We start from the raw sequence: 67,351 nt of genomic DNA on the forward strand, positions 1-67,351 counted from the left end.
AACATATTTATTTGCCTATGAATAATGTTCTTCTACATCTCTCGCAAAGGAAACTATAATGGACATGCATTAAATAATTCGTGCCAAAGTCGAATAAGGTCTATCCCTTTGCAGTCAAAAAAAATAACTGCATCTTATATATATATATACGCAGAAAAGAATCTGATATATTTTTTTGGTTTTAAATTTCGTTCTTATAAATTTATGCTTGTATACTTCACCGATATCCACCAATCAATTACGAATAAATAAAATAATTGCGAGTTTGTCACCACCTATCACCCATTATACATATGTAGAAATTAACAATGGATATGAACGTATCATCCCTAAGCGGAATGTTCGTATAATTCTAAAAAATGACACAACTACAAGAAAGCTTTCGAACTTGCACATATATGCACATATATGGATATTGTCTTTAACAAAATTTTACGTGCTATGTTTAGGAAGTGTCATGTCTCAAACAACATCAACAACATTTTCATAGCATAATAGTTTGTCCGATTGTTCGATTTGTTTGCGAGTTGCATTCGTTATGACCAGAATAGCTTCTTCTTCTTCTTCTTCTTCCTCTTTTTAAAAATGAAGAAAAATTTCAAATTCCAAGGGTTGTTTAAAGATGGTTTTTGTGTGATACCCGTGTTAGTATGTCGCGGTGGTTAGCTAATTTTAAATGATGCTGAACGCAATAGACGTCGTAATGGGTTACTTGCAACAGGAAAGATCAAGATAGTATCCAAAAGTATCATCAATAATCGCAAGATAATCGCTACAAGGGACAAGTGTTTATTACTTTACTGAAAAATCTGAACTTGATGAAGCTTTCTCCGCAAGGCTTATTACGTGCATCTACTGAAAAACACACGCATTGCGACATAAGTCGATGGGTAGCTGCATTAACAAAATTGCTTGAATTCAAGTTTGAACTGTTTTTTCACCCAACCAATTATCCAGATTTGGACCTCAAAGAATGGTTCAGGGGATAAGATTTTCATCAAACGATGAATATGTCATTGCGGAAATCGAAATTACTCTTGGGAATTGCGAGAATTTGTTATAAAAAATGTGTATATATATTCAAATCTTTTTTTACACGCTTTTTAGATAACGCGGTTCACCAATAAGATCAAATGCACTTTTTTACACGAGTCCCAAAAAAGTTTTATTTTAATTCATCATTTTTGAATCAAACGCGACAATTGTAACATAGACACACTTAATATATCTGCTGATAATCGCATTTTTGATCCAGCCAGTAATGAACGTGCACTACTTTCATCAAGGAAGGCAAAATAATTGCGAAATTGATTTTCATTTCTAATTTCAAAATTTTACTTCTTTTTTTTTTTTTTGTAATAAAATGATTTTTTTCTTTTGTTTGTTTGTTGTGTTTTAAATATGTAATATGGAGTACAGTATAATCTTTTTTGCACGAAAATATTTAGAGTTTTTTCTGATTACACGATTTTGTAGAGTTGTGGAGGAACATGCTCTCATAACTTACCATGTGTCGCGTGTATTTTTTTCAACGATTTTTTTTGCACGGCTTTCTAAGCAATGTATCCTTACTTAGTTCCGAAAATTATTGATATATATATTGTATCCCTTTATATCGAATTTTAGGCCTAATGCGTTTCAAAATTGCTTATATCACTTCATTATTCAAGCGAAAATGCTTCCGAAATGCTTTTTAGTAATATAAAAATCACATTAGTGCAAGTAACGAAATTGAACTCATCCACCACACTTAAGCTTAAAAAAGAAAATCAGAACCATGCAATACGTGGGAATATTTTCATCATTTTATCTTTTGCAGTTTATGAGGAATCAGTAAAAACCGTGCAATTTTGCATTGAAGCTGGGCTAAATGGATCGAAGGACAGATTTGTTTTGCAAAGGGAATAAAAAGTTAATGTTTTTGCTCATTACTCCTAAACTACAGCAGATATATGTATAAAAATTGGAGCGTATATTCTTTGGGCGATGTTGCAATCTCTGCATAAAATATGGTAAAAATTGACCATCCCTCCTCAATACCCCTTTCTCAATACCTAAGCAATAGTATTGTATATAAAAATTTAACTCTTTTTTTCAATACCGATATAATGCACAGAAGCAAGCTTCGAAAAACCCCACAAAATACAATAAATGTTTGGTCATGTCCGTGTGTCCGTCTGCTCACTCGTATAGTATCCGTAAAAAGACATTCTCCCGTTCGCCTAAGAACTTGTGTAAGAATTTAAAAATCACTCAAACCTAGTCAAAGGACACGTCTACAACGCACATGTGCTTACGCCGTGACATCATGAATAACGTTATCGTACGTAGATTGCTTGATGTGAATCTAACTAAGAAAAAACGAAGAAAGCAATATTCATAGAGTGACGCGATATAGATGGATATTCTGCCCTGCTTTACACAGACGTTTATAAATTGCTGGCTATTTTGATCCATTTTTTCGCTTTACTAAAAATTTACACAAAAATTCGAAAATAAAAATTTTTACCGTTGTATATGTTGAGGTTTACGAGTAATAAATGAAAATCTTATCGTTTTTGGTGTCCTCACCGCACTTTGCACTGCAGGCATGTCTCTTGACTAATGTAAACCATTTTTAATACCATCCCATATGAAAGCACAGTTATTACAATCGGGCAAAGCCGATCTTAAATACTCTACACACACACACAATGCAATACAATAAAAGGTTTATCTTCTTTCCACCTAAGGACCTACTTTTCATGAAAATCATCATGGGTGAGAGAAGGCTCAAATATATAAGCCATGTAAGTCAAGTATCTTATCAGAAATTATTTTTTATCTATTTCTGCACAAATTAGAACCCATTTTTCATACGATCTCTTATATAAAGTGGTGATGGACGAACTACACCTATTTACTACAGTTAATTTTTTGTGTCAAATTGTTACTGTAGACCGATTTTCATCACGAACAAATTCTACAAATTCTACCTTAACGCCCTATATGGGAGTGCATGGTTTATAAGAACTCTTACTTGTACTGGGGTCCAAAAGTATTTTGCATTTTGAGCACTGCTCTTATGGACCACGAAATGTCGAAAATGAAACTTCTCCTCTTCTTCTGGGCGTTGCAAACGTTTTAACAAAATAAGCATAGATATGATTTTTAGTTTGTGTTATTACATTTCAGATTCCGGCAGATTAAATGGGAATACAATCTGAAATGCGTAGAATATATGATGTATAACAATCCAAAATGAATTGCTCCCATTATCTTTCAGTGAAACATAGTAGTAGATAGTGAGGCAACTGACTATTCGTAATTCCATCTCAAAGCATTATAATATAATTTAATAAATCCAAGAAAAGGGCAGTTGTTTTAGGTGAAAGCAAATTAATGAAATCAACTATATATATACATATGTATATATATATGTATATATATATATATATTATTACCTTGAAACTAAATCTGTAAGGTTATCAATAAATTACGCGTATTAATATTTTCTTTTAAAAGCGAGTAATAGAGACAGAAACGAATAGATAGATAGAGAGAGATATTCATGTGATTTTAACACAAACATACATAATTTAAATGATCTATGTATAGATTTTTATATACAAGGCACATATAATAATTACAAAAAAAAGTGTTCAAACAAACATACATAAGCATGCTATTTCTTCATTTTGTTTTTGTTTTTGTTTTTTTTTTTTTTTTTTTTTTTTTTGAAAAAAAAAAAAAAATTTTTGTTAATAAAATTTGAAAAAAAAAAAAAAAAATTTTTATATATAAGCAAATATTTGCTTTTATGTCATTTTTCATTGTTTATATTTGTTTGTGTGTATATATATATATATATATATATTATATTAAACATGTTAAATGTGTATTTTCATTGCATACGCGTATGCACACACAAAGTTATGCATGCATAAGCCACGAAAAACAGGTGGTTAGGAAACCAAAAAATTAAAAACTATAGATAAGAAACTTTTCAATTTTTCAAGTGTTTGCCGAATGTTTTTATACACAGCATTTTAAAGGCAAACAAGAAAAAAAAAGATGTGTAGACAACGATTAAGAGAGTAAATGAAAATCAACAAGTTGAAAAGAATAAGTTGTTCGCATGTTAGAGATTAGACTTTAGATGTATGTACTGAAGTCAACAGTACACAGGCGTGCAGCCACGCAGCCACACAGCCACGCAGCCACACATATACAATTGCAATTAAATGAAGTTTAGAAAAATTTGCCAGAGCTAATCACTTTTCGGATTCATAATTAACTTGTTGCTCTAATAAGCAAAACAAGCGGCTTGTCTTGCGCTACAATCGGCCCAAATCAAAAACTCTTTATTCCACAGCCAATTTCCAATATGATTGCAATTTCGTCTATATCGTATCATATCAAAAACACACATGCATTCTACAAAATTATGAATATCTCGCTCGATTCAATCATATTCAGTCGCACTTTTTGTGCTCGATTCTTACAATAGATCAACGAAATTTTTCTCACACGCTTTTATTGACGTCTCTACACGGATTAGATCTGCAAAATGGATAATTTTTTTTTTTTTTTTTTTTTTTTTTTTTTTTTTTTTTTGCCATAAAAAGACGTAGGTTTCTAATTGAAAATTGTCATATTTCTTGCTGATTCATCAACTTCACAGCGTAGGGCTACGTATGGAATACTACATAGGGTAAATGAACTCCAAGACGTCGCTAGCAGACTGTTAAACGATTTTATTACAAAAATTCATATCTGCTTGACATTATTAGCCCGAATCGATTTAAAGGCAACTCTTCGCGACTACGCTGCACAACGTCTCTCGATGTATGCAATTCTTGATCAAGGTATGACATGGATATCCTTGAACTTTGTGTTGTAAGTATATTAAAAGATCACTTCAATCGATCTAGTCTTGTTAAATTTTTCCACAGTTGGCAACACTTTACTTCACAATTGATACAAAACTCAAACCTTACTGTATTTTGGGACACTCAAGTACAAGTATAATGTATCCGCCTTTCTTCAGCAATGCGCATAACGCAAGTTGTATCGCAATATACAAGATAAGTTTGCGCAACGACGTACCAACGAATTAACTTAATATCGAAAGAGAATTGCAAAAAGTCCATTCACATACAGGCATTTTTTTCCCGCCTGCCTTCATATGCCACTAGGATCTTATAACTTATCATATATATAGTGTAAAGGGCCTCGATAAAAGACAACGCTTACTTAACTAAGAGCCAATTGCAATTCAATCCTAAATTAGCGTTTCTGATAGGGAGCAAGGCAAAATGGCTTACCATTAAATGCCCTATTCGCCTTACGCCCATTTAACGACCTTTCAAGTAAGGCTTTGTACGCCAAGTGGTTTGAAAAAGCGATGCGATCTGAACCATTTCAAAAAGCGTTAGTCCTCGGGCCAAATAATATACGCAAAATTGCGACTTGTAAGTAGAACGCAAGAATACAAGACGGACAGACGACCAGACAATAAAATGATTTTAAATCGATTGGCATAGTATGAATTGAACCCCTCACCTCAACCGCTTTTGCGCATATATATGGGCGCAAACTTAATAAGTGAGGTAGGGTATAAAAAAGAGAAAAAAAGGTCACGATTCAGGTCAGGTAAATTAAAAGCTCAGTCTCAACGACTGATAGATGATCAAACAAATAGTTATATGGTAAATAATTACATTTTTAAAGCTATCTCTAATTTTTCACGTGCTTCAGGAGATGATAATATAATCTGATCGCTAATCTGCATGTATTCTCAATTAGCTTATTATATAGTGAGAATTCCATTTAGGCAACAAAGCAAACCCTTCAAGGGACGCAACAATGTCAATAATAAATTTTACATCTTAAATGTCTCAATAGAATAATGCCATGGAATTGATAGTTAATTTAAAAAGTAGTTGCGGTAAATCTACTTTTTACTTATTACATATACATATTTATTTTCGTATCAGATAGGCGGCCAGATTCATTACGATTACGCAAGCAATAGAAAGCTTACGTTTACGGAATAAATTATTTTTGCTGCGCTTTACATTTTGTACATATTGTATATGTTTAGTGAAAAATGCTTTTTTCTGTACTTTCCAAGTGCATTCGCTCATTTTGAAAAGCATTCATAATGCAAGCAAGTCAAATGATAGGTATCAAAGGATTCGGTCTAAGCCGTGCATGATTTCCTTGCTGCTGAATAACAAAAAAAAAAATCAAAACTGACCTATCCACCAGAATAAATATATATTTTATTGAAATAATTTCTCATTAATATGATTATTAAAAGAAGAATAAATAACGGCAAAGCTTTTTATATACATAAATGTGTATATGAATGAGGAAAACAACTAAAAAACAATAAAAAAATTATATTTCATTCTCATTTCAAAACTGATCTCATATAATATCCAACATCCCATTGTTACGTCCACTATATATAGATCGAAATATACGAAATTAATTATACCGCCGCCAGTCACGCTCTGAAATGCTTAACAAAGATATTCCTCATAAAAGAAATGTTAAATGATAATCGCGTTTTCAGTGTTCCCAGCGGGAAAGAATTGCGCGGATCGTTGCATTTATCTCATTCATGTTTCACTGCTTTCTCTCTCATCAATAGAGGAAGAGAGTATAGTTAATTATCGATTAATTAATTTTGAACGGTGGATTTTAAAACTTAGCTCTAATACGAACCGACACACCATACGCCCCACGCGCACACACAATCAGATATATAAAATTTCCCAATTGCGGTTCCTTGAGTTTTAACACTTTATCCCTTATTCTCGAATGAATACGATATCGTACATATTGACGAAAGGAAAGGAAAGCTTCATTTTCGTATCGAGAAAATTCGAAAGAATAAAACCGTGTGATTCCTAACTTGCGTATACACTTTTAAACAGAGGCGGGCAACTCTTCTCATCAACGTGCCAAAATTTCAATTTTCATATTACGGCGGGGCTCGGAACAGATTGAATGGATTAGCAAATTGTTAAGTCAAGTTCTTCAAAAACTAATATACTTTCGTTACAGACCAAGCAGGCGGCTTCTTCTTCAATATTTGTAAACAAATATTTCAAGGCCCAATTATCATTACATCAGTTTTTCTTCTTTTTAAATGGCTCATTTTATAGTCAATAAACAAAAAAAAAAAAAAAAAAAAAGAACGCATAAATACATTTGAAATTTTCATGGCTGAGATGCTTTGAAAAGCAGAGTAAATGGTAAACGGGCCAACGATTGCCCACGCCTGCTTTCGGATAAGGGGGGCAATATTCGTTCATCCGACTGTAGCAAAAAGTCCTCAAAGGAGATCGCAAAGCATAGAAAAATTGAAAGCCGAGCCCCATTAATGATTATTGGCGGCAGATCAAGTTCTCAAATCATCGCGTTCCGCTTGCAAGCTCATTCATAATAGCTAAAGAATGAAATAAAAAATTAAAAATGTATTTTATAATAAGAATTCTTATCAATGCATTTTGAAGATGTCCCATGTCTAGGCTTTACACCACAATGTAGATTATACTCTATTAAATCGCTAACTGCCCACTTTTGTTGGATTGTAAATATAGCGAGTGATAAAACTGAGCAAAAATCATGTCGTTCCGTGTCATGCGATCTGTAAACATTACCAGCGCTAAGCTGAAATGTCCTTTCAAATAAAATGCATTTAAAACCCATTTTGAATAGAACGAATAGAGCTTCTTAAAATTCATTAATTCATTTACGATACGTATGTATTCATATAAAGTAAAACGATGACATACCAGATGAAAGAATATTCGATTGATTGCACATTTCAAAAAAAAAAAGAAAAAAAAAAAGTTTGTCTCAATACAAGCATTAGAGTTGATTTCGTTCGAACAAATAAATGAATTCAAGCTTAGTAATCAAATATATTAACGGCAACTATAATCAGATGTTACCAAAAATTTCTCTAACAAATTGATTTTATCATATTTCCAAAGCTTCTTAAATGATTCTCTATTTAGCATTTATCTATGACCTGTGGTGAATAAAAAGCCCGATTCTTTCAACAAACCGAATAAAATTTTGTAAAACATAACTTGTGCATGTACGTTTGTGCAGAAGGGGTTTAGATATTCATATAATCAAAACAAATGCAAAGAATTACAACAAAAAGCAAAGGAAACACATACCAACTAACAATCATTATATTAACCCAAATACCCTCTTGTTTACATTCTTTTCATTCTCATGTACATATATATATATATATGTATATATAAATATATTTATATTTATAATTATATATATTCGTGAGTAGAGCGTCTACAAACTAGTAAATAAAAGAGTTGGTGATAATAGCAAAATAAAAAGAAAATAATTTGAAAAAAGAGGAGTAAAAATAATGTAAATCCAACAAAAAAAAAAAAAAAAAAAAAACTAAAAAGAAGAAAAGACCTTACCCAAGAGAGTTTAACTGAGAGTTAAAGAGAATCGCACTGTATTTCACCACACATAAGTACACAAACCCCATCAATAATTTAATATGTCACGATGCGAGAGAATCAATAATAACAATGGTGAGTAATATTGTAGATCTCTACGTATGCGTTTACATGCATGTACATGGCTGTTTAGTTTAGTATGCGAAATTGTTGTTACCTCTACATGCTCATTCAAAATAAACCGGCTTTAAATACACCTCAACATGGATAATTTACGGTATTTGCCTTGTGAATCTCTTAACGAGTGGAACTAGAAAAATTTTTAATAAAACGAACAATTTCACAGTGAGTTTATAGTAAAACACGTAAAAAAGCAAAGAAAAAAAAAAAAAAGAAAAACTTAAAAATATTTAAACAAGTAACTAAGCATAACATATTGCCATCCAGCGGCCAGAGTGTATTTAGAGACGGGAAATAAATTTGCAAATTTTAAATTAGAGAAGTAAACGAAGAAGAAGTAAAAAGCATAGAAAATTCAATACAATGAAAAGCGTGTTACACGCAAATTTTAAATTAAAAATAAAATAAAGAAAATTCACATAAAGACAATAGAAAGATTAAAATAAATAAAATAGTGAAAGCAAATATTTCTTCTTTTTTTGTTTTGTTTTTTTTTTTTTTTTGAGAAAATTTTGTAATAAAAACTGAAAAAATGACTTACTTGCAAGATAATATAATTTGAATACATTCCAATTGTTTGATCAAATTCCGAGCCAAGCGTAAGTAAATCCACGCATATACATCTTCAATTTGATCGAATACTGCGTGAGCAAAGGAAGAAAAAAAAAAAGTATAAGGAATAGAAAACTTTCTGCAGCGAAACTATTGGGCAATTTTTGGTAAAAACGGCTCTCACGACTAATATGAATCGTTCTCAGACTTTTGTAAACTCTTTGAAATGGTGGCCTACACAGAGTCACAACAATAACCAAAGCAATACGAATGGTAGCGCAAGCGCTGGCGATGGCGGTGGCGGTGGTGGCGGTGGTGGTGGTGGGGGACACGGTTTTAAAGGTTTTATAACTTTTCATAAAACGCAAACAACATTCGGTAGTTCGGTGGCTGTGCAAAAATTACGAGAATCCAAATGGTTTAAACGCGATGAACAGCGCATTTTTTGTGCTGTGGTTGAGTGCGGCTTTATTGTTGAAGTGCGCAATATTGCTGCCATTGCCAAAAGATTAGCTCAACAACAGCAGCGAAGACAACGTCTTCAAAGCTTAACTAATAAAAGATATCATCAACAGAAAAATAATAGTTGCAGTAGCAACAGCTCAAGCAGCAACTGTGGAGAAGACGAACCAGATAATTTCTTAAAAGACGGAGCACATTTACTTGTCGATAACAATAGCGATCTAGATGATGAGGATGAATTGGAGTCACAAAATGAGAATGAAACACCAATTACATCATGGTTTGGTATCGTCCTTTGCAAAACTGCCAAAGGTAAGCAAATCAACGAAAGTATGCAAAAGTAAATACGCCTTAGAACAAACCCCACGATATATGGTGAATAATAGTAACGAAAATAGTAAGGAATTAACGTATGCGTTCGAGTCTCTAAAGCCTTAATACTTCCAAGATTATTTAATATAATAACTCGAGAAGCTTTCTGCTATCTGGTGGATTTTAAGACTCATATTTTCAACACCTTATTCCAGTGTCTCTCTTCAGTAGAAACATACTCGTATTTATGTTCAATCTTTAAAGTTTCGCCAGGAACGTATGTCTGAACTTCTTCGTCTTTCTGTTTCAATTTTTATAACCTTAAGGCAACCGTCAAAATGGGAACAAATAAAAACATCTAAATTGATTCAGTACCTCTCTGCTGATAAAGAAAATATGATCGAGTTTATGTTACCCGTTTCTAAACAATTCAAACAAAATGACGAAAATGACGCTTTCCTGTTGCAAGCCATTTGAAGTTTTATACGTTCGAATTTTGTTTCATTATGAAAATAAGAAAGAAAATAGGATCTTAATTAGCTCTACTAGAAGATATTAAAAGCGGCAATAATCGATCAGTAAGCCTTGCAGATAGATTAGTTCTAAGTATTCCTTTTTAAATGCTTTTGCTAAGTTTACAAAAGTTCATTCATTTCAAATGGATGCATTAATTAAGACCAGATAGATATTTATAGCTACTATTTATAAAGTATATATATATAGTATAATTTCCCCACTTATTCTTGGCGCAATTTCGTAGATCAAGTTTGAAAATAAAGGTAAAGTCCAACTAACAGATAAGAAAGAAAAGACTAGACAAATATAAAGAAGAAAATTTGAAATTTTCAAGTAAGACTCAGAATGCGAAGACTAATAGCAAACATTTACTTGCAATTCGTCACAAAGTTTATTTATGCAATATAAAAATGAATTGCAACAACCCTACCTATTGACTAATCTACTAAAACGCTTTAAACGTGCTTAATGTTAGTTATGGTTTAAGATATTTAATCTTTGTGACGATAAAAATTTCTACCGTCGTTTCGCATTCACTCAATTCATTGTAACAGCCAATAATTATCAATATTAAACGAATATCCTTTCTATTATTAGACGTAAAAGTTTGAGGAGTATAGGATAACCAAAAATCCCCTTTAAAGGAATGTATTATATTGTATTGTCCTCTTGTTCAAAATTTGTAATAAAATTTACTATTATTTGCAGACCTTTATAAAATGTACATATGTAAGTAACATACATGCATAGAAAAAGCAATCTTTAACATATTCATTCGTCACAGGGACAGAAGCGTATGTTAAATTCATTTATATTCTCTTACATTGCATATAATTTAATACCTAATTATTATCTCAAGTACGTGCATAAACTTGCAATTTTGAAAGAAAAAAATAAAAAATTTAAGAATTAATGCGCGTAAATATGTAAATACGAGATGTGAGCAATTATAAAAATTTCGAACATATTAAATAGGAATTGTTATAGAATTTTTTTACACACTGCACCTTACTTACTAAGTTAAGAGTTTCACATAAGTAAAATAAAATGCGCACGTTCAGCAAGTTGCATTGTGAGTGAGTGGTAAGTTAAATGTATACGTAAAAGAGAGTATAGTCAGTCAAGTCACCGTTATCGTATTATTTACCATTGAGTAACGATACAATATTTTCATTAATATTGTCGGTGTATGACAATACTCTTTTTCTTTTTTTTTTTCTTTACACTAAATCTAACGAAAAGGTACTTTTTCTCTTCATAAATTTGATCTTATATTAACTAAAATGTTAGACATTTTTAAATTTGTTTTTTTTAATTCGCATGATCCCGGGACGAGGAGGAATTTTCTTTTTAGTCGGTTTGCTTCATAATATGAAACACAATAATGTGCGTAATAAAATTGACACATAAATTGTCAATTTATTAGATTAGATAGCTGCGCATTTATATGACGATGTATGTAGTCATGCATATAAGATATTATAAATTTCATCACCTGTTGTAAGTAAAGTATTGGCGACACCCTTCAAAGTACTTTGATGTACGTATTAAATATGAATATAAAACTTTTTATGGGAACATATATATATATATATATATACATATTAATCGCAGTTGCAAATAACTAGTTTAAAACCACGATGGTTACAATATTATTAAGTGTTAAGATTATTAAGTAAAATCAATAGAAAATGTGAGATAAGGTATACACTTGCAACGAAATTACTATATAAATGCTATGCATTAATATCTCAATCATCGATATATATATACAAAAAAAGTTTACCACTTTCTACTTTAAACATCTGAAGATTTGGCGTTATTCCGAATACTTTATTCGATGCATATGCATTTCCAATATTTTGGAAGTATACAAATGACAAAATGCGCACGTTTATGAAAACTATTTATTACCGCATTCTAAGGATCTCAGGATCAGAGGTTTAAATAGAACAGTTTAAACAATTGTTGTCTTGAAAATTTTAAAAGTAATTTTTAAATTAGATAGGATTGCAATGTATACACAATTGGCAATAATATGCATTCAAGGGTTAAATTTCGACAACTTAAAATGCACACATATATAGTATTAAATTTCTAAATGCGCCATATTTTTTGGCCTAAATAATATTAAATGATTTGTACTAATTATGGGTTTCGATCATAAATGAGTGGATGAACGAACAATCGATAATACGTATCAGCAAACACTATAGTTTAGTTTGATATTACGGTAAAAAAAAGTATTAAAAAACATAAAACGAGTTAATATAATGATAGGAACTAAAAATGCAAGACGTATTAATACAATAATAACGACTAAATCATTTTCAACAATGAAAAATTGAATTGTAATTTTAAGCATTTGGTTGTGAAAACACAAAAAAATAAATAGAAAATGTTCCGAGAATATACAAAATTTCTTAGACCTAATTTCAGTATGGAATGGCAATGTTTCCTATTAGTACGGTTTCAATTGTTTTTGTAACGAACTCAATACTGCCGAACACGCTTATCAAACGTACGCATATTTTTCCTAACGCGTAAAACACAAAGGGTTTGTTGTCCAACAGTTTATATTTGTGTTTTCTAAACTTCCAACAAGGATACCTGAATTTGAATTAAACAACTTCTGATTTTCATTAAATTACCACAGTTCTAACTTCCAGTTGACGATCAAAGCTAGAAACTATGTACTTTATGAAAGATTATTGAGTAATAAGAGTGATTAATCTAAGTCTTTCTTAAATATTGTCACATTTTAAAGGAAACACCTCGACTTGTGTCTTTTTTCAAGTTTGTCGTCTTTAACAGAAATTAGCATAAATTTATTTTTCTAAATAAAACAAAAATATTTTCAAGAGCGTACAATACGATAATAATTTTATATGATAGCAGTGCAAATTGTTTTAATGTTTACATTGCATCAGCTGTTCGTTTTTTACATATAAAGAAATACAACCCTGATCGAATTGAAGTGAACGATTTTACGAAAAACTTAAATACATATCAATGCATGACTTTTCATTGGAATTTTCATTCAAATTACGTCATTTATGTTTAAGGGGTTAAATTCCATCTAAAAAACCTAAATATGTTTACAATTGAAATATTAAAAAAAGGAAAGAAAATTATATTCAACAGCACGTTATGTGCTGTGTATTGTTAATTATGATCATCGTGGCCACTTCTACGCTAATTTCTTCGGGTTGTGTCGAAAAGAAAAGGTGTAGACTTTTATTTACTACCCATTATAATCGGCTATTTTGTATTAATTGCAGAACCCTTTTGTGAACGCTACATGACAACCTTTTTGCACTTAACTGAAGGTATATAAGCTAAGTGTGAGCTTTTTAACGGATTTTTATTATATACTTAGGTACAGTTATGTATTATGCCTTCCCTAATGCGCATGTCTAACTGTTACAAACGAGCGCAAGCGTCTGCTAAACCCCCCTTATTACAACAGGAAAAACAAAGTAAAAAGAAATTTGTATTCACTTTGTAATGAATCTTGAATATCGGTCTTGAACGAATTATTTTAATCTTCAAGTTTTAAATTTCTAAATATATTCCCAAAAATAAATAAAACGAACGACAATATTTCAAAGCTTATGCAAAATTATACACAACTCTCGGTGTACTTAATAATTTAAGCATAATAAAAAAAGGACCTCAAATTAAAATTAAACCAAGAAGGAAAGAAGGCGTATAAATGAGAAACCCGTACGTTAGCTGATTCCCTGCATGCATAGATATAAAAATATGTAATCGTTTGATCTTTAAAGCTAAGGTCAAGGCGTATTCGGTACATGTTTGCGGTATAATCGCACATGGCATTCGCATCGTATGAACCAACTCATAGGAAACGGAAAACTATTAAATTTGATAATCTTGAAACATCCGGTAATAACATACAGTAACTGTCATTAAAGTATGAAATTGCCATACATAACATCGAAGTTTTAAAAATGATTAATAAATCAATGATATCGCTCGGAGATAAGGTTATAAGTTAACGTGTTACGTTTCATTTTCTTAAAAGAATATATGACTGTTGAAATCAAATAATGAGGAAGTTTTAGTACTTCATTATCTTGCTCTGAGTTTATTGCAGTTCACGTATAAGAAAGTTTTTTTTTTTTTATATAGAAATTGCTATCATTTTATGAAATATAAGTGATAGACTTGAAATCATGCTTTTACAAAATAACACTTTTCGATGGCATTGACTTCTTAATGATTTGTATTAATGCTGATGTTTAATGGTCTGCTGAATGAAATATAGACAATTTTTTATGCTCATTAAACACAATGACATTCAATATTTTTGAAGTTCAATGTTGTACATACACACGAATACGAGTGAATGTATGTAATATGGTAAAAAAAAAAAAAAAATAATTAAAATTTATATTAATTGCCATCATAAATTTACAAACAAGCGCGTAGGTAAAACGATGCTTATACGTTATTTGGAGCAATTATCATCTTTCATATTTATAGATTAAACTGATTCGATAGGACTATCAAGATTAATATTGAACATCATATTATATTGTGTTATATGAAAAGAAAATTCTTTATTTTTTAATTTTTATAAGTAAATTGAACTTGTTTTTCTCGCCTTGATACGATATGCATTTATTTCACTTTCAAAATATAGCGATTTCATTATAACATATGCTATTAATTATTAATTGCAGATAATAAACCAAAACCGGAAACAATTGAAGTATTTTCTGTGAAAATTCGAGAAAACGGTACTTTTAGAATGCTGAAAATGTCGTTGGATGACATCTGGAATAATGGCTGGGAATTGCGTATAAATAATTTTGCTGATAAAGAGAAACCGCCACACAATGAAAAAGATATAAGAAATCAGGTACGTACGAGTTCCAAAGCAAAAGAAAACTACAATCGCCTTAGAGTAGTAATTCTTCAATATCCATTGTATTACTGTGAAAAATATGATAGCAATATAACTGGACATGTCCACGGACGCATTAGAAGCTTCACTGTTAAATAAAACATTTAAGGTCTGCCAACTTTATGTAGACTAGCAGCTCTTTGCGGTCATTGTAATATTACAGCAAAGGAACAATTGTATGTTGCGTGAATAAGATAGAAATTTAGAAAGCAAGAAAAATTTTGATTGACGAGGGTATTAAAAACATCCTGAATTCATCTGTTATGACCCATTATCTAATTGTATTCATATTGTAAGATCACACAGACTGAAGAACTCAAATCAAGCAATCATTCCACAACAAATAATCTTAGTATATGCTTTCTGGGGGAAATAGCAAAAAGTGACTATTATTATTACAAGTTCGTTTTCGAAGAAGCTGTCCATTTCTGATTATATGAGTCTCCTCATAAGCGAAATGACGCATTTGATTAGACCAGAAACAATAAAAACACTTACATACAATGCAATTGTGTCTACAAGTAGTAACAACTTAGAATGGCGAGTTCGATCGTGTTTCCTTATTTTGGATAAGCTAGTCGTACTTGTCCATGACAATCTCGCTACGACATGCCGTCGACGAATAAAAAGGAAGAATTAGGTGCATTGAAAATAATAACGCGATATGCGAAATAGCTTGGAGCGAAAAGAAATTATTGAAAACAAAGTAGAGGCGAGGAACAGTTTTACTGAAATACATATAGTTATGAGTTAGTTTTATTTACGAATCAGTTCCTTAACCATCCTCGCAACTGATTGCAAATCCTAATCAATGCTAAACTTGTCAAAAAAGGCTGTAATAATTTTCTCATCATTTTTCAAATAAATTGAAAAATCTCACTTTTTGGCGGTAGTTTTTAGAAAAAAAAAAAAAAAAAAAAAAAAGGAAAAAAACATTTTGAAAATTTATATAAATTTATCTTTTGCTTTCTAGATATCTTTTGCACGTAAAGCTAAGCACAGTTTATGGAATAATAATAAACATTTCGTTTATTGGTGTCGTTATGGTAGTCGCCAACAAGATGTTAGAAAACGTCAGGTAAACAGGTGGAGAACTTTAAACATATATTCTCCTTTTTTGAACTATTAATTATTATAAGAAATTCTTGCAGATGTCGGAGTGTGTTAAGTGGGGCAGTGTTGGTATGAATGCCGGTATTATTTTGCTAATGAACAAGCAAAAATCCTATTCCACTTCCAAGTAATTGTAATCTATTTGTGTGCTTTAACACAAATGACTTTCTATACATATATATATAAAATAATTTAAAAAAATTAAAATCGTATTAAATATATATAGCTTTTCTCTTTTCACTTTTTTTTTTTTTTAACATAAAGTCCACCTCAAGATAAGATAATATTTCTACGTAACTCTGCATATTGATTGTTATGCAAAATGTATAAAGTTTAGTTAATCAAATCAATTAGAAAAATATTGAATAAAATTCTAATCAAAAATTGAAAAAAATGCAATTAATTTGCTTAAAATTGAAGAAAAAATATCATCCGAAAGCATATTGAAGAAATTGTTAAATTAATGTGAACGAGACTTGCGCTTTTATGTACACATTTAACTTTGGTTTACGTCAGATAGAAGACTTATTTATTTCATAAACTTTTTTAATTAACTCAAGCTTTTCATTTCACAAAAAATATTTTCGTTTTATATTTAAAGTGAAGATGCTAATTAACTAAACACACACAGGAATATCTTTAGTTTATAAATGTGATTATTATAGAGATTTAAGTTTTTAGTTATGTAAAATTCTCTAATTACCTACAAAGATATATTTGTAAATTAGGTTAGTGTTTAGAATATATATTGCGCGTTTTTTTTTTTTTTTTTTTTTTTTTTTTCTTTTTTCTTTTTATACATTTTTAATTCAATAAATAATTGTTTGGCTTAGTCCAAAATCTATATTTTGCTTTGTCTTAATTATTGCTTTTCGAGATTTGCGCTATAGAGCTACTAAGAGGATATAATCGATAATAAACATGAAACTTACCTCACGCAGCAAACCAAACAAAACATCTGTAGACAAAGAACGTTCGTGAGCTTCATCCATGATAATAGCCGAATAGCCGTCTAAATCGGGATCACGTAGGCTTTCTCGCAATAAAATGCCATCAGTCATATACTTTATGACTGTCTTCTCTGATGTACAATCCTCAAAACGTATGGCATAACCAACTTCCTCACCCAATCTTGTACCCATTTCATCAGACACCCGTTTTGCTACTGACATAGCTGCAACGCGTCTTGGTTGCGTACAACCTATCATTCCGAAATTACTGTACTTATCCTCGTGTAAATACTGGGTAAGTTGCGTGGTCTTACCGCTACCGGTCTCACCCACAATAATAATAACTGAATTCTCCCGTATAATATTGAGCAATTCTTGGCGGGCGGCAAATACCGGCAAATAACGTCTCTGTTCGGCAATAGATTTCTTACGCGAAAATTCACTTTTTCCTACGCTCGAATCTTGATTGCGCATATGGTCAGCAAATTTCTGATCACGTCGATAATCGGTCGTATCTGTCTCTTTATCAAATTTCGAATCCTCTTCATCTGCTTTCTTTTCAATTCCCATTATGTTCCCTAATTTAGTGCCACTTAGTTCCCAATGTTTCTTTTGTGCTTTACGGCGCTCCTTTTGTTCACGATAGACACGCACCAATGGACTACCTTTGCGTGCAATTAAAGCCATATCTGAAGTTTTATCCTTAACCGGTATCACGGGCTCCGGCTGTTTTGTAAAGACAATGCGTCCATCTAAAAATGGTGGTATAATATGATGCACCAGTAAATGGACACGTTCTAAGGCTTCTTCATCAAAATCGTCGTTGACATTGATTGACATGACCACGCCAGATGTAAGCATACGATTTCGTTCCCAAAGTTCATTATCTTTGTTATTTTGACGCTGCTGAGCACTAATTCGCTTCGTACGCTTTTGTTCCAGCAGTTCTTCACGTTTTCTAAAGTATTCGGCATTAGCTCCTGAAAACGGATTATTTTCATCATCGTAACCTTCGTCAATATTATACCATTCCCGATCGAGTCTACGTTGTTCTTCCTCCCATAACCCACGGTCCTCTTCGCTTTCGCCCCAAGGCTGCCGTTGGCTACGGCCCGTTGCTGGTGTAGCTCCAGAGCGCTTTCGATCATTGGCCCAAGCGTTATATTTATGAGCTGGTGTGGGTCGAGGTGTGTCGTCTTCATGATAACGTTCCCGTCTCGACCGACTATGACTAGAGGTGTCTGAACCGACGCCGCTACTGCTTGCGCCGCTGCGAACCGACCAATCACCTTTTTCTGAATTTGAAAACGTTTTCGGTGTGGGAAAATCCCAAGACGAATTTCTTATAGGCCTCTCACCAGACTCATCATCATCCCAAGCGCTCCCTGCTACAGATATTAACGCCGGAGTGCGTGGCTCGTCTTTAAATCGAGGTGTTCGAAAAATCGATGTCGAACTTCTATCACGGTCGCTGTAGTCTTTGCGATCTTTACGATTGCGATCACGATCACTATTCGAATTCGATTTACTACGCTCGCGATCCCGACGCCGCTCACGTTCACGACGGCGTTCGCGATCTTTCTCTTTACCACGATCTTTATCGCGATGACGCGTGAATGAACTCGATGGTTTGCTACGTTCACGATCTCTATCAAGATTTTTAGCATAATCTTTTGTCGAGTAGTGTACACCCTTGCTACGATCCCGTTTTAAATGTTCCCTCAGCCTTTCTCTCGCTTTCTCAGAAACACCACCTGTATGCGAAGGTGTTTCATCTTTATGAATTCGTAACTGACGGCTAATTTTTTGAAAACTCTGTGTATCTGGCTTTTTAAAAGCGAACTCACTCGCTCTCGCTGTTGTTAAAGCATTATCCTTTGCGACGTTATCACCGTCAATACCTTCATCACCTTCACCGGCTTTAAAAGAAATTAAACGTTGACTGTCTTCACGTTCTTTGCGTTTTTGGGCTGCCAACTTATCTAAACCCAATATTGAGGGTTTCGGTATTTTAAATTTATTATTATCGTCCGAACTGCTTGTTTTCTTTAAAATCAAGCCACCATGCATTTCTTTACCAATTGTACCTTCTAAAAGATGTATACTCGTATCTTCACTATCACCCATTTTAAGTTTTTATGTGCATTAATTTTTGGCGTAAATATTCAGAAAATTATCATCATTTTTAATGCGTAAACACTATTCTATTAATATTTTATTTTATTAAGATTTGCAACAATATCACCGCCAAAAACCTGAACGATTAATCAGCTGATTTTAATCTACTATGTTGCCGCATTCTTTCTAACAGAGTCGTTAAAAACGTAAAAGCGTATCGCAATGCAGTGCAAACAGTAATAAACGTGATATTTTAAAGCTTCAGTGCAAATTGGCTTAAGTGTAATGTGCGTGTCGGTATTTAATCTTATACAAGGTTTTTTTGTTTTTACCGCTTGAGTTTTTATCGTGATTAGGGAAATCAGATAACTTATCATCATTATTAAGATACTTATCATATGTTGGCTTTAATTGTCGTTACAAAAAGAAGAGGCAGGAATTGTTCTCCACTGGATAAGCAATCAGTTGTAAAATTGAACGCAATGTAACTCAGAAACTTTTGACAATCGTTAACGTAGCAGAAGTACCAACGTTACATTAACAGCAGTTCGGCTTTTTTTTATTCTTGTTGTTTGAATGGGAATAAATTGTGGGTTCACGTTTAGAATGAAAAAATTTATTTGCTATCAGAGAACCCAATTCCAAAAATTAAATAAAAAGTGATTGAATTGTGAGATTTGTGATATTGTGCAAAGCAAGAGAAAATTTTGAAAATTTGTAGGAAAGAGCAAACTTTCCTAATAATTTTATATTGTAGGTACATATGCACTTGATTTTCTTTTAATACGAAATTCAATTTAACTGTGTTGAATTGGTTTTTTTTGATATTTCTATCAATTTTTCGATTTTCATTCCTTAGAAATATGCATTGTAACTTCACGTTGTTTTCATATGCACGCAAATCAGTTGGATTATGTCGATTGTATTGCGTATATGAGTGGGATTCCCCGAATTATGCCTAGGGTAGAAATTTTATCCATTTTTTATGCAATTTAGTTTGGTCTTTCAAACTATAAGTTATCTTTAATAACATATTCAATGACTTAACATGTGTAACCATGAAATAAATTCTTAGGTAAATTCTAGTAAGAATTTTTGAATAGAAAGAAAAGGATTAAAAAAGCATGTACACAGCTAGCAAAGAAGCACACCCACAACAAGAATAAATCGAGATTGCCATTGTAAATATGCATTAGCTTGGCAATCGACAACATTAACAGCACATTTAATTTTCGAAATAAAAAAATGAGAATTTAAGAATGCAACTTAGTTTAAGTATTAAGCAAAGTTGTTTTAGTAGACTTTAAAGAATCCGATATTTAGAACAAGTGATGGGCATCGTTTAGATTCTTGCAAACAAGTTTGAGCGGGCTAAGCAGCTGATAATTGTGTTTACATTGACTAAGCTTGACAAAGACAGATTGCCTAGAGAAACGGTTAGGGCCATTAAAGCTTATGTCACCAAGTAATGCGGGGGAGTCAATAGTACCATTTATTACTTTGATTAAGAAGCAAAAACCTAAAATAAATCCACGTTTTTCAAGTGTTGGTAAGGGTAACAGAAGCAAACTATTTTCATAGGGGAGAAGAGAGGCAATCGAGTCCCAACCAAAATTCCTTAGGGAAAACAGCAAGACTTGCCTTTAAACAGATTCAATTGAATCTACATAGCATCTATAGGAAGGAGAGCACATAACAGAGGCATACTCGAATATTGGTCTAACCAAGCACATGTACAGCCTTGTAGGGATCATCAAGCTCTTTGGACCACCTCTTTATAATCCACGTACATATACACATGTATTTGAATATGATACAAAATTATGCAAGCAAACGGGAAGAGCAATTAATTGCGTAGAACACGTTTGACCTTATTTTAGAGGACTTTGGATGCTGTATCTCAAAAGGCGTTTGTAGAAAAGTGTATAGTGGAGGTAAGTTGGGGGATTTATTGAGGTCAAAGTATTTACTTTTTATGTTACATTTGATCTAATCTTTCGGCAGTCAATGAGATACTAACACCTGTAGCTGTAGCTCTATAAGTGGACGTAGGTTCATCCTGGCCACAGTAACTTTTTAAATCCATATTTCAAAAGCAAACAGTTGTAATCAGATATAATATTTAACGTATATCATTTATTTAACAGTCACTGAAAACTTTTCAAGTTTTTGCTCTCAAACATTTTTATAGATATGATAATATCATAATCAAAATAGTTGGATAATTACCAAATTTGAACTAACAAGTCATTTATTTTTTTAATTTAAAAATTTTTGCCCTCTTCTTCTTTAATAATTCAATTTTACATTTTGGCACTACAAATATTATATTTTATATATGATTATCATAAGGGATTATCATGATGGTTAGTACAATTCGTCGTCGCTTGTTTGAGTGCAGAGCACTTGTTCATGCCACCAATCATGAACTTCGTAAACAGCGTTCGCCTGATTATTGAAAGGCAACAATTTACTTCCAGGTATTATATGAGGCATCAGTCCGGAAGGACTGCCCAAATTTGTCATGTGACCATCGAAATGATTATTTCCCATTACCGGATAATGAAATTGACCGATTTCACTATTGAATTGCATAAAGAAACTATTCTTATTTGCGTCTAAACGCTTAAGTGATGGCCCATTCGATGATGCCACCGTTGGCAACGTAGTAGCAGTGATCGAATTTTTCTTTTTTTGTTGGCTACTAATATGCAATCGTTCTTTATCGGTTAGCGTTGAACGTTGAGGATCGGATGTGGTGGGTGCCAAATATTTTCGTCCTGTCGTGCTACCCGTTGAATCGGACCGATTTAAAGCGTAACTGCGCTTCGCAGCTGTTAAGGCAGCCGGAGCCGCTGGACGTTGAGGTACTACTGTAGGCGCCGTAGTTATATCGGTTGTACTAATCAGCACGGCCATTGTAGCACTTAAACTACCATCTTTCTCTTCATTCTCCGTCGAACTGAAAGTTGGTGAAAAGGCATCACTTGTGGGCGGACAAGTAGTGGGAACGCTACCACTTATAGTAGCTATTGCTGACTTATCGCTGGGCACTGTTGGTGTTTTATCTTCTTGAGCGCGTAAAAGTGGTTCATTTGTCGCCCGCAATCCGGCGATTAACGAATTTTGCTGCTTCTAATATAGAAAATTTAAGTAAATAATAAATTATTTCGATAATGGTATAAATTAAAAATATGCTTACATAGGCATTTTGAGCTCGGATTTTTTTTAGGCAACCTTCCAACCAGTTACGTATAGTCATTTTGGCCACTTCTTCTTCGACCAGATACTCAAACTCTTCGCGCGCCAACAACTCTTCCAATTGTAGAGCTTTACGTATATCCACCGAACGATAAGAAAGCATACTATGGCGCAAAAAGCAAAAAAAAAAAAACGTATTTATTATAATTACAATAATAAGAAACATGAAACATATGTTAATATGTACTTGATCACATCGTGAAATGTAACATCTTCACCGTTATGCAATTTATCCAATTCGTAGCACATATATTTGAAAAGCAAGCGATCTTTTTGCGGATCGCATTCTAAGCGACCTTTCAATAGACGTAGGATAAATTTTACTCTCCTAACTGGTATGACACCGCGCTGATGTATATCCACAATATTCCAGGTGTTTTGAAAATTACGTATATCCGCATAAGAAAGCAAGGCGTCCTCCTCATTCGAGTAAAATAGGGAAAAGTTCTCCATGATAATGGCTTTGAAGAGATAAACGCATATTGAAATGTTTATGAATTTCATGTTGTTCACAATAATGCTATACTAACCGACTAACAAATTCAATACAATATACGTGATAATGACATAAAATGTACAAAAGTAGATTAGACTCGCAGTAAAGTTTCCTGAAATATGATTTTGAAAAAGAATGAGATTTTCTAGTGCAGATATGACGAAACAGGCCGTACCACAATCCGTTTCCCAGTAATTGTTGCCGGGTGTGCAATAGGGCGGTTGGACCATACAATCGTGCATTATTTTATTCCAATCTTCACCGGTAACGATGCGAAATAACATGGCTACACCCGTAACCGGGGAACCAAAGTTGGCACGGCGACCAATACCTTCACCGTACTTGACAGTACCGAAAAGAATGGTGCCGGCCAACGCATAAAAGAATACCAACAAAAACATACCAAAGATAATGAAAAACGATTTGCACACTGATACACCTACGGTCAGCATTAGCATTTTCAATGTAGTATGTTTTCCAGTAATGGTGAAGAAGCGCAATATTACCACCATGAAGCCAAAAAAATACGACAAATCGTTCTGACGAAGGTAAAATTAATCATAATAAGGATTTTGTTCTTATTATTTACCCAAAACATTTATGCAAAACAGAGAAAGAAAGAAAGAATGAAAGAAAGAAAACTCACGCGTAATATAGTTTGCAAGAAAATCCACACTACACCTGAGACAGTGACCAATAAATCATAACGATTTCGACGGGATTGCCAATAGCCGCGTGGTGTAAAGGCAATGATCTTCATGACCACTTCCACGACAAACACAAACGTTAACGTTACACTTAGCAATACACAAATCTCAGTGTAGCTTTCACCCTTAATCCACTAAAATTTTTTAAAATTATTGTTTATTAATGAAACAGCGCGTGTTTCGAGTGTGTTTTGAAAAATTTACCGTTATTGATAATAATGAACTGTTTATTAAAACGATGGCAGCTATGAAACGTTTAAAATAGATATGCTGTGTAACGTCATAGGCGAAAGCGCGTACTTTCCGGCCATCTGGCCTTGGCGGCAAATGCAAAGGTTGAGCAATTTTCAATCGTTTCTTAAGGTCACACCAACGTCTCTGATCTACGGTTAGTAAAGCGGTCCCTTTGTTTTCTGAATAATTGGCAATAACGACACCGACAAACAATGTTAAACCGATCATGCAACCCAAAAATATATAGATGTGTATATAAATTGCATGAATCTGTGGACGACATTATCTTTGAAAACTCCGGTCAAAAAAATATATGAAAATCAATGCTTACTGGTCCGACAGCTTTTATTAAAACATCGCGTACATCTAGCCACCCTTTGAAGGACAATACCTCGAATAACGTAAGCATAGCATCACCGATATTATCGAAGTTAAAACGTCGTGGATTAGCCCATACTCGAGGCACTAACATAGCTGGATATGATTCATCAGCGCCCGGAGTTAATTTCATTTTGGTAACAAATACTCGACGCATAAATACACCTACGCAGTCGTCTCGTTTTACTATAGTTGGGTCATTACAGCGAGCCAATCGCCCACCGTATAACTGTACACCATAACTAGCAAATATAAACATTAGCAATATAAGCAGAGTGGATACAAGGAGTATCTCTTTAAAACCTCGACATAGCTCATAGACCACTTTACGCATATGCGGCACCAAAGTAAAAATCCTTAATGGTCGTATGCAACGCAAAACCATTAACAATTGAGCTCCCGAATTTGTAGGTATCTGCTTAGGCATCCAGCAAAGAAACGAAGTGGATACAAGATATATGAATATATCCAAAACAGCGGCCACATCTTTTACATAAGCTTTTGGAGTGAAAAACAGGCCATCAGCTAAAATTTTCAAAGCCAGCTCCAAGCTCATAAATATTACAAAAGCGTATTCGGCTATCTGCAAAGTGGGATGATCCATAACACGATCGTTGGGCGTTTCAAACATCATAGATATACAAGACAAGGTTGTCACAAAAATCATAACCCAATCGAGATATGTAACTAAACCTAGAAAATTACTGCAAAAAAAATATGGACAAATTTCATCCACTTTTATATTGAAGAAAACCTTACTGCAATACTTACTGCAAACTCTTGTACTGAACTTTTCTTTCTTTGCCCGTTAAAGGATCCTTAAGGCGAGCATCATAACGGCCATGAACAATTTTTTGACATATTTTGCGAAAACGGCTCTCCCTAGGTACCAAAAATAAGGGCGTATCGAAGAAAGGATGATTTTCTCTCAAATCCTCCTCCCTTTGATTACGTCTCATTTCCGCTTGCTGACGCTTCGCCTGCAATAGTTTAATGTCTAAATCATGAGGTCTAGCACGGCCTGAATTCGCTCGTGGCGCAGAAGCTATATCACCATTTTCCATTATCGTCTCATATGTTTGCTTAATTTTAATTGAACCTGAACGCACGCTACGTCGTATCGAACGTGAACCGAATCTAGTACAAAATGAATTGGGTGGAAGTGAAAAAAATTTAATTTTATTATAAATTAAAAAAAAAAAAAAAAACCGGAAATTTATTTACTTCTTTTGATCAACACGCCACGGCTTAGAATGCGTAATAGTGCCTTGAGATTTAAGACCTTGTTTTGCACCTACCACCGGCAACATGGCTGAATCGCCTAGCATTAAACGTTGATTGTTCGAGTCACTACCGACGAAAATGTTATCAGAGAACTTAAATATTATTCCAAGTACTGTTGATTACGAGACCTTACTTGATTATATGCGTTATGGCCAATTTTCTAAGTCTGCTCCCCGCTGATCTCACTTTAGCGGTTTTATTCATAATTCTTACGGGCTTTTGTTTACGGAAAACTTCATTAGATTCCCAACATTCTGACATCGGTCGCTTGCAGCTTTCCATTGAGGGATCATCGATTTCCAATTCCATAACAAATTGTTTCATAAATGATTCACGCACCTTGGGCAATGTAAAATCGTTGGGAATACGATGAAGAATTGTCATTTGCGGTGATTGAGGAAACTTTTCAAATATGCGTAACCGAAATGGTAAAGTTTCTTTAATTTCGGCGCTTTGCTCACGAAACTTTAGCTGTTTCAGCTTTTTTATATCCTCATCCAATTCCAAGTTATCCAAAATAACTGCCACAAATAAACTTAGAACAATGAGAGTGACAAACAAATGATAAAGTATGAAATATATGGCGACTAGGGGTGTTAGCGTTTTACTGGTACGTATCATAGTCTCATCCATAACCTCAACCCAGGCTTCTTGTGTAAGAATTTGAAACATGGACATGAACGCTTCCGGAAAGGATTCGAATTTTGTAAAGTCACATAGAAAACAAAAAAGTTGCATTGAAATACTAGAACTTATAATTAATAAGCAAACAGTAAAAGTAATCAGAGACCCCAACTTTTTGCCAGGGCCAAAGATTTTATAAACAAAACCTTCTAGCATAGGTGAGGCTTTAATTAAACGCACTACACGTAAAACCTAAAAATGAAAAAGAACGTATCAATCAATCAATATCCAGTACTTCGGGAATGTATCGTAACGTGCCTGAAAGTAGGTAAAACCGGATAAATAAAAGCTCGGAACTATATGTATAGTCGTGCCCACAGCTAAAAGCAACTCAAATTTATGTATCGAATGTTTATAGTAGCCGCGCCAACCCAAGCAATACATTTTGAATATAGTCTCCAAATCCAGAAGGAAAGTGAACACAGCCTCAATGTAATAATACTTTTCATAGAAAACATGCCGTGGTCTACCATCGTGCTTAAATGTCATGGTCGCCGTTACAATACCATTAGCAAGTATTGTGGTCATAACCAACATTCGAAAGTACGGTGAACGCAGGATGGCGTGGCAAGTTTCCGGTGCCAAGCCGCCATGTTTACTATCGTCGATGGTAACGAGACGCCAGCCCTGATCATTGCCGCTTAGAATTTGTGAAGCAGCCGTTTTCTGTATGTGCCCACGAGCACCCCACATTTGCTGAAATTGTACCCGGATTTCATTAAACGTTTCCGTAATAACAGCAATGAAAACATTTTTCACCAACCAAGCTAAAAAGAATATCATAGTACTTCAAGGGAGCGCAAAAGAAAAATTAAGTTACCATAAAATAATTAATCCGCATAAATGAGACGTATCAAGCACTCACCTAAAGTAAAATGCCGCTCGCCAAGCTGGCAGAGAGTCTATTGCTCGATACATTATAAATACCCAGCCTTCTTGTGAAGCAGCCTGATAAACGGTAAATATACTCGTGGCTATATCCTCAAAACCATTGAAACCGATCACATAGCTTGTCAAAAAGTCCAACTTTATGCATTTCATACCCGGCGAACATTGATAACCCGAATCCGGATCCATTGAACAAAACGTATCCGGTATGGCCAATGAATTTATAGTTAGTATCCTTTAAGGTAATACAATAAAAGACATAAATAATCGTAACAACGATCAACGCGAACAATGTAATTAAATGCCTACGGTCTGCCATATTCATCGTTATCGCTATTATTCATGACGCAATGATTCTTCAATTCTCCAAAAAATTGCACGCCCATTAGACCATAAAGGGACATAAAAAATAAGAAGAATAGTGTCACATTGTAGATCTGTTGACTCGAGCGTCTATAAGATGTAGAAAAAAAAATTTTCTGTAAAAATTGGGAAAATTTTTCCCATCACATTTGCGGCAAAGGAACTAACTTACTTGAATATTTGATTGATCCGGCTTTTAGGCATAGAGAATTTCAGGAAAACCCTAAGAAATCGTATCATTATTAAAGGTCGAGGGGCTCGCATTATCGATTGCGGAGAAAATCTGTAAATATTTTGCATTAAATATTATTTACCTTAACCTTAAAATTATTCCTTTCTCTCGTCACTCACTTTGGCACAATCTCGAGTATTTCAAGTATTTGTAAAATAATTGATATCCACAGAAAGAATACCATGGAAAAATCAAATTGACACCAATGATCCTTTAAATATGGCGCATCACCCTAATAGTTTTAATAAAAAACAAAAAAAATTATTTAAACACTAAAAACACTACATAATTACGTGAGTTACAAGTGAACCCCATTTATAGTTATAATGCGGTATGAAAATTGTTAAATATTTTAATCAATAATGAACACATAAAGCATATTATGTTTAATTATATAAGAGGATAGTTATGAAACTTTATTGCTATTAGGATAAAAATAGAAAGCGGGCGATACTTACCCTCAATACCCCACGTATATGCATTTTTGCTACCATTTCAGCGGTGAATAGTAGTGTCACTGCAATATCCGATATGAATGTAATATATTGTAGGGGTGGATGTCGCTCGAAAGTTTTCGGCGTATTTAATGAGACTGAGGCCAAAGCTACCAATGCGCACAGACGCATTAGTCGCCTTACCCACAGCTTATTCACCCATTCAATATCTGCACTTTCGTTAAGCGACTCTTCTGGTCCGTAGTCGGCCAAATATGGTTCACCGCCTTTAAGACTTTGCTTGCGACCTAGCATTTTATTACCAATGCCCGTTGCAAGACCAAGCCCGGTAATAGCAGCACTACTAGGTCCCATAGTGCTGCTAATACCGCCACAAATACCCACACCAACACCGCTTAAACCTCCGGTGCCACCTGATAAAGCACCACTTAACTGCATTGGATTTAGATTGGCACCGTTATTATGGCCACCGAGGCCGGTAATACCGCTACTGCCGGCGCCGCTGCCCGCCACACCTATTCCAGTTACTGGATTCGGAGGATTATTGTGAGCATTATAATTGCTGCTGATTGCTACTGTGGCTGAAGTGCCTAACATTGGTCCCATATTATTTGAAACACGTTGACCACCACTGCTTCCGCTACCGCTGCCGCTTCCAGAATTTAAAACAGTTGGGCTATTAATATTACTAACACCATCGGCTCCATAACCAGTAGAAGCACCGTTATGTGTTAAAGTGCACAGCTGACCCTTAGGACTATCGATCCGACTAAAAATGAAATGTTGTGCTTGTACCGACTGATGCTGTTGACTACGGAAATGTTGGTACAAAAAATGACTACTCGCACTGTGACTTATGCCAGGACTTATGGAACTATGACTACCGCTACTACTAATAGGAGCTAAATTTGTGGCCGAAAGTGTTTTACTACGGGCTGCTCCTAAGCGACGTGTTCGCAATTGTTCACTCATTCAAATGGATCAAGTCATAATAGTTGTTGCATAAAATATTTTAAATGTACCAATAATAATTATCTGCAAAGTACAAATAAAGTTACTTTAGAAACTTCATAAATAAATAAAAAAAATTCCTCTGTTCTTGAATTAAGCATATTCCCAAAATTGAAATGATGGTCTCGTGGGGAGCTTTGTAATATACACTATTGGCTTAAACATTATATTTGACTCAAAGTTAAGGCAAAGATCAATCTACTCAATGTAATCGTATGTCGTATTGTATACCGTATATCGCATATCCCGTAAAGGGATAATCTTCGCAAAGATTTCCAAAACCACGCACATAAAGACCGCATTAATATACTCCAACTAATTTTTACATGATTCTTGAATATGTTTAATTAAAATTTGATGTTCCAACTTAAAGCTGTTAACTTAAGGAAATCATTTTTTATGGCCGAGAAAAAAAACCAAAATTAGTAACTTTTTTTGACTTTTCATAAAATTTATTCCGTAACTAGGAGGCTTCTTAATATATGCCATGATTTATTAAAATTTTTCCTCTGTCTGAGAAAATTTTAAAGAAACAATGTGCATTTTCTGATATAAACAAAATTAAATAAGTTTAAAACTATTGTGAACTAACTAAAAATTATTTGCATGGATTATTAAGATTAAAGCGTTCCCAACATGGATTTGCGGCCAGGCCAAGCTTCTTTAGCGTATTTCTTTTTCTGAGGTTCGTCGTTTGTTCCTGTATGCATTGAGCCGTCATACCGTACGTTTGCCGAAGCTAATTTCCGAGTTAAGGCTGGTGTATTTATGGGCGACACAAAAGATGCCTCAACAGGCGTCACATCAGGTGCTGGATTCGGTAATAATAAACCTAATATCGAGCCTAATGCCAGTGGGCTTGCCAAAGTAAAGTCATTGCCTACGTGCTGTATATGACCGTCATGGGTAGCAGCTGGTAGTCCTTGGTACAAAGACGGTGAAGCAGAAGTGGTACTAGTGGAAGAAATCGAGTTTTGTAAATTTTTTATATGGTCCTGCATGGAGGTTAGTGCGATATGTTGCGTAGGCGTGGTTAAACGCATTTGCAAGCCTTCATAACGTGCGCGCTTAATAGGAATTACTGTTGTCTGTACAAGATTACGAAAACGCCCGACGTTTGGATCTATATCTTCGGGATTAATAATGATTTCCTCATCATTAAAAATAACACAAAGACGTTTACGTGATTTAGTCTTTCTTATATTATCGTCAGTTATGCCTAGCATAGAGATTCTTCGATTGTGTGCCGTATTATATTCCGTTAAATTATCCAATTCTGTTTGACTCTCTGGGAAACCTAAGAATGATTTACACTCAACTCTCCTCTAATACAATTATGGACTTTCTACGGAAACCGTTGAAATTTTGAAAATAATTGAACTTAGGAAATGCGGCGTTATATAGAATTGTTTGCTCTCATTCACGGAAATTCCCGAACAACGAGAATTAGAAGTAATCCAGAAATGATAACAATAACAATTTAACACATCGAATAAGTCCACTCATCGATACATTTCACAAGCAAAAACGCTATACAGAAGATCTGTCACCATTGATGTTAGCCCGCATTGAAATCATATTACAGGAATACTACGTTATCGAAGCCTTAAGTGAACTTGTTTCATGAAATCGTTTCGATGAAATTCAAAAGAAAAAATTAGTTGAAAAGATTAGTTGCGCTCCGCTCATCGTTATAAATATTCGACAAATCCAATCTATATCTTCTAATGAATATAACAGTATCAATATTTCTAAAATGTATTTATACCCACAAGTTGTCCATGTATATTAAGAGTATGTTTGAATGTTGCACTACCCGGTCTAAAAATCAACAAGTAATAAAATTGTTATTTGATATTTTCAAAATCAAGGCTACGCTCGTTTAGCATATACCATGTAACAGCTTGATGTTTACATTTAAGTGACTAAATAATTGATTGATATCTGAACAGCTGACTTTATACGACAATGAGTTTTTTGTTTTCTCTCACAAACACTAGTACAACCGTTAAAGATTAAGGGATATAACAGTTATATAATTATAACTGTGACACTGAATACATACCCATTTCTTTTTTTTTTTTTTTATTGGTTGAAGGAAGCAGAAAACATAAAAATGATTAATAATAAATTATACGAATAGAGTGTGTGTTACAAATAAAGGATAAAGAAACAGATAGGTGATTTACTCTTAACTTGATTTCTATTATAAATTTGCGTTTTTTTTTTTTTTTTTATTAATATGTTACATATTTTTAGGAGCTTAAGAAGACTTTAAAAAGGAATTTTTGTAATCGTCACGCTTTTCTTTTTAGCGAAGTTTCGTTTTATATGTAACTATGAACTTTAAAGTTTAAACTATTTTATGCATTTGCTCTTTAACTAATGTTTTCTTCCTTTTTTTTTTTTTTTTGTTTTTATTATTGTTATTAATTTATTTGTTGAAATATACGAAACTGCAAAAAATGTTTAATAGAAACGAGGGAGAATGAAATAATGATTACTGTTATTTAAAGTGTTGCATTTTAACGCATACGCAAAGGAGAATTCTTTAATGTCTGATAAGACATTAGTAGACTGTGTCATGTAAACAGAGAAAAGGATACATTTACCTTAGACGGAATGTTTTGATATTTCGTCACTTGCTCGATATATTCAGCAAGAAAGTAAATTCGATTTGTTAAACAATAAGTGGCTTGCAACCCATGAAATGTTCGGATTGCTAATTTAGTAAAACCTAGGGCTTGTGAAATAGCATTGAATATAACATGAAAATAATGTATAATTTTTAATTCTTATTACAAAAACGAGTGAATAACTGCTCTAGGCGAAGTGACGTAAAGTATTTACTGATCCGTCTTGCCCGATTATAATGTTCTCACTTCTTCCCATTCTTTTTAATTACGAGATCAAAACTTTATTTATTTTAACAAGCTGATGAAAGATACTGAATGATCCTATTTAAGCTAAATATAATTTCCCTTTTGATTCTTTTCAATAAAAATGTATTTTATTATAGAGATAAAAATGAAACTACTGCACGTTGTTGCCAACTTTAATTTTTAAAAATAACAGAATTCTCCAGAAAAAGAAATTATATTCGTTGCAAAAGAGACATTTCATATTCATCACTGAGTTGTTGTGAACATAGGGGGTAGTTGTTTCAAAACCACATACGTTATATAATAAAGAAATTCTGATTATCTAAAAAATTATTTATCCCTAACAATTTATCTTTTGAGGCAATCCAATAATAAATAATTTTTGATCTTTCCGAAAAGCAACTAGAAGGCTCAACAACCAGATTTCCGGGATAACATCTGCACTTAAGGGACCAAAGCATTTAACTGACCAACTTAATAACATCTAACCGTCTGTTATTAAGTTTGTTTACCATTCTATACATTTGTCAGCATTTAAAGTGTCAAATAATTGCAACTTCTGTTGCAATTGCTCTGTACCTTCTTTAATCTTAGAAAAAACATGCTTGAACCGTCTCAACCTTTATTGTATTAAGGTAATCGGAAATTCATTTCGTTTTTCCCCAACAATGGATTTAATTGCATTTTTTCACAGCCCAGTTCACATTTCAAGCACCCCGTCTTCACCTATTTCATATCTGATATCGCAATCTTTATATAGGTAAAATTTTCCTTGATTCTACCAAACACCGAAAGCATCGTTATTCAGTATTTATCTTACGCTAAACGATTCAGTTCGTAGAATGCAATGGGTAATTTCAATAAAAACTCATATTTCTTTGTTAATAGTGCAGTCCGTAACAGACTTGCACGCTTGTTATTATTAAGTAATGATGAATAGTTGCAAGATTGAGTTTTATTGTAAATTGCAATTTCAATTTTTGTGTATTGCATTAATGCACTGAATTTTCACTGAACACTAATTTTAATTTTGCTTTGCGACAAAAATGAATTGTTTCTGATTCATAAATGTGTGATATGGATTTCATTATTACTTTTTTGGACGATTTTCTTTATTGGGCTGGAATGATTAAGGTTTTTCAATCTTACATGATTTTTTAAAGTTGTGAAGCTTATCCCCAAAATTTGTTGCACAGTTTTCGTATGGGTAAGAAAAGAGTGTATTGAGTGTATTGAGAGAGTTTAATTTTATCATCAGATAAGAGCTTTTAAGGATTATTTGTTAATGCTTTGAAATAAATTCGTGGGAATTTTCATTTAAAGTAACGTAAGAAACGAAGGAGGTTAAATCAAGTGTCCAATATGTTTTATCAAACATGAAAATTTTCTATAAATTATTAAGCCTAATAATACACGATAAATTAAATCATCCAAATTGACAAAGAATCTGAGCAAAATAAATAGACAACGACTTGTTTATATCTCCTTTCGTATGGTCAGCTGTTTTTATTTTTCCCATTACAAAAATAATGTAGACATTTCCCAATCAGACATTTTAAAAGGAATAGATAACCGGTATTGGCAGCACAGTCGCTAAAATATAAACAATAGTTTAACATTCAGGATATTCAGGATAAGAGTTAATGCGCAAGTCTTTATAAAAATCTTAGGAAACTTGTTTGATATATTATAGCAATTAAAGTAATATTAAGTAAAAGCAGTTATTAATAGAAAATGGGTAATAAATCGACAAGCCATTCATCTATTTCGTATCCGCAACATGATGATCCGGCTTATAAGAAATGCCAGGAATTAAAGGTTCGTAGAAAATCGGATTAAGTAATTTAAAAATATGCGCTATGTTTGTAACACCTCCTGACTAGATGGAGCGTTGGATACAAATGCATTATCAAATTAAAGAACGCGAACAGGCTATGGAACTTGCACGCACTAGGGAGTTATTCTTTTGGCTAAGTGGTTTCTACTTGACTTCATTTTTTGTCACAGTTTCATATTATCAACGCCTTAAGCGGCCAGTTGTTTTCCTGCCCATGATTCCACTTACATTCTTATGCGGCTATTATGCAGATATGGCTTACGGCAGTAAATTGCATCGCATAAAAGGTGAGTCAGTCAAATCTGCCAACAAAAAAAGAAAAAAAAAATTTGGCAACTGTTCACATAAAAACAACTCGCTATACGTGATTTCAAGGACACAACCAACTTTGTCTTCAAAACATTTACGTAGTTACATTTTCAAGGATTTTTCATATCATTATTTTACAGATCTAACTCTTCCAGAAATAATAACCAAATTGGGTTTATTACGTCCTCTTCTGGGTATACCGCCCCCAAAATGAATTCATTTATTTTAATTTTCTCTTTCATTTTATTTATTCGCTAAATTATTAATAGTAATAGTAGTTCACTAAATAGTCTCTAAATATATGAGTTTTTTTTCCAAAAATTCTCTTTAAAAAAAAAAAGTGTTTTATTTAAAGCAGATTTTAATTCAAATTGGAAAATCTAATTGTACACTCTAATAAAGTTATTTATTTTTTCTTGTTTTTATTTTTGTTATTCATACTTTAGCTGAAGCCAATATGATAATGGAACATGAACCGGAACTATTGCATTGGCCAGGTGGTTTACCAACAGTAGCCAGTATTGATGAAGCACGAGTTGAAGCTGAAATGGAAAAGAAAATGCATCCCCACCATTCTTAAATTTTTCGACAGCACAGCAAGGACAAATTTTAATTAGCAGCAATAATTACACAACGGTTTACAACAATTTCAATAGCAAATATTTAAAAAGAAAGAAAATATAAGTTAGAAATAAGAGACAATATTTCCGTAGCATTACGTATATACTGTGTTAAAGAGAACTTAACCTATAAATGAAAATAACAAAATAATCTATATATTCGCTCAATATAAATAGACTTTTTCTGATTAAGATAAATATAATTATTAAATTTCACTTAAATAAATATTTATTCACTAACGACTTTCAGGATGAGTTTGCACATAATGTTTCTCAACCTGCCTTCTTAATAACGAACATTTTTCATTGTTAATAACTCTAATAAGCTTTGCAAAATTGTGTAACTAAAGTTTGTTTTAACAAAAAACCAACAAAGTAAATGGAATCAGAAATAGTAGCACTTGAGCATAAAATAGAAAAACTGCTATATTTTATTTATACATACGGTTTTATTACCAAGCACTAATAAATATCTTTTTTTTTTACATTTTTTCTCGTTAAGGACGTAACATTCTTATAAGTCTGTCACAGCAAATGAACAGAGTTGTTCAATTTGCTTCGCTGCAAGGGCTTTCGAAATTGATAAGAGCGTTCATATAAATTTTCGAGCTAATATATGTTCAAATCTTTGCATTAATTTACGGTCGCTTATTTTATTTATATAATATTTTTCGAATAAATATTATTATTATTAACATAATATTATAACTAAATCATAACTAATTTGGCCAGAGCATTAAATTCTAGAACTAAGGCCTTAAAGCTGCCGGCTTTATTAAAAACTCTACCGCACTTGATATACATATTTATATACGTATTTATCTGTCAATTTCCAAGTATTAATAGCAAATACTAAATAATATTCTTGCATATAAATGAAAGTGTTTATTATCTAAATATTATCCCCTTCCTGTTATCGCAAAGCAAATAAATTAATTGCAGAAAAAACAAATTATAAAAACAATCCCCCGCCCTGCCTAATAAGGCAATTCTATCTCGCATCTGGCAGCACAGAATTTCTTTCCATCCACAACAACTCAATTTCTTACCACGAATGACACAATAAAACGTATAAGAAATATTCTTCTTGTTTCTTTATTTCTATGGAATATGATTATTTCCTTTCTCTTTACATTCTTTTCGTGTGCTGATAATTTTTCCGACTTGTCGTCGTCATAAACGGTTTTATTGTTACAATAAGAAATTATTTATCCCAATAATTTTTGTTACAACATAAATGTGCATTTAAATAATTTGTATATTGATAATAGTTTCTTTGCAAAAGCAACGGGAAAATAAACAAAACGAAGTAAATTAAAAAAAAAAAAAAAAGGCGATTTGCACAGGAACCCCCGATAATAAGGTGGAAAAAAGAAAAAAAAAAAAAAAAAAAAAAAAAAGGAAAAGGAAAAGGAAGACACAGGCAGCAATCAAATTGAAAAGAACAAAACAAACGCAAGAAGAAAAGTGACAAGTTCCTTAACAGCGGTCCAAGTTAAACCACTTAAGAATCTGTCATACAAAGAGAATTTTATTCAATTAATTCTTTACTGGACAAATAGTTGGAATAAGTAGCCAAGTGAAATTTTTTTTTTTTTTTTTTTTCAAGTTAAAAGAACACTGACAGATATCATCAAAGCAACCAGCTAATCAAATCAGGTTCAATATAATTTAATTGAAAAGCATTGATTGTTTTCAAATTTGTTTATTATAATAACATTACAGATACGCAGATAGGCAGGAGGGGAAGTAATTAAAAATGGCCGCGGTCAATGATTGTTTCAGTATTGGTTCCACGGTACTGTGCACGACCTGCTTTAATGAAGAAGTGGAAGGAGAAGTTCTCGCCTTTGATCATCATACAAAAATGCTGATTTTAAGTATCCTTTTAAAAAAAAAAAACGAAAAAAACCCCCAAGTACAACAAGAAAAAGTTTGATTAAAAATTCAGCGATTACTGTTTTTTATTATTTATGTATCACTTTAATCATATACACATCTTTTTAGCCAACTAGGAGAAAGTTGAAAATTGTTGGTTTTTAATTATTTTCGCACAAAAAGTACCACAAATGAGCGTAGATATGTTAACTGAAACATAAGTGCATATGCAGCATATAACGTAAAGAAAACTTGTAAATGAGTACGTTAGTGTGACGCTAACGTTATTTGTGAGCCAGGGAAAAACTTACGCATTAAATGAAAATTATTTATGTGAAAATTAGCTAGTTGTCGATTTTCCTTAACTAAACGCCTTTAAATAATAGAATGTCGCTCGAAGAACGCGGAGAATCTAAACGATGTTTATGTATTGAACTTGTCGCTGTGCAGCAATGTTCAAGTAATTAAAGAATGTAATGGTAATTTCGTTGACGACCCTCAAAAATTGAGTTTGGAACAAGTAAGTGAGATGAAAAAAAAAAAACCCGATAATTAATTACATTAAAAAATTTGCCTTTAAACACTTTCTTGCAGCTTAAATTACGACTACGTAAAACAGTTCAGCACCGACAAACGTATCTCAAGTCGAAAAATGCTGATGTTAGCGCGGAAGCCCAAGAGCTCTACAGATTGATTGCTAAGCAATTTCAGGTTTATTGGAAATTTTCTAATAAGAAAAATAAATGAAAGAAGGTAAAAAAATAACTTTTGTATTAATTTCGTTTCAGTATACTGAAGTTTCTTGGCAAGGACCCAATATTCAGATATTAAATGAAGTGACCGTTACACCCCCATACCGGGCCGAAAATGTTATATCAACAACTACGAACAATAATAATAATAGTTTGTGCAACTATATTAAAAAGATGGTAACAATTTAGTTTTTATTGTTTTTTTTCCAATTTTTTGATAAGATTTTGTAAACATTTTTTACTTTTTCTTTTCCTTTTTTTTTAATGGTTTTAGATTGAAAATTATTTTGCCACAAAAGCTTCGTCGCACGAACATAGTACCGTTGCAGCGGGTACATCGTCAACATCATCGCCCACATCTTCATCATTGTCATCAAGTAATGCGGCATCGGGTTCTCCCGTGCCAGCTAATTCATAATAAAATTCGTTTTAATAAAATCTCCCAAAAAAACAATAAAAAATTACAAAAAAAAAAAAAAAAATAGTTTTGAGGAATGAACATATTAGTAGATTCAATTTACGCTGAGCTTACAGGCATTTAGTTCGACACAGTTTACTAGAAGATAACATACGTCTATGCAACGTCAATTCTATTTAAAGCTTTATTTATTGGCGCCCCTGCTTTCGTAATAAAAAATGACTTCGAAAATTTCATAAGAACGATCACGCAGGATACGCAGTTTGATTGTTACTTGAATATACAAAAGAGAAATTTTTGAAAGAAGGAAAGCAGCCAGATTTGCGCTTCAAAATCCATTGCCATTTAAATAATGATCGATCATATTACAACTAGATTAGAATGTTGTGTTACCGTAGACGGCTTCATTTGCTGATCGCTTGCGAAACTCTCATTCTTAACGTATTCTTAGTTCATCAACAAATTCAACAAATCTATTTTCATTCTGAATTTTTCAGGTTCACTTTTCTGCCTTTTAAAGGACAACATCCTTATCTTTTGTCTTATAGTCTACTTCCATACGTGTAGCTACAGTTGAGAAGCGTCTCACGCTAACTAACGGAGTAACGAAATACAAATATATATATATATATATATGTAAATTTGTAATGTCGATTTGATACCTCAAGACTTTCTTTCTTCGGCGTAATCTTCCCAATTACTATAAATTACATATGATTTACATCAAACCTCGTCATCGGTACGAAGTATGTGTTAAAAGATGTTAAGAAGAGCTACTGAGATTGCTTACGGTAAAACTGTCGAAAGTTAGACTTGCTCGTGTAAACGGTAGGGGTAATGTGCATGAAACAGAAGAAGAAAAAATTGTATTTGCAAAACGTCAGTGAATGTAGCATTGGCTGGAGGCGAACAAGCTACCAATTAAGACTTCTTCGAGGCATCTGATTGTTTTGCATTTATAAAACTCGTTACAACAGAGAAAGACAGAAATTGTATACTTATACTGTCCGTTCTAGGAAATGGTCAAAGTTCGAGGCAAATCGAAATTCGTTCTACAATAAAATTACTTTTGAATTTATCAAAGAAAAGTCATACAATATAAATATGATAAAGTATTTCAGCGGTATTTGATAAAGTATTTCCTTTATTTTTCATAATTGCGAACTACGAGATACGAGAAAAATAAATATTGACTAAAAGTCAACAAGAGAAATCGTCTTAGGTATGACGGAAGTAATCAAATTTTTAGAGTTGAGATTGTGGATTGAATTGTTTGTCTCTCTGTCTGTCTGTCTGTATTACTTTTAAACAACTTCGAAAGGGAATCAAAAATAACCTTGCTCAACATATTGAGTTGGGTTACTTTCTTAAACTCCCTAAGGTTTATTAGTGTAAACACTTATACAAAGCAAGATCGCAAGTATCTTTGCCCCGAAATTCGCAAAGTACGAGTAATTGTTTTATTTAAAGCAATTGGTTTGCGTTTTTATTCTTGCTTTATTCTCACAAGTAGCGCCTATTTAAAAAAAATATATATAAATACAAAAATAAATAAGTTGGACATCATATATTAAGCTGCTAAGGGTTAACTAAACGAAACGATAAAGTGAAAATACGTGTGAAAAAAAGTACATTATTTTGCATTTTTTCCGGCTCTTTACGTGCAGTGCGATATATTTTTTTCTTATAATTACACACACCATTACACAAAAAAAACCAAATTAAAATTAAAACATTTAATAGTAATCACGTACAAAGTCCCGACATGGACATCAGTTAACTGTGTATGACGAGTACATAGCTCTTGATTTGTCCATCCGTCCTTGCCGGATTTTCGCATAAGATTTCATCACTATGAATGTCTGTTTGCCAGAATAGTAAAGTATTTTTGACATTTTATCAGGTCGGATCGTTCCATTACAATCTTCGGTCTTTGACGAGTCGGCTCGGCCACCACTAAACAGATCGACTCAGTTAGGTACTTAAATTTGCCTGCGTCTTTCCAAGTTTTATCAAAACTTTCTATTTTTAACGGGAAGCCAGACCAGCACACATATTTGCCCACTACCGTTACGGGGGAAAAAAAAAAAACAAGAAAGTTATTACAGCTGTATAGCTGGATATGAAATTCAACAAACTTGATTAGTGTACACACCCTTCGCACGATTTGTTTTTTTTTTTTTTTTGCGATGCGTTTAAAAAGATTTGTATCCTGTTTACAACGACCCCAGGCGACAATTATCAAATACGAATTTTCATTCTGACTAATTTCAAAAATTTTGTTCGCTTCTTGAGCGCGAATGCTAAGTTACAATGCAAAATGTTGCCACTTGGTTTAACGGCGCGTTAAGATTACATTAATGCCAAAATTGTTTGCTAGAGAAGGTACTAACTATGAATAATAGAACTCACCCCGCTTCGCTCGAACAATTAATATTTTGTATAATTTCAATTTTAAAAATAAGACTTCTCTATTTTCCAAGATTGATTCTGATTGAAAATATCTTCGTCTTTCAATGGCGATCTTCAATTTCTTTTTATATAATCTACAATGCTCTTTAAAGATTTTGTTATTCTTAAAATCCGTACTAAATCCCGTACTGAGTGTTTTTCGCTTTAGGAAATTTGTTAAAATTATTTTGTTACTTTTGATTACTTTTTTGTTTTTTTTTTTGTTGTTGTTGTTTTTTGCCGAAGAAGCTCATCTTAACTAGAGTTGACAAAGTTTCAAATTTTGCTGCTTTTTTCTTTTTTTATGCATAATATATATACATATATATATATATATATATATATTATCATTTATAATAAACATAAATAACAAACGCTGGGGAGAGTGTAGTGTAGGGTGGTGCTTTTAGAAATTTTTTTTTTAGATTTTCATCATTGTTCATTTGTTCATGTTGTTGTCGCTTGCACTTTTGCAAATATTAAGCGATTTCTTGTTGCTTACATTTATTCCCGTCGTACCTAGTCCCCAATGATGGATCGTTTGGATGGATGGTAGGTTTGTGTTACTCGAGATGAATGTTTTTTTTTTTTAATTCTCACATATTATTAAGTTGTGTGTACATGTATATGCGTGTGTGTATATGAAATATTCAATAACAATTGTTTTTTTTTTATGAATATCTTTGTGAAAATGAGATAGGAGTTGTGGTTATACGTACGTAATACGTGCTTTTATATATTTTTTATTTGCCCTCTTAATACAAGGATATACATTTATAATATCTTCACCAGAGTAGTGATTTAGTTTTCCTTTTAAGGGATCAAGAATTCTTTTTCTATAAATAAGAGTCTGCTCTCGCTTCTATTCTTCGCATAAACGAATTGTTAAAATTCTCTACCACATAATTACTCGCTTTTATATTTACTCACTCAATAATTTTTTTATTCGGCATGTTGGTGATGACGAGCCTTAGCTAACTGACTATTTAACGGTATACTGTTGTTGGCCTGCTTTTTAATTTGGTAGTTGTTCTTTTTTCCTTTATTTATTGTTTTCTTGTTTTGTTTTTCAAATAGACTTTTGTTGGGATTTTTTTTTTTTTTTTTTCTGTTAATTGTTTGATCCGTTTTAATATATAGTAAAGATATAATAGTGTTTGGGAGAAGGGAGGGGCAGGGAGGGTTAATTTAATTGTAAATCTTGATGGCCTTCTCAGAAAAATTTAGAGACGTCCGCTTGCGTGATTTGTTAATGTGATCCAGACCAAAGTGTGGCCAGCTCTTACTAAAACTGCGATAAGTGTCAAAATCCACAGGTGTATTATCATGGACATCAGACGTATTACTCCCCATGATAACAAACTTGTAGTTTTCCCACTCTTTGTCGGGTACATTGAGACGTTTTTGGATGCGTTGCTTAAGAGCACCATATGGCTCATTAAGTTTTGCCTTAATCAAGAAAGGCACCCCAAATAGATTAAATATCTCTTTACTGTAATGAGCCACCGGTATAAGCATTTCATTTTCGGCCAATTGTATATCTTCCATAGGCACTTCTTCGATACGAAATGTTTTCTGGGCGCTTTGCGGTGCAATGGGGTCCATGGCATTTTGAAGAGATTCCAGTGACATGTCTTCTTTCAAGACAGTCACAATTTTGTGATTGTTCACCTTAAGTAATCTTAACTTTTTCGAACTATTTTCAGAGAATTGTATCTTTTTGGCGGCCTCTTCTAACAATCCCTTGACAGTATCATTTTTATTGGGATAGAGTACCAGCTCCTTTTCATCTTTCAAATCATTTGAAACCCAGATGCACTTGAATTGCTTTTTATTGTCAAGTTCGTGTATGCTGAGCGACAGTCTTTGATAGAAAAGCTTTTTGGTGGCGCTTTGCTTCGAAGGCATCAACAACTCCTTCAGGCAACTCTGTAACATAGCAAACGATATAAAAAGAAAAGCCGACGAGTTAATAGGCAATCACAATATGTTTCCTTACCTTGGTTTGATACTGAATTGCAGTACCCGGTTGATCTTTATAACTGCTAGTACAGGTAAAAAATTGTAATTTGTTGGGATCAGTATTTAGACGTTCTGCAACTGCTTGAGCCATTTGATCATATGTGTAACGATTTGAAAGTTCGAGTACTATTTCGGGCTCGTTTGGATTACCTTTGTCACAAAATGTGACTTCCACTCGGTAAACTAAGTCTGAAAAATAATCAACGACCGTGGGCAATTCCAATTTAGGATCGGTGTGATCTTTCTCAAAAATTAATATGAAGCCCTGAAGAGTGCCGCGATCTGTATTATCCGGATGGGAATCAAGAATATTCTCTAACGTCTCATTTAGATTTGTAACTTTGCGATCATTACATTCATCGTATACGGTTAATTCCGTGTCATTATCAAAGCCTAAGTGAGTATTTACATCCGGTACTATTTCGATAAGACGGCGACCCAATGGTTGCTGTGAACAACCGATGTAATTAAGTCGCTTGTTACGGGCATCGTAGAACTTGAAAAAAATCAATACTTCTTTTTTGGGATCGAAAGGCTGCAGTGCACCGCCAGGTTTGTCTTGGGGAGCCAATTCCAGAAATATTACCCATGGTTTTTGGGAACTGGGGATTTGCTCAATGGTACGATGACCCTCCCGTTGAAAGTCAAAGTAAAAGAATTTTTGTGTCTGAGCCGCGTACATTATCCAAACGCGCATACGTCCTTTTGGCACGCAAAAAGACTTGACAAATTGTTCCATCATTTCCTCAACAGATTGTGTCTGCTTAAATTTAAACAAACGCTGATGAATCTTATCCAAATCGAAAAGGCGGCGCTTCTGTTGCGCTTCAAAATACTCCTCAAGTATAATATGAACGGATACATACAAATTAACTTCACTTCGTTCTTTACGACGAGCCATTTCAATACGCTTTTCCAAATCGAGACGTTCGACTAGCTCACTAGGTATCTCATTCTCGGGTATATCGCTTAAAATTCGATTAATCTCTGATTTTCGTATATAAACCAACATGTACGCATTGCTACACTTGGCATGAAACGATACCTCATCATCCATGCCGCCATAATTTAGTTCTATTGCTTCGATTTTCTTGCAACTGCAGACCACATCATCATCGAATTTGTACCACTTACCGTCGCATTTTGGATTAATGAAAACCACGTAGTGACCACCATGATTATCTCCCGAGTGAACAAGTACAGCGTGTAAAACGTACTCGGCTTTGGTATCACCTTCCTTCTCCAGGAATCGATCAAGATTGATTTGCTCATAGAATTGAAAACGGTCATTATATTTGATTGAACTATCAGTAACCGGGTCATATTGAAAACGCATTAAATGCAAGTGCAACACCGGCGGGAATGAAGTAAAATGTACGCCTTTACTTGCCTCCTGCAGAAAATGGATATTATATATACAATATTATCTAATTGTATCAATTCATCGCGGTTTCCTAAGTTAAATGGATATATAACCTTACCTGCAAACCATGAACGCCAGCATCATATTTATTATCGCCTTCTAGAGTTTCGGGTGTAATGTAATCTTGGAAAGATTCCAAAATATCCTTTTTATCCTTAATGTTTAACTGTATATCATAAAACGTTTCGTAACGTGTACTATTGTAATCGACATTTTTGCATTTTATGTATGAGGACATTTTTCCCTCAAACAGACCTGGTATTGTACCTTCCAGATTAGTGCCTTTCATTTTAGATTCAAGCTTGTCAAGCAAAACGCGCAAAAACTCTTGAACATCATGTTGCATAAATGAATCAAGCGTTTCCCAGCCGAAGGACTTGGTTAATTTTTTAGTGCCAACTGGTTTATCACTGAACTGAAGTTCGTGAAAGACGCGCTGCAGCGAAAGACCTACAGATTTGGTACTGTCATCTGCCTCAGTTGGTATTTTATATACGGCTCTGCGCAATTGATTGGTAAAGTACAGAGTTTGCAGGAGAGAATTCATGTAACAAGTAGCTCCTTGATTTTTTAGACCGACATAACCTGTATGCTTCTTTGAATCCCATAGTACACCGTGAGGAGCGTCTGCGTGTACAAATACCTCTAATGTAATGGCTCCATTGTGAATATAATAGTTGTCGGGATCACGCAATTCTTGCCAAGAAATGAAATTGGAATACCCGTAATCATTTTCCTTCGAGTAGAACAAATGTTTAATACGCATACGTGTGAAAGGCTTAGCTCCTGGTTTGTGACTTTTTAAACGTAATTCTGCAATGGCATTACAGGACCACGTAGGTGAATCATTCTCACCATTGCACTGCAGGAAAAAGCCCAAGGCACGTTCATTGGGGATTACCATAATCTTCCATGGTAGCATGCGCACAAAAACGGGTGGCGATAATTGTTGTTGTTTCAAATGAATAATATTCTCTACGATGTAGGAGAATGTTGCCTCTGAACGACATTGATCCTCTTTAAGGTCATCGTCTTCGGCCATTTCTTGTTCATTAGCATAAGGAGATCCCGAATCAGCTAACAGTTGTTGTGGTGGAACATTGCCATTTTCATTAGGCAACTGACCAGGATTTGGGCTCAAATGTAACTTATTCAAATGCTGTTGGTGTTGCAATTCACCGCCAGGTAGAGCATCCATTTCTTGAATATCCATTGCTTCCATTGACTGATCCGGCTCAATTTCCATGTTAGGCGACACTCTTCCGCTATGTATATTCGCCTCTGGAATTATCCCCAAGCCAAGATAACGTGTAAATAGTTTACCTGAAATATGAATTGCATACATAAATAAAAATTGAAGCAAATCGTACGTCTTGGTATAGTATTGCATTTGATGGAATCGACCAAATTCTCAAGTCACGCATAAACTCACTTTGTATTTTATTAAATACAAGATATTCTCTGTGGTATTATTGTAAAAATTTTCTTTTCTTTATATATGTATTGTTTGCGACGAACGACCTTTGGAAAAAAAACATCAAAGATGACACACGCACTAAATAACATGCACTCCACATATATGACATAAACAACAAAAAAGAAACGAAATAAATAAACGACATAAAAGATATTGATCAATTTTTTAAGATTTATTTCACAAAACCACTTTTCTTCACACACAAAAAATTTTGCTCTCCGCGAATTGTATTAGTTATGTTTGTGAAAATGTGTTCTTTCTATTTCTTTACGGATTGATTCTCTTACCTGTCAAATTTTTCTTTGATTCTTCTTCTTGATGGTTTTACTTTGGCGTTTTCAATTTTTGTACTAACGCAACACACATACACGCTACACTCACCACTACCATATACGCACACACTAAATAGCGAAGACTAATCACACAGTATCAAGCCACAAACACAGGCACGACCGCTAAATAACAACAAAAACGGCTTCCTTTCCAATAAAAAAAAATTATACGACAATCTGCAACGTTGGCTGCGAGGTCGCTATGTATTTATTTTAACAATTTTTCCTCTCCAAAATGTATTCAACAATCCATGAAAAAAAATACAACGTAACTATCAACAAACAAAAGGTTAAAAAAAATGCTTAATAATTTTTCAATCACACTTCTATTGTTTATTGTGTGCGCGAGTATTCTCAAAAAAAAAATAAAAAAATAAAAAAAAATAATAAAACTGCGTCTCACAGCACACACACTACAGTGAGCTTTTCCAAAAGGAGTCGGCAATCAAAAAAAAAAAGTTGACTTATTGGACTTTTTTTTTAAATTCGTTTTAAAGGTCGTAAAATTTTATATATATTTTTTTTTTTTTGCTTTTATACCAAATGATGTTTGGCTCACTTGTGATCATTAGTTTAACTTTTAATTTTCAGCTGCTATTCACAAAATTTACATTTTTCATCAATTTTCTTCCTAAATAAAAATTTTACTTTGCCGTCACGTCAGTAGTATTGCCAGATTTAAATGTTCTTTACGATTGCTGCTGTAACTAGCGATACATGAGTTTATCGGGATATGGTGTAGAAAATTTCTTTACAACCAGAAAAGAACGGTATTATTAAAGAGGATCCTATAGAACTGAAGTTATTTAGTTAAAAAAGATGACAGAACATGAATCCTAATTAATTTTAGAACATTTTCCGAAAGATAGTGTACTTCCCGTGCTTTAAGATATACAACCTATGTAATACAGTCCATCTAATATTCAGCGAAAATTTTCCGTTATCTAAATAGAAATAGATAAATTGTGTTAAAAAGCTGAATGCTCAGCGATTTGTTTGATAGTGTCATTGTGTTGCTAAATTGCAACTAGTTTGGCTTTGGATTAATTTCAAAGCATTTCCAATAATTATATGCAGTTTTTCGTTTCGTCTTTATTCCATTCTCTACGTGCACGAATTCACCTGAACATGTTTTCGCTTTTAGCTTACTTTGCTGAAAACATGATATCTTCGCTCAGAGAAGTTTTAGACTTATTTCAGTTTCTGTCTAGACTTTCATATAATGGTTTTCGTCTTAGATTAAAGTGCAGAAAAATCAGTTACACATAGCTTCCGCGCGTTGTTAAAGGAAAATTATATGGTTAGAGTTTGTTTACATAAACATTAAGGAAGTGTAAATTATTAAAACCAAAAATTTCTTTCAAAAATGACTTTTTGAAGCGAAATACAATTAATAAGCGATTTTTTTCGTATAGGAACAGAAAGCAATGTAGTGTTCAGTTTAATCTTTTATTTACCTAGTGTGCTTGAAACATTGACCATATGATAATGCTTCGCTTTGATGAAAAGACATCACTATTTCGTTTGTCAAAAGCAACGCACGCAGAAATTTTAAAAATTTTCCAAAAATTTGCGTTCACGAAAAAGAAAAAAATTTATTCTGAAATCACACAAGTTCGCATGTAATTGACCAAACATGGTGTAACCTCACGGTCATGTGGTCAAAATCAACGACAAGGTTTAACCGCAAGTTCTGAGAAGCAGGTTCTACGTGCATTCTGTACGTGTCTACACTATCTCCACCCAATCAAGACGCAACAGCCCATTCTTAATCATAGAGCTTGGGAACAATCTATATCACGCATACTCTCATAACATAAATATTTATTTATCTCAATGAAAAAATTTGAATAATCACTTGGGATATGCCTACAGCGAATTCCGATGATATCGACGCTTCTTCAAGCAACAAATACGCGATCTACACAATTTCTGAATTTTGCGAAATTTAAGGAGTCCTTCCTGTCCCCGGGAATTTCACAGGAAAAGGGACTTACGACGCAAGTCAAAAATCAGCAAAGATTTGGAACTCTGCCTGTATCTTGCCGGGCAATCGAAGTAATGCCGTTTAACAAACTAGACATCACTAACAAAAAACGTTTCGATCTCGTTACAGCACAGATATGTTTCGCGGGGAATGTGTTGCCTTCACAAATAAGCGATGTCAACTATCCAGTAAACCCATACGTTGAACCAATAATACCATACTGGAAGTTTTGGCGCTACGGGCACACTAACAACGTTTGCTCAAAACAAAATGTTCTTCGTCTTTATTGCGACACCACCCATGAATTCTCGCAAGGATGCTCTCACAATAAAAAATATATCAACCGCTGCGGCGACTAAAAGTATGTTCAGCGTTTCTCCTCCGTAAACAGCCAGTCTTTCGAAACTTGCAGCTGTGTCTTTAACACAATCTTAGGCAACCTCCTTATCCCAAACTGCTACATAACATAATCTTAAAAGGAGTTGAATAAAAACGTAAACTCACGAAAAGACAATACATTGGCCCAAGCTTAATACACCATTGTATCACCAGTGAGGTAAGGTGTAATTAGAATCGAAATTAATGATAAGTAGTAAAGTGTATTGTTATTGTACCAATTAGACTAGGCATCTCTTTTTGCCATATACGTGAAACTAGGACGTTGATCCTGATGAATCTTCTATGAATCTGTTGTCACCATTGAGTTAACTTTAAATCCGACACTTTGCTACACTCTTTTGACAACGTTTGTCTGTCCGCCTGTCATTCAAACACATGGTAAGTAGCTTATATGGAGCTTGGTAGATGTTATTACTATGACTTTGGTGTTGGATGAATTAAATATTAAATTATTTCTGCCAGAGTAATGTGCGTACGAATAATCAAAATGAAATATCAAGCATACAAATGGCTGCCAACGATTCGCGCTAATGCTGCTATTGATAACAGAAACACAAAAAACGTCCCTAATAATCTGCTACGTTGATTTTTGAACAAAATGTTGGAGGTATTGACAAAATATTATTTTTGAAAAATTTTAAAGATGGCAACGTTGAAGTTATTATCGCGAGTCAAGTTTAGCATGAGGTACAGTGCATGCTTAACCAAAAAAATTAATCTATATGCGTATGGCTACGGAACTTGTGAAACAACATAACGGATGTTAAATATATTAATTATTGTGTCATTGGCGAGTATTTGAACAAAAAAATGCAATTTACAACCAAAAAAGAACGTATCTTCTCTTATTAAGAAATAAAAAACGTTTTATTTTGAAAAGTGTTTTCAGAAAAAAGCGTTTTAATCACTCTTGACTGTTTAGTGAATCTTTTAGGCCAATAAATGATATGTCATTTTTTTACATATTTGAAGAGATGCGGTTTCCTAAATTATCTCATTTCAATTTCGTTACATTAACAAATTCCTTTTAAAATAAATAGCTTCTTTAAATATATGAAATTTGCAATTTTTCAGGATTTCTATTAATAGTTGAAATAATCAATTGAATACGTGTCCGTAACACGTTTAAATACAACTTCACACAGCATGAAACAGAACCGTTTAAAAAAACAAAATTAAAAAAGAAAAAATAGGTGGATATTCAAAGCTTTTTTTAATGTTTATTATACTTTTATATTTACATACCTACATGCACTTATTTACATAATACAATTTAATTCCAATCTTATTTTTTAAAAGTATTGTGAATTAAGAAGAAATGCTTTAAATTGAGATTTTTCATTGACCTGTACATAAATGAAAATCATTTTTGCTTAAGAGAATAGTGGATTAAGGAATTAGCGTTCAATAATTTCCAAAGAGAATAGTGACTATCTAGATGGACGAGAAATGGTCACGAAAGAGTTCTTATTGTTTTTACTCTGGTGATAAGAATTAGTCCAGTACGTCTCATATTCATTACGGTACCTGGTTTCATACGCTTTTATTTGCGTATCTTATTCACATAAAATTAAAGTAACCTTTATTCACTAAAAATTCCCCGAAAAATAATTCCATTTCATTCGTAATCGATTCTCGTAGGGATAGGTCATTTATTGGTGAGATGGAGTAATTAGATGTTTTCAAATATATCAAGGGAAATCGTAGTGAAACCATAAAAAATCTCTTTATTGGTTGCATCAAGGTGAGGTAATGATTCTTTGTTAAGAAGAATGGTCACCTCCCTGGATCCTTTTTTGACTTTTCCGACCTTAGCTATTTCCCAACTGATAGTAGGTAATTGCGGATTACACACTTTTATAAGATTAAGAATCTTTTGAGGTTCATGCGGCTCAGCGGGAATCAACGTATGGGAACGGAGTGTGTTAATTAATTTCTTTAAGGGTACAGCTTCCAACTTTGCGTTGGGCCATACCTCTCCTAAAGAGTCAATGGCCTGCTTGAAAAGATCTGCTGATCTTTGGTCAGCACATGCAGTAAGCGGTAGACGTCCTCGATACCAGCCAGCGGTGCGGCATTTTGGAGGGGCACCGGGATTTTTCGCGAGAATGTCGAAGTACGCTTTATTGAGAGCACATTCCACTTTCCACCAATTTACACGGACTGAATCCTCTTCACAGTCGGAGCAGTCAACTACAGCGAGAGTCGGATGATCTTCAACAGTCTGATTAGGAGAGGGATCATTTCCCGCTTCTTCACGCGCTGTCTTTAGCGGTTCATTGGAAAGAATTGAATCAATATACTCTTTTTCAAATACTAATACAAAGCCCTGAAGAATAGTGGTTTCAGTTTTATTTTTGTGGGCGAGTAGAATGTTTTCTATCGTCTCATTTAAGTCAGTAAATTTGCTATTGTTGCCTTCATCAAATACGCTAAGCTTGGTGCTTAAATCAAAGCCTAAAACAGCGTTTACATCAGGCAGAATTTCGATAAGACGACGTGCTAATGGTTGCTGTGAATAGCTGATGTAATTAAATCGCTTGTTACGGGCATCATAGAACTTGAAAAAAATCAGTACTTCTTTTTTGCTATCAAAAGACGGCAGTGCACGTCCAGGTTTGTCTGGGGGAGCCAATTCCAGAAATATTACCCACGGTTTCTGAGGATTAGGAATTTGTCCGACGGTACGATGTCTCTCCCGTTGAAAGTCAAAGTAAAAGAACTTTTGTGCTTTGGCCGCGTACATTATCCAAACGCGCATACGTTCTTTGGGCACGCAAAAAGATTTGACAAATTGGTTCATCATTTCTTCAATGGATTGTGTCTGCTTAAATTTAAACAAGCGCTGACGAGTCTTATGCAAATCGAAGAGGCAGCATTTTTCTTGCAACTCAAAGTCCTCTTCAAGAATAATGTGAACGGACACGTATAAATGAAGCTCGCTCCATACTTTACGGTGAGCCGTTTCAATTTGTTTCTCTAAATCGAGACGCTCGATCAGATCCCTTGGTATTTCATGGTCAGATATATCACTCAAGATTCGATTTATCTCTGATTTACGTACATAAACTAACATGCAGGCATTCTTACGATCGGCCTGGACCGATATCTCATCATCTATACCACCATAATTTAATTCTATTGCCTCAAGTTTTTTGCAGCTGCAGACCACATCGTCATCAAATTTATACCACTTACCATCACATTTGGGATTGATAAAGACCACATAATGACCACCGTGATTGTCATCAGAATGAGCAAGTACAGCGTGTAAAGCGTACGTGGCTTTGGTATTATCTTCCTTCTCCATGAATTGATCAAGATTGATTTGCTCATAGAATTGAAAACGGTCGTTATATTTGATGGATCTATTAGTCACCGGGTCGTATTGAAAACGCATTAAATGCAAATGCAACACTGACGGGAATGAAATAAAATTTACGCATTTATTTGCTTCCTGCGGAAAACAAGTTGAGTACAAACGATATCAAATTTAATTCCGTTACTTTAATATGATCCCATAAATGAAGAGTTTAAATAGATACGCAACCTTACCTGCAAACCGTAATAACCAGAATCGTATTTATTATCACCATGTAGATTTATGGGTGCGATGTAATCTTGAAATGATTCCATAATATCCTTTTTACCCTTGACGTTTAGTTGTATATCATAAAAAGTTTCGTAACGCGTGCTACTGTAATCAACATTTTTGCATTTTGTATATGAAAACATTTTCCCTTTAAATAGAGCTGTAACTGTGCCTTCCAAATTAGTTCCTTTTATTTTAGATTCAAGCTCGTCGAACAGAGTACGCGAAAACTTCTGCACATCATATTGCGTAAAGAAATGAAGCATTTTCAAGCCAAACGATTCAGTTAATTTTTCAGTACCAACCGAATTATCGCTAAACTGAAGTTCATAAAAGATGTATTGAAGAGCAAGTCCTACCGAATCGGTGGCATTATCTGCTTCGGTCGGGATTTTATAGACAATTCTGCGCAGTTCGTTAATAAAATAAATACTTTGTAAGAAAGAGTTCATACAACAAATAGACCCTTGCCCTTTTAGGCCCACATAATCTGTTCGTTGCTTTGAATTCCACTGCACACCACGTGGTTCATCGGCTCGTACATATACTTCCAATGTAATAGCTCCATTGCAAAGGAAATAGTTTCCCGGATTTTGCAATTCTCGCCACGAGATATAATTGCAATAACCATAATCATTTTCCTCAGAACAGAATAGATGCTTAATAGGTATACGAATGAAGGGTTTAGTCCCTGCTTTATGGCTTTTTATACGTAACTCTGCAATGGCATTACAATACCACGTGGGCGAATCATCATCGCCATTACACTCCAGGAAAAAGCCTAAGGTACGTTCTTTTGGGATAACCTTAATCTTCCAAGGCAGCATACGTACGAAAAAGGGTGGCGATAATTGTTGTCGTTTCAATTGAACAATATTCTCCACGGTATAAGAGAATGTTGCCTCTGAACGAAAAGGATCTGCACCATCGTCTGCCATTTCTTGTCCCTGACATATATTATCTATACATGAATTTGCGAGGTTTGATGGTACCGCAGTCAAAAGCAGTGCTTACGACGACTCAAATCGTTCAATATAATACATAAATATATATATATATATTATATAAATTATAATATAAACCATACGTATGTATGTGTATATATATAAATATAATATATATATATGTATGTAATTTTTATGTTTTAAGAGAAAAAAGGGATTTTGATATATTTTATGTATAAAGCACTTTTCTATTCCGTCACAAAAATGATCTAGAATTCTTTGCGTACAACTTTTTCAAACAAAAAATTTATTTGGCGGCATCTTCAACAGTATTGCCATGCTCAAAGATTTGTTGCAAGAGCCATTCTTAAGAATTCGGCTAACTTTCATCAAATATATATAAAAGAGTTGCCAAGTCTTAATGGAAATAAACTTTTCTTTTCCTGGATCAAGGTAACTTATTCTGACGACGGTGTCTACGTTTCGCTGGAGGCCTTCCAATTGAACGGAATAAGTGAAGCAATATAAACCGGCATATCTTCTGCACTTTCAAATTTAACTGTATCGGAATAAAAGATATAAGGAATCAAATCCAGTTTAAAATGTTTTGCGAAAATTAAAAAGTTAGTTTTTATTTATATATTAAAAAAATTACGATTGATTTGAAATTCATTTTAAAATATACATTCTTTATAGGTAAATTCATATGTTAACGTATTAATAAATTATATAAAATAAAAATAAAATAATACATATGAATTTCGAAAGTTCAATTTCACAATTAAAAGTTTTCCTAAGAAATGAGTATACGTACGTTTGCTTGATTTTATCATTGCAAACGAACAAACGCCAAACTTGCCTCTTATTCACTCATTGTTTTTTTGAAATTAATTTCGAATGACGAACGCCATATGTATATTACAACCAAACGGCTTTGCAATTACGTCTTTCCAATGAGAGCTAGTTAACTAAAAAATACATAAATGAAGCCCTGATGTTCTAAAATGTATGTATGTGTGCTTCTGCTCACTACTTTTAATTTATTTAAACGAAGACTCAAAAACCCTAAAAATCTGGAAAAATGAGTTGTGTTGACACACTAACCGTAAGCAACACAAAGCGTCGAAATGACTCTTTGCTTAGTTGTTGAACGGGTTTTGACTGGATTGGCCGTTGCCGACTTTATTTTGTTAAATCAAAAGTTATTATAAAAAAAAAAAAAAAATAGCAGTGTTCCATATATGTGAGTATTCCCCATTCAGATCCAAGCAAAATTAAAAAAATAGAAAAAAAAAATTTGAAGTCACAAAGACTACGAAAAAAATTAGTAAATGAAATATGGATAAACATGGAATAATTAGAAATACTTGTAACAGCGTGGAAAAAATTGTAACTAAATAAAAAGGATTCTACGCAATTTTGCGTGTGTTAATTTGGCTTTTTTATTTTGTACATTAAAACGTAACATTTTAATTTTTTTTTTACCCGTTTTCGTATTGACACCCTATATATATTTAGGGATACAAACAAATTTTTGCTAATTGAAGGTGTGTTGAAACTATATTATGTTATTAAAATCTACAATAACTTGTTAGCTGTTAATTTACAGAAAGAACATAATACTTCTGCTACTTTACAGAAAGAACGTAATACTTTTGCTAATTTGCAAAGCCGTCGGCAAAAGTCCCCCAATACCAATATTGCAATTAAATTAATTTAGAAAACTTCTTTGTCTTCTCCCTAGATAATATGGTTACCCGTCAATTATGTATTGATAAGGCACATGGCAACAATTTATCATGACAATGTGGATACGTTTAATCAGTTAAGTGCATATTTTGCTACAGAATTTTAAAATAAACTTAAATGTTATGAAGAAAAAGTAATATGCGGCATTTCATGCTGTTGATAATTGGGACAATGGTATTCACCATTAACAGGATATTGGCCAGCAACCATTATGTTATAAAAGAAGATGGCTTTATCAAACGTCGTTTAGATTCGCCATTTCACCTTCGGCAACCGGAAAACCTTCTCAAATTTTTAAATCAAATGCACTGTAACGACCAGGCAGAGGAAGGCTTTAAAAAAATGCAAAGGCGACGTAATCGGTTAGATGATCATATATTAATAACAGCTCAATTAATGCAGCAAATTATAGAGAAATCGAAATGCGCCCGAATATATGTCAAACTAAAAGGCGCAGGTGATTACTTGCGCACAACTGGGGCATCATTGAAACGTCTCCGTTTTCCCGAGAAAATGGAAAAGGACGAAAAAAATGGCGAGCCGGTGTGTAAAAATTATATAGATGTGACAACCGCAGACTATGTGTATAACAAATTAAGAAGTTTCACCTCTGAAGTTGTGCAATCCATGAAAATTGAACGTGAGGAACATTTATTACAGGAAGAATTTGGTTTGAAAGATGCAGAAAGTGTTACTGAAACAATGCGTAACATAGCCGTAAAGGGACTATTAAATAATCCGCAATCATGGAAATTTCACATGTTGGGTTCTTATTATTGGCGTTTGGTAGGCAATGTTAAAAACGCGTTGGAGTGTGCTCATTTATCAGTTTTATTAGCACCAGAGGAAAGCAGGGATATACCGCTCTTAAGTTTGGGTACAATATTGGTAAGAGCTAAGATGTGGGACGATGCTGAAATTATATTGAATGCTGCTGTTAATAATGGCTCAGAGCATTCTGAAAATTATGTAGCGTTAGCTACACTATTTGCTTTAAAGCATAATTTTAAGCGAGCCAGAGAATACTTCAAAATTGTAGAAAAACTGAATACAGTTATGTATAGCAGTACATATACTATGCGTCAATATATTGATTGTTTGGAACCACTAGATAATGAAGCTAGCAAGCTATTTGGGTAAGTGTAAAACAAATGTAATGTAAGTAATTATCGATTCGCCGTTATTACCTTTTTACTTCTTTAGTTATGTTAAATATATGATGCGCGAAATAAAAGACGTCAATAAATTGCGTCAGGATGTTAGTGTATATCAAAATAAAATTATACAACAACAGGTATATAAGTATGTTGAAAAAAAGGTGGAAAATAATTAAATGAGACTCTCTTTACAGGTTCCGTTAGCTTCACGGTATAACAACAACGATGCTCAACTAAAAACCAACCTTTTAAGCCGTTACCAATACTGTAGTACGCGGCAAGCAAGTGACACTCAAGCATCAACAGTATTTTGTGATTTTTATTCGGACTTGCAAATGCAATTGGAAAGCAAACAATTCGATGCAGAATTACTAGAATGGCAAGTGAATCATTATAAAAATCGTCTATTTGAACGTATGCCCAAGGAATACAAAAATCAATTAGAATTTCTATATAATACCGCTAAACCAATTCTACCTATTCGAAAGAATACATAGCCTGTATAATTAATGCTTTAAACTAAACATTCCAATTATGAAAGGGTAGTAAGTAAGCGAACTTTAAGAATAATGCTACCCCGTGAGTAACGAAATTATGCGTAACTTTCTCGAATTTATTTACAAAAAACTAACCAATTTAATTATTTTAAAAGCAAAACGCCGGTACAGCAGCTTTCGTTAGGAAAATTTTCTTTTAGAAGACTTTTTTCTCCGTACTTCTAGATATTTGAGTATGAAATACAAAACCAGTATAGAGTTTTTTTTTTGATTTAAAAAAATGGCGTCGATTTTTGTTAAAAATTTTTTATGTATGAAAAAAATCCGCTGCAACACAGTCATAGAATTACTTACAATCAACAAATACTTCGTATGAATGCTTGAAATCAACAAGTTTACAATAAAAGTACGACAAAATCAAAGTGCATAGTTTTAAGAAGAGCGGAATCAAAGTTTTAAACGGCGAGATGTTGTAACTAAATTCAAATTTTGAGTCACACAAAAAATTCGCCGAACATAAAATCAAAAAGCCGTTTGGATATCATTTACGATATGATACAAAAATATATGTAAGGTAGCATTATTCGTAAAGGCGCCTGAAGAAAAACTTTAGATGATCACCACCCTTAGGTAGTTACGTAAAAAGCGCATTTATCCTTTTGCTATTTGAGAATTAAGTGAAGATTTTATTTTGCATAAAACTTGATATTTGTTTAAGCTATATTTCAAATTCTTCTCTGTTGCAAATCTTGCAAATGAAAGGTTTCTTTTTTTTTGTAATGTCAGTGCCAAGACGAGAAAGAAAAGTGATTTCATATAAAAAACTGTCAAGTAAAATGCAATGAATATATTTTGTTTACACTATCTATAAATCAGTTATAAGTATTTTAGTATACCTGTTTCATATCAAGTGACTTGCTATTGGGGAGGCTGTCAGTAAGAACACATGACAGGGCAATTTACATCACAAAATTACTACAAGATTTTCTACTAATTTCTGATGATAATTGCTTTTACTATTTTCTTAACTTTTTCGACATTTTCCGCGATTTTAACAGTGCAAGCAAAACTGTCTATTATTTTATTGATTCATTGCATTGCACAATAGATAGATTAAATTCTGACAATTCCTTGCGATAGTTACAAATGTAAAAAATAAATAAGATAGTCTAATAACGAAAAGATTATTCTATCTATAGAGACTAATCACTCAAGGACAATTACATTAACACCTAGAACAGAAATCTTACATTCAACGAAATTAAGTTGCAAGGCAGACTCAGTAATTTTAAATAAAGGACTACCAAAAAGTCTATTCTTAGCAAAGCACATATGTTCCAAACAGAGGCACTAGTCATATTAAAATATCAAGTATGAGGTTAAACTATAGAAGAGCTGGAGGCACAAACAACATCTTTTGAAAACTACGAAATATTCTAAAATATCAACAATGAAGATTACACTGACAAATGACTTGATGAACCTCTTCATTCAATAAGCATCACCCAACAAGACGAGTACGCTAATAAATCAATGTATCCATCGAATTTCGAGCCATTTTTCACTAAGAAGTAAAAAAGTTGAAAGTTTATTTTCGATATATATGTAAATTTGATTAGTATTTTCTGTAGGACTAGGACACGCTGTGAACTTGGGAAGTCGAAACCTGCTACTACTTATTAAGAATTATAAGATTCAATCCACAATGGCAGATTGCGGGGTTTTCCTTCCTAAGCGTATTTACTATGTACTCCGGAAGAATAATTGCAAAAGTTTTAAATTTTTATTTCCGATACCTTTTGCATATGTATAGTGTACGGCACTTTATTTATGATGCATTTTTCTAAATTTTCGTGGTATAATTTGTTTATATAAGTGCATCTGGCTGAGTGGCGAAGTAGGCAAACGATCTTGACTAACCACCCAATCAATGCGAATTCAAATCTCAAATGCAGTACAGTTTTCAACAAAGCCGATAGTCTTCGATGCTAGTGCTATTAGACTTTAGTTTTCGGATTTCTTTGGCTAATTAATAATAATAGTAATAATATTTATATAAGTACGTTGGCAGTACATTTTATAACATAATGACTCGGTAACACTGAATAACTCGATCAATTATTCAGTGCCGAAGAAAAGAAATTCGACATAATTACATGATTATTCATTACATTAAGGATTGTAAAATTTCCTGATTGCTATTCTGAATCTACAGACAATAACAACAGCCTTCATATCAGACGGTAATGTGTTCTATAACTTTACAAAGTTTATAAAAAAAATCGCCTTGATGATCTCAAATACTTATGGTTTGGAAGAATTAAATCGATATATCGTGGGGAAACAGGCGGAACTCGTCTGCCAATTGAAGATATGATCGCCTTTTTGTAGCAGTCAGGAAAAGTACAGCATGTGATGCTATGCTTCAATGCATGAGTCAATGAGGGGACAACGGCAGGCAGAATCATTTTTAAAAACGTAATGCTGATGTCATAACCAACAGTTTTACATTTAATACTATACACCGCTTTCCAAACTTCGTTTATAGTAAAGGCCGTAGACTGAAAAGCATCACCTTGTCCATATAGTGAGTCGTGAACCTCAGCCACGCAATTAGCTTTCAAAAAAGTTATATATTGAGGGCTAAGAATAGAGGGTCGTGGTTACCTCTCGACATAGATATAGTTCTGTGACTTAAATCCTGATTAATGTAAAAGGCGATACATCCGCGTTTCGCTTCGCAAGTTTTGCTATGACGGACAGTATTGTATCGCCTGATTTGCCCGAACTCATTGTCAACATGAGATCTGAGCCACGTTTTAGTTATGCACACCACGTTAATTCGTAACTCGGATAATACGTAATTAAAGCAGTCCACCTTAGATTGGTTAAATCTCCGTGCATTGAACTGACACAATTGAAAACTCTTATGCATTCCACTGCTACATCCATATAAACATCGCAGGCATGTAGCTTACGACTAGCCATTAATATCCAACCTTTTTCTTGACTAATCTGAACTTATTAATATACGCTGGACACGATTTACTCAACGTCGAATGATCTACCTGCAGACCAAATCCAAACTTCTCATTGAACCTCGTACATTTTATGCATTTAACAATAGGGTCTTTGTCACATTCATTTGCCCTATGGTTTCCATGACATTTGAAGCATATAATATCATTTTTACATTCCTTCGGGTTGTGGTTAAATCTCCCACATTTAAAACATATCATCGCTCAGCTCCATCGTAACCTCTGCACCTTTCCCAAACGACGTATAATCTGCCATCCGCAGTTATCGCAGAGAATGATGTGCCGTCCGTTTCTACGACGCAGTATAGCGAAGCCTGGCTTTTTGATTAGTACACTCTATTTCAAGATGGGATTTTGCCACCGAAGTTTTGCAATCAACTCGTCATTATCATACTCGAAGCTCACATCAGTTATCTTTAATCTGGGGTTTAACTTGGTTGGTATATGCACAATATAGTACACTCTCCTTAGTACACTCTCGTTCAAGATGGGATTTTGCCACCGAAGTTTTGCAATCAACTCGTCATTATCATACTCACATTCCATCATGAGCCAATATCACCAATTACGTAAAAATGTCTTGTCATATTTATAATTATGCTCCAATTTGTTTACCGACTAGCAAGCGTGGAAATGCTTCGCTGTTGCTAGATGTGTTTACTTCGGTCGCTTTATTACAAAATATGCCTCAATTCACACCTGATTTGCTTCATTTAGCGCTTCGTGCTGATTATTAAAAAAACCCTTTCGTAAATTAATTTAATACATGCAAAAATGAAAAAAGGGATTTGACGGAAAGGTTTTTCCCCTTTTGCCTATTTTTACTTTTGAACATATGTCACGGATGCCTGCGGGTAATGGTGGTAATTGATCAACAGCACCGTGGAAGCCTTATGGCGGAAGCAAGCGTTGATCAATTTGTGAGTCCTGACTGCTTGGGTGCGGCCCTTCGGGGAGAACTGGTGATAGTTGTGGTTGGCGAGTTCCTAGCTAAAATGGAACAATTTGAGTGCAGCTAGGCCTCACCATTGACCAGATTTATTGTTCCATACACAATAAACCGTTCTGGACTCTGGTGCTGTTTAGGCCCCTACTCTGTGGGGATTGTCTAACTCGCCAGGGGGCGAAGTACGCTTAAAGTGGCTTGGGCCACCGTGGGGTTAAGCCTTTCAGGCAGGAACCCACGTTAAACCCTTGCCACACAATTTTGTTGTGATGATGTATTAATCACATTACTGAGACATATGTAATATATTTTGTTCATTTCGTTGCGCTATTCCTTTCTCCGTTTAATTTTGTCTTTCTTCTCGTTTTCTTTTGGCTACATTTTGTGTGACGACGAATGTTTAGTCGTTTCGTTGGCATTCTCAACAACAGCAGAATACAATTCCAACGGCAATCTTGGAACAACAGAGTTGAATACTCAGTAATGTTGAGGTTAGTAGTCCTAATAAAAGCAATCTTGACAACGCTGGACGTCTGTGGTCTGTGATAATGTTTCGTTAGTTGCACGCTTAAGTATTATGAGAAGGTTGTAACGTATCGTACAAATATTTCGGATTTTGGATATCATTTACTTTATGGCACCTATTGTCTTGGGCTTTAATTATAATTTGTAATTTTTTATGAGTGATAATATTACATAGGCAAAAATCATCTAAAAAAATTCTATGCTCATATTGCCATGGCGCACACCATTAGACCTTACAGACAGAATACAGCGCATCGGAGATCCTCTAAGATGAACGCTCTACATTGAGCGTTGTCGTCCTGCTTATACATTATGTCACCATTGAAGTAAAGCATACGATTACCTACAATACTGTTGAACTCCAGGAAATGTTCGTTTAATGTGTTAGGATTAACACTACATACAGGTTGACTTTTATTTATGCCAAGTTCTTGCCCATTTTTCGAAGCAATTTTGGATGGAAGTCGGGTGTCAAGTCTCGCATTAAAATAGAGTCGCTGCCTAGTACGAGCTATTCTGTGCGCTTCGTTTCTGCGGAAGGCTTCCCAGTTAGTTTAATTCGGCCTACACTTCTCGATTTTATAAGTCCCATCATGGACTCTAACCGCTCTTATTAAATGAATTGCGGTGGTTTGGTCCTTTTATCAAAATAGGTCTTAATTGGTTTGTCATAAGATTTAAGCAGATTGGAAGATAAGTAAGTTAGCTTGAGCAAGCTTACAGATCCTAAATGTCTACAACTAAGAGATATCAATTATATATTAAATACTATCAACGATATTTCATGATCGAATATACTTTGAGGCCGCCGTGAGCTTCTCTGCGGATCTTCCTGTCTTTGGCAATATGGCTGAAATCTCTACACATGGTAAACTCTACATCTTTCGTAGTCTACGCAAAGTCTCGTCACAACAAGTATTTTAGTAAAAGATTCAGTGCCTGTCTGAGCAATGGTGCTATACTACATTTTCTTGTCCTTATTAATCCTTTAGCCCTTACAATTTTTATCAAACTAACCTTCAGAATGGGATTCTGGTTCCGCAATTTATTAACGATCGCTACTGTCCGGGCGTTTGTCCTGCATGGTCTTTCGGCATAGATTTCGATCTGCTTTTCCTTCGCAGCCTATCACTAATATTTTATTCTCCTTGCAACGCACACTTAATACCGTCAGTATTTTGGGACTAACGTGTTCATAGTCAAGTCAAATTGGGATTTACTACCGCTTCCTTGATTAGCTCGCGATTTTTACAATTAAAGTCAAATACGATTTGATTACTGGCACCACCTTAGCTGTAGCAGCTTCAAAAAAAGGGTGATGGGTGATTCCACTTTATTTTTGATTTTCTCAACTTACTTCCGAGTTATTTATTCTTCCCAATGCTTTACTTTCACGTTACCTACAACTATCATTATCATGGGTTAGTAGCATCTTTAATATTTGCTTTAATATTTTAACCTTTACCTCTTGTTGCAAAGTCCATGTTAACCGACAAAAATTTTTCTGTTAATTCCTTGTGTGAATATATCAAATACATTTGTAAGCAAATAAAATTAATAAATATATAAATAATAAGTAAATTAGATAAAGATAAGTTATTTCTACAATGTAATTCTATTTTTTAGTAATAAAAAATTTCTTCATATTTCTGAAAATGGACACTTTCGCTGAGGTAAATTGAAGCAATTGGCAAACATAAAGTTTAGAATTTTTCAATGTGAAATAAACGTTGAGAAGAAAACAATTTATATTTGCCGCATACGGTTTTATTCAAGAAGCACTTGCATTGCAAATCATAACCTGCCAAGAATTCAATTAGATTTCAGATCTGTTAAGCGTTTAGTTCTAATAAAATTGTGTTTTAATTCATTTTGTACATTTAATATTATCCGGCGAACTTACATCGTGAATCATGTCTGGTTCGAAATTCATTGAGAATCACTTAATGAAAGGTGAACGAATGTGGCTCATTAAGTCGCGAACCTAAGTCTGGGTTAGGGTATAACTCGACCCAATAAATATTGTCTTCTCAGCTTATAATAAGAAAATTACAATCTCTTATTATTTCTTGAACCTCTGAAAACTTTTACGCAACATTATGAACTTTTCGACATCGATTAGTTGGTATAGTATTTGTAACAATAATCAAATAATCTCTTAAATATGCACGATTGATATCAAAGCAAACATTGTTTGCTTCTTTGGGCCAATCGCTCTAACTTTGGTTCTTTTTGTAAACTCAGTCTTAGCTGAAAAACTTTCGGCTCACTTTGTGACATCAATTGGTAGGAAGTTATTTTGGCTCCGGCTAGCTCATAATTCAAAAAAAAAAAAAAATTACACATACCGTACGCATACAGTTTAATCTGCAGCCATTGCTTCCAACACGCAATTCCTAATATTCTATGCTTTCATCTTTTTCTTTATTTTGCTTGCATGGCATTAATCACGATAAAAAGTATTTATGACTTCATTTTATGACAGGTGTCAACGGCATAGCTCGTTCGCGGTAGAGCGTTACTAAATTTATGACTTCCCGGGCTATACGACAAAAAAAAAAAAAAATCAATATAAAAGTAAAGAAAAAATTATAAAGTTTATACGGTGCGACTTGGCGCACGAATTAAGACCATCTGTGATGCCCGCTGTTGTTTGTACTGTTCGCTTTTCGCTGGTCCATTCCGAGTCCTTTAGCCCGTATTCCCACCCACCCATACTCCGCTTCAGCAGTAGGGTATCCCGCTTAGTCAAGCATTATTTATTTTTTTCTTCTTCTTTTGCTTCTTTTTATTATACATGCAAATAAAAAAAAATGAAAATAGAAAAACTACAAATTGATTCCTTGCTGATGATGATGTAGTACGATGATAGTAACTCCTGCACTGGCTGCCCGCAGATGTTCTTCACATGTTATCATTTACGCAGTACTATGCACCGTTTTATTAATACTTTTATTATTTCTAGCCATACAGTTGAAACACTTCTGCAAGATTATCACACAACTCGCTCTTCACAGCACAAACCTTTCGGCGACACAACACTGACTCACTCTCCCCGCACAAATCCAAATTGTCCTGTTGTCCAAAGCATTAAAAGAAAAAATATCTACTCAAATCACGCAGACGGACTTTGCACTTTTCCTCTTTTTATAGTTCTCTCTTGCATAATAGCGTCATTTAGCAAAAGAGACCGTTATGAATACAGGTTTTGGCACAGCGGTAGGCTGTTATTACGGTCTTACTTACTCTATTGTGGTAGAGCAGCGGTCAAATCAGACCGACGGAACCCTTACACTACAAATATACGCGGACGTTACACAGGATAATGTTCCTCCACTGTCCTGCTTTATAACGCCACTCTCTTCGCGGTTTCCCCCGCTTCTTCTATTATATATTCGTTTTTTACTGGAAATATATTTGTTCACGATTGACGGAGGATGATTCCATCTTCTTTCAATATGAATATACGGGAAGAAGTAATATTAATAGAGCAGACAGACAGACCCCATTCACACTATATCCGCGGACGTCACAACTCTCTGTAGATAAGTGATTATTGGTAAATGGTAATATCGCAAACCATATCCTATCAATGGTTCACTGAAAATTAAATTTGCCAAAAAGGCAAGGGGTAGTGAAAGGCAAACGAGTGTGACTCATAAAGGTTAACAACAGCGATTTAACATTGTCTTCATTAATCATGATTAGTCTGTTCTCCGGAGTAATTGAAATGTGGTTTCAGGTGTAGGAAAACAAGTAGGCGTTGGTTTTATTTTTTTTGGTATGTCAAGTTTTCTTTTTTGTTGGGAACGTTTTTTTGATTATTCAATTTTTGGGTTTTGTTCAGTTCAGTAAAAATAAATAAAATGAAAAAAAAATTAAATTTAAAAATTTTTAAAAAAATGTGTATAACAATATAAAGAAAGACTTTTTTTAAGTTGGAGTAAAAACTGTGATAATTTGATTTACGAAATTTTTTTGAAACAAAATTTTCGATAAATTGTAAAATTTTTTTAAATTCGCGTAAATTGAAAAAAGGAAAAAAGAAAAGTATTTTGGAAGACTACTGCAAAAATTTTTAACTTAACCCAGCAAGACTGCTATCGCAACTATTTGGTTTTGAGTTTGTTTTTTTTTAATCATCTTCACTAAAAGAATCCAACGCCATTGAATATAAGTTTGCCATCAAATTAAAACACTACGTCAATTATCAATAATGGAAAAGACGGAAAAGAGAGCCAAAATCACTCTACCGAACGATAAATCTTCAAAAACCACAATCGCTGACAAAACTGTAAAGATTGCCGGAGGTGACAAACTAACGCCTAAAGGCAAATCTGCTGCAAAGTTGGCGAAAACGGGAGCTGGTAAAGGAAAATCTCCGGGAGGAGAAGGAGCTGGTGATGCTGATGACCTTGATGCCTGGATTAAGTCGCGTCAACTACTTAAACCGGACGATCAACTAGAGCTGACAGAAGCTGAACTTGGCGAACAAATAACCAAAGCTCTAACGCCCACCAATACTAATGTGGTTCTCAATTTTGTAGTGTACAGTTTCAAGGAGGGCACTTTTGTTAAGATTCCACCCGCTGGTAATACGGTCACAATATTTCAATAGGCTGGCGAAGTAAGTGAACACCTAACACACTCACATTCACTACACAATCACTTACACCTTAAAAATTTATAAAGATTCTATAGGGTAAAATCACTTTCATGAACCCCCCAATTTCGGCGAGCTAGTCAGATAACGTTAAGAGCCCTTTGAGCTGCTTTGCATGCTACACAGCTAGGATTGTTATGCTAGGAAGATGGGTCGCCGAATTTTTTCGGCGATTTAACATTGTCTTCATTAATCATGATTAGTCTGTTCTCCGAAGTAATTGAAATGTGGTTTCAGGTAGGATTGTTATGCAAGGAAGATGGGTCGCCGAGTTTTTTTATTTATTTAAAGAGAAATTTTAAATCGCTAAGTAATATTTGTATTATTATATCTTGCTTAACCTGCTCAACACCGATGCTATAAGACATCCTATTGCGATACTAATAGATCTTTACTACTAATAGATCGCAAGTCAAGTGTGAAGAAGAAAATAAAAGAGCGATTGATTCGCTTGGTTTTGTCATTAAACAGAATGATTATTTTTATCGAATTTTTATTCATTTTTATATTAAAATTATTTCATATCCTAGCAGCGTACAATAAACAGATGTAAGGGAACAATCCAAAAGGGATGTTGTGCTAACACATACTTAAAAATGTGTTGCTTGCTGCAGCACGATCACAACTATGTCTAGTGTATTTAGACGGTTTAATAGCATTTTGTGACTTTTCCAGATCATTCACTCTATTGTTGTTTTTTTGTCTATTTGTTCGACGATTTCCTGGCATTTATTCACTTCTTATTTCATGTTTTTCATTTTACCAGTAAAGCCCTCATGAATTTTAGACACATGGTCGCTGAACTTTACCTCTGTTTCATGAATTGCCACTTGCAGTCGAGCAGCGCTGGCTATCACTGGCAGCTGTTTTTGGCGGCACTTTGATTAGTATTTCGAGCACGATTTGTTGCCTATTTATCACTACAGATTTATTAGGCGCACTTTTTACTATTTTAAATTAAATAAAATAGTTATTACTAAACAACATGCGGAGCCGCCATAGCGCTCCATTGTTTGCGTTTTTTACTGTTATCACTATCGTTGTTGAGCGTAATATAATTCCTTTGTTCGTTTCTTTCTTTGACATCTTTCTTTCCCTCTTTTTTGTTCTTTTCTTTTCCAATGGATAAGTTTATCCACTTAATTTATTTAAAATTTCTTCTATGCGTTAAATTTTATTAATATACTTTTAACAAATTCTTTTAAATTTTATCGACGCCAACAAATTTTACATGCACTTTGCTAGAGTTGCCAAATGTTCCCTCATATAAGCATTGAGAAACGGTAAGATTATTCAGATTAGCTAAATGAGATCCATTGTTAAACTGGATTTATGACAATCTATACTTTTACTCGACGTATAATGAGATTTCAGATAACATATGATACCGTCAAGTAAATCTTTCTTCTTAATAAAGGATATTTCTTTAAACGTGCCAAATTAGGTAAGCTTAATCTATCTAATATATATGAGGGAATGGATTTATAACATAAATTGATAATATAATCACGTTAACTTATAGTCTTTGAACAACTGTGATCAGAGCGATCTATAGAAAAACCTAATGACGCTGAATAAAAAGTTATTCTACGTTTGCAAGTATGTTTTCAATACCTCGCAGTGAACTTCTCTTTATTAATAATGGGTATTAATGTAATTCACACTTTGCAAAAATTATAGAAGCATTATTGAGCCCAATTGCACCGAACAAAATTGATTATTCGAGGTGTGGACTTGAAGTTACACTCGAGTAGTAATAGGTAATAGGTAATCACTAAAATTAAAATCAATTTCAACTATACCTGGTGCAATGAAACTAGACATGTAAACGTATATGCGTTCATTCCAAGTTGATGAGAATGTCACGTTGGTCAATACACTGTTTATAGGTG

The 67,351-nt window shown here is 33.8% G+C and overlaps 10 protein-coding genes across 16 annotated transcripts in view; 5 read left to right on the forward strand and 5 right to left on the reverse strand.

The window, feature by feature from the left end:
- LOC119644972 (pre-mRNA-splicing factor ATP-dependent RNA helicase PRP16) overlaps positions 1-19,633 on the reverse strand; it is a 33,647-nt gene extending 14,014 nt beyond the window's left edge. Inside the window, exon 1 of the mRNA XM_038044718.1 lies at positions 17,433-19,633. Coding sequence (XP_037900646.1) covers positions 17,433-19,577 — 2,145 coding nt within the window. The 5' untranslated portion in view covers positions 19,578-19,633. The remainder of the gene's footprint in view (positions 1-17,432) is intronic.
- Positions 9,074-16,859, forward strand: LOC119644994. 2 transcript variants are annotated; one of them, XM_038044749.1, is made up of 4 exons: positions 9,074-9,941; positions 15,164-15,342; positions 16,361-16,473; positions 16,539-16,859. In XM_038044749.1, the coding sequence occupies exons 1-4, from the start codon at positions 9,359-9,361 to the stop codon at positions 16,573-16,575; spliced, it is 912 nt and encodes a 303-aa protein (XP_037900677.1). In that variant the 5' UTR covers positions 9,074-9,358; the 3' UTR covers positions 16,576-16,859. The 2 variants fall into 2 exon arrangements, with proteins under 2 accessions (XP_037900677.1, XP_037900669.1); XM_038044741.1 differs by having other exon boundaries at positions 16,361-16,465.
- A 2,226-nt stretch (positions 19,634-21,859) lies between the features above and the next one.
- LOC119638354 (sodium leak channel non-selective protein) lies at positions 21,860-32,512 on the reverse strand. Of its 4 annotated transcripts, none has more exons than XM_038035117.1 (18): positions 31,811-32,512; positions 28,554-29,585; positions 28,215-28,327; positions 28,036-28,146; positions 27,810-27,953; positions 27,478-27,735; positions 26,871-27,399; positions 26,062-26,804; positions 25,869-25,994; positions 25,416-25,781; positions 24,598-25,348; positions 24,237-24,536; positions 23,972-24,166; positions 23,501-23,864; positions 23,360-23,437; positions 23,017-23,290; positions 22,771-22,933; positions 21,860-22,703 (listed from the first exon to the last, which is right to left on the reverse strand). In XM_038035117.1, exons 2-18 carry the CDS (start codon positions 29,520-29,522, stop codon positions 21,936-21,938), a joined length of 6,252 nt encoding a protein of 2,083 aa, XP_037891045.1. In that variant the 5' UTR covers positions 29,523-29,585; positions 31,811-32,512; the 3' UTR covers positions 21,860-21,935. The 4 variants fall into 4 exon arrangements, with proteins under 4 accessions (XP_037891045.1, XP_037891035.1, XP_037891028.1 ...); XM_038035107.1 differs by having other exon boundaries at positions 31,758-32,512; XM_038035100.1 differs by having other exon boundaries at positions 31,751-32,512.
- LOC119638375 (nuclear inhibitor of protein phosphatase 1-like) lies at positions 29,921-31,620 on the reverse strand. Its single transcript, XM_038035137.1, has 2 exons — positions 31,455-31,620; positions 29,921-31,382 (listed from the first exon to the last, which is right to left on the reverse strand). The coding sequence occupies exon 2, from the start codon at positions 30,785-30,787 to the stop codon at positions 30,182-30,184; it is 606 nt and encodes a 201-aa protein (XP_037891065.1). The 5' UTR covers positions 30,788-31,382; positions 31,455-31,620; the 3' UTR covers positions 29,921-30,181.
- A 1,513-nt stretch (positions 32,513-34,025) lies between the features above and the next one.
- LOC119641335 (plasminogen receptor (KT)) lies at positions 34,026-35,751 on the forward strand. The gene is made up of 3 exons (XM_038039926.1): positions 34,026-34,261; positions 34,327-34,567; positions 35,036-35,751. The coding sequence occupies exons 1-3, from the start codon at positions 34,178-34,180 to the stop codon at positions 35,167-35,169; spliced, it is 459 nt and encodes a 152-aa protein (XP_037895854.1). The 5' UTR covers positions 34,026-34,177; the 3' UTR covers positions 35,170-35,751.
- Positions 35,752-36,317: 566 nt separating this feature from the next.
- On the forward strand, positions 36,318-41,482 carry LOC119633379 (LSM12 homolog A). Its single transcript, XM_038026921.1, has 6 exons — positions 36,318-36,868; positions 36,935-37,089; positions 37,474-37,607; positions 37,682-37,798; positions 37,876-38,016; positions 38,114-41,482. The coding sequence occupies exons 2-6, from the start codon at positions 36,969-36,971 to the stop codon at positions 38,255-38,257; spliced, it is 657 nt and encodes a 218-aa protein (XP_037882849.1). The 5' UTR covers positions 36,318-36,868; positions 36,935-36,968; the 3' UTR covers positions 38,258-41,482.
- Positions 41,483-41,584: 102 nt separating this feature from the next.
- Positions 41,585-46,544, reverse strand: LOC119633364 (ubiquitin carboxyl-terminal hydrolase 7-like). 3 transcript variants are annotated; one of them, XM_038026889.1, is made up of 4 exons: positions 46,522-46,544; positions 44,212-45,476; positions 42,708-44,123; positions 41,585-42,637 (listed from the first exon to the last, which is right to left on the reverse strand). In XM_038026889.1, the coding sequence occupies exons 1-4, from the start codon at positions 46,529-46,531 to the stop codon at positions 41,897-41,899; spliced, it is 3,432 nt and encodes a 1,143-aa protein (XP_037882817.1). In that variant the 5' UTR covers positions 46,532-46,544; the 3' UTR covers positions 41,585-41,896. The 3 variants fall into 3 exon arrangements, with proteins under 3 accessions (XP_037882817.1, XP_037882827.1, XP_037882836.1); XM_038026899.1 differs by lacking the exon at positions 46,522-46,544 and adding an exon at positions 45,918-46,392; XM_038026908.1 differs by lacking the exon at positions 46,522-46,544 and adding an exon at positions 45,586-45,602.
- A 3,476-nt stretch (positions 46,545-50,020) lies between these two features.
- On the reverse strand, positions 50,021-52,878 carry LOC119634347 (ubiquitin carboxyl-terminal hydrolase 7-like). The gene is made up of 2 exons (XM_038028436.1): positions 51,904-52,878; positions 50,021-51,805 (listed from the first exon to the last, which is right to left on the reverse strand). Exons 1-2 carry the CDS (start codon positions 52,876-52,878, stop codon positions 50,021-50,023), a joined length of 2,760 nt encoding a protein of 919 aa, XP_037884364.1.
- A 1,756-nt stretch (positions 52,879-54,634) lies between these two features.
- On the forward strand, positions 54,635-60,118 carry LOC119642394 (tetratricopeptide repeat protein 17). Its single transcript, XM_038041549.1, has 3 exons — positions 54,635-55,769; positions 55,837-55,927; positions 55,985-60,118. The coding sequence occupies exons 1-3, from the start codon at positions 54,772-54,774 to the stop codon at positions 56,285-56,287; spliced, it is 1,392 nt and encodes a 463-aa protein (XP_037897477.1). The 5' UTR covers positions 54,635-54,771; the 3' UTR covers positions 56,288-60,118.
- A 4,541-nt stretch (positions 60,119-64,659) lies between these two features.
- LOC119637958 lies at positions 64,660-66,587 on the forward strand. Its single transcript, XM_038034439.1, has 2 exons — positions 64,660-65,283; positions 65,344-66,587. The coding sequence occupies exons 1-2, from the start codon at positions 65,013-65,015 to the stop codon at positions 65,412-65,414; spliced, it is 342 nt and encodes a 113-aa protein (XP_037890367.1). The 5' UTR covers positions 64,660-65,012; the 3' UTR covers positions 65,415-66,587.
- The last annotated feature ends 764 nt before the right edge of the window (positions 66,588-67,351 follow it).

Source organism: Glossina fuscipes, unplaced genomic scaffold, assembly GCF_014805625.2.
Source record: "Glossina fuscipes isolate IAEA_lab_2018 unplaced genomic scaffold, Yale_Gfus_2 0, whole genome shotgun sequence".
NCBI classification, from domain to species: Eukaryota; Metazoa; Arthropoda; class Insecta; order Diptera; family Glossinidae; genus Glossina; species Glossina fuscipes.

Bases quoted from the DNA above. Each gene is read 5' to 3' on its own strand.
- LOC119633364 (XM_038026889.1), bottom strand. The intron at 44,124-44,211 runs GTAAGGTTATAT...CATTTTCTGCAG, and splicing joins CTGGCGTTCATGGTTTGCAG to GAGGCAAGTAAAGGCGTACA. The intron at 42,638-42,707 runs GTAAGGAAACAT...GCTATGTTACAG, and splicing joins CAATTCAGTATCAAACCAAG to AGTTGCCTGAAGGAGTTGTT.
- LOC119644994 (XM_038044741.1), top strand. From the start codon at position 9,359: ATGAATCGTTCTCAGACTTTTGTAAACTCTTTGAAATGGTGGCCTACA. The intron at 15,343-16,360 runs GTACGTACGAGT...TTTGCTTTCTAG, and splicing joins AAAAAGATATAAGAAATCAG to ATATCTTTTGCACGTAAAGC. The intron at 16,466-16,538 runs GTAAACAGGTGG...AAATTCTTGCAG, and splicing joins AAGATGTTAGAAAACGTCAG to ATGTCGGAGTGTGTTAAGTG.
- LOC119633379 (XM_038026921.1), top strand. From the start codon at position 36,969: ATGGCCGCGGTCAATGATTGTTTCAGTATTGGTTCCACGGTACTGTGC. The intron at 37,608-37,681 runs GTAAGTGAGATG...ACTTTCTTGCAG, and splicing joins AAAAATTGAGTTTGGAACAA to CTTAAATTACGACTACGTAA. The intron at 37,799-37,875 runs GTTTATTGGAAA...ATTTCGTTTCAG, and splicing joins TGATTGCTAAGCAATTTCAG to TATACTGAAGTTTCTTGGCA.
- LOC119634347 (XM_038028436.1), bottom strand. From the start codon at position 52,878: ATGGCAGACGATGGTGCAGATCCTTTTCGTTCAGAGGCAACATTCTCT. The intron at 51,806-51,903 runs GTAAGGTTGCGT...TGTTTTCCGCAG, and splicing joins CTGGTTATTACGGTTTGCAG to GAAGCAAATAAATGCGTAAA.
- LOC119638375 (XM_038035137.1), bottom strand. From the start codon at position 30,787: ATGCTAGGCATAACTGACGATAATATAAGAAAGACTAAATCACGTAAA.
- LOC119641335 (XM_038039926.1), top strand. From the start codon at position 34,178: ATGGGTAATAAATCGACAAGCCATTCATCTATTTCGTATCCGCAACAT. The intron at 34,262-34,326 runs GTTCGTAGAAAA...CCTCCTGACTAG, and splicing joins AGAAATGCCAGGAATTAAAG to ATGGAGCGTTGGATACAAAT. The intron at 34,568-35,035 runs GTGAGTCAGTCA...TTCATACTTTAG, and splicing joins TAAATTGCATCGCATAAAAG to CTGAAGCCAATATGATAATG.
- LOC119638354 (XM_038035117.1), bottom strand. From the start codon at position 29,522: ATGAGTGAACAATTGCGAACACGTCGCTTAGGAGCAGCCCGTAGTAAA. The intron at 26,805-26,870 runs GCACGTTACGAT...TTTCATTTTTAG, and splicing joins CCGGTTTTACCTACTTTCAG to GTTTTACGTGTAGTGCGTTT. The intron at 25,782-25,868 runs GTAAATAAATTT...ATTTTGTACTAG, and splicing joins TGGCGTGTTGATCAAAAGAA to ATTCGGTTCACGTTCGATAC.
- LOC119642394 (XM_038041549.1), top strand. From the start codon at position 54,772: ATGCGGCATTTCATGCTGTTGATAATTGGGACAATGGTATTCACCATT. The intron at 55,770-55,836 runs GTAAGTGTAAAA...TTACTTCTTTAG, and splicing joins GAAGCTAGCAAGCTATTTGG to TTATGTTAAATATATGATGC. The intron at 55,928-55,984 runs GTATATAAGTAT...CTCTCTTTACAG, and splicing joins ATAAAATTATACAACAACAG to GTTCCGTTAGCTTCACGGTA.
- LOC119637958 (XM_038034439.1), top strand. From the start codon at position 65,013: ATGGAAAAGACGGAAAAGAGAGCCAAAATCACTCTACCGAACGATAAA. The intron at 65,284-65,343 runs GCGAACAAATAA...TCAATTTTGTAG, and splicing joins GCTGACAGAAGCTGAACTTG to TGTACAGTTTCAAGGAGGGC.